This window comes from Melopsittacus undulatus, chromosome Z (assembly GCF_012275295.1).
Source record: "Melopsittacus undulatus isolate bMelUnd1 chromosome Z, bMelUnd1.mat.Z, whole genome shotgun sequence".
NCBI lineage: Eukaryota > Metazoa > Chordata > Aves > Psittaciformes > Psittaculidae > Melopsittacus > Melopsittacus undulatus.
This window is the reverse complement of record NC_047557.1, coordinates 55707531-55779619: the sequence shown is the minus strand read 5'-3', so window position 1 is coordinate 55779619 and position 72089 is coordinate 55707531. Positions and strand designations below refer to the sequence as shown.

The 72089-nt window shown below is 39.6% G+C and overlaps 1 protein-coding gene across 6 annotated transcripts; it reads right to left on the bottom strand.

The window, feature by feature from the left end:
• Positions 1–31662: 31662 nt before the first annotated feature.
• On the bottom strand, positions 31663–71769 carry SUSD1 (sushi domain containing 1). Of its 6 annotated transcripts, none has more exons than XM_005155048.3 (16): positions 71634–71769; positions 69777–69908; positions 67925–68080; positions 67098–67250; positions 65642–65818; positions 63368–63547; positions 61206–61385; positions 54798–54892; positions 52800–52989; positions 51639–51733; positions 50345–50531; positions 40935–41028; positions 39608–39863; positions 37496–37535; positions 35051–35144; positions 31663–32724 (listed from the first exon to the last, which is right to left on the bottom strand). In XM_005155048.3, exons 1-16 carry the CDS (start codon positions 71710–71712, stop codon positions 32586–32588), a joined length of 2247 nt encoding a protein of 748 aa, XP_005155105.2. In that variant the 5' UTR covers positions 71713–71769; the 3' UTR covers positions 31663–32585. The 6 variants fall into 6 exon arrangements, with proteins under 6 accessions (XP_005155105.2, XP_030910096.2, XP_030910097.2 ...); XM_031054236.2 differs by having other exon boundaries at positions 69777–69905; positions 71634–71766; XM_031054239.2 differs by lacking the exon at positions 31663–32724 and adding an exon at positions 38881–38909 and having other exon boundaries at positions 35068–35144.
• Between the last annotated feature and the right edge of the window lie 320 nt (positions 71770–72089).

Below are 72089 nucleotides of genomic sequence, written 5' to 3'. Positions count from 1 at the left end.
CTCCTTTTAACATCTTAACTTCTTAACATCTTTCCCCAGTATCACAATCTGAACAACATCTCTTTAGCTTTTTAGTTTTTCCTGTCCTTTTCCAAAGCCAAAATTAAGGGATCAGGAAGAGGTATATTAATTTTGCACTCTGTCATATCTGCATACATTACTTCATTCCATTTTCCTTGTCACCTCAAAAACAACATTAATTATAACAATGTATAATAATTCAAAGTTCCATTTTAGGTCATTTTTCCTGATCTTCTAAAGTGTATGAAGGTCAGCATTGGTTACAATATTTTGCCAACATTTTCTTGTTTACAGAGGCCCCAGAAGACCCTCTCAGTTCTTTCCAATGTGCCAAAATGTAACCCAATGGGCTTTTCTTCAGAATTTCCTTGTCTTGACCGGCTCCCATTTCAGCCAATCTTTTACAGATCTCTATAGCTTCTCTTTCCCAGTGCTCTGCAAATGCACTTATGAAAATGAGAGCACCTACACACAAGTTGTATGATATTCTTAAGGGGGTCAGTACAATAATATCTCTGGGTTCTGAAGATCAGCTCCCCTGCTGTTAGATCATAGTTTCGGTTACAGCAAAATTTCCTTTACAATCATGCCTCTTCAAATTTTCTTTGATACTTTTTTTTTTTACAAACCCTTTCCCAGTTTTCCTTTTTAACCTCCCAGAGGATCCTCCAGAACTTTTGTGGCTTTTTTCCACAAAATAATAATTTTATTTCTGTTCTCAGAGAATTACCAATTGGGTATCTATAATTTAATGGCTGTACACACACAAGAGGATACACAGGACAGAAAAAAAAAAGCAGCGAGAGGGGCAGCCGGACACTCCCCCTCCGCCCTTTTCTAAGCTGCTCACAGACAGGACACACACAGGGTTACACGGAAAGGACAGCGGGAGGGCAGCCAGGCCCCCGCTCACAGACAGGACACACAGGTCCAAAAAAATATAGACGCTTCGTCCGTCTCCGGCCGCTCTCCTCGCGGAGACACGGAACCGCGGATTGGGACTCCACACTCACTTCGTAGCTATGCTACGTCTCAGTCACACAGAAACACAAAGTTACACATGGGATCCCCCACTCACACTATGGTTCCGCTTACTCTCCTCACGGTTCTCAGAATCTGAGATACAGCAGAAACCTGGTGGGTTCGCTTACCCTTCACCTGCCCCCCCTAGCAGGTCCGTCCTGGCTCCCAAAACTTGGGATACAGCGAAAACCCGGGCTCACCCGATCCGCCTATACATATGTATTATCTATCCCCGCTTCGTATTATAATGAGCCAGAAGGTCCTTTGCACTTGCGCAGTGCCCCTTCTGATCATGGGCAAGGGTTTCAGGATGAAGTAAATGAGTCTCCCTCTTCTTAACCTTTACACCTTTTAATCTTCAGACATGGACTTAGGGTTAGTCGGCGCCCAGTCTGCTTCTCCTGCCGCTTATTAATAGGACCAAACATCTGGGTTTTTGTCATGGTCTTAAGGCTTGGTCACCCAGTCTGCCTCTCCGCGGCTTATCAGCAGAACCTTTCACCTGCTTTTGTCAGTAGAATTAGCATCTGTTTCTTCCCCTCCAGCAGTAATCAATGCCTTGGCAAGGTGGCAATGGCAGGTATTTAGGACAGACAATACTTTTGTTTAAGCAAAGGAATTCCTTTAACTCCCTTGTACAATTTCTCTGTATTACCCCCCTGTACATTGGTTACCCTTGTATCAGTCCCCCCTTTTTTTATAAAGTGAGTAAATTCTTTTACTCTATTATTTATGACAGACCTATCCATGTTACCTGGAGAAGGCCTTGGTTAAGCAGATCTCTGAACCATCCAGTAACTCCTCATCCAATCCACTTCCAACAATTTTAAGCTTTTGCATATTCTCCTGCAGTTTTCCCAGCTTAACATGGATTGATTCAGAATGGTCAGATTACTTTCATGCAGCACATACCTTTGAAATCCTCAAAACCTTTTCTACAAGACACCCACTGTATCTTGCAGGACTCAAACCACCAGATGCCTGCTGCCTAAAAAACAAAAACTTTTTCTACAAGACACTCACTGTGTCTTGCAGGACCCTAACCACAAGATGCCCACTGCCTCCTGTGATTGTAAACCACAGGACGCCCGCTGCCTCTTGTGCATAAAACCTTTTTGTGCAAGACACCCACTGTGTCTTGCGGACCCAAATATCGGGTCGAATTTTTTTTTCTTTTGTCCATACTTCCATACAGTAATGGACCATTTTTTCCTTACTTTTTTTTTTCCTTCCTGGGACAGCTGAATGCCCCAGTACTTTATCATTAACCCCAGGGGACTGTCCGGTGGTATATCTGGTAGGTTGCTCCCTGCTTTATTCTTAGGATCTCTCCTTGGATCCTTTCCTGGGTTATAATTACGACTCTTACTCTGACACATTGTCTTACTCCGGGGACCTCTGCCTGGGCCCCCGGGACTGGGACCTCTACCTGGGACCTGTCTTCCCTCCCCATATCTTAGTACAATATTCTATCATTTTTTTGCTTATCTTTCCCTAGGGTTCCAGGGAAATCTCTCCAATTTTCTAAGATATATGCCAGAGGGGTATTCATGTGAATCGAAGGCTTGCTGCCCTTCGCCCCCCATCTTCTGGAATATCCACAAATATACACTTGATGCGCGGATAGACTCCACAACTAGTTAAAGTTGTAAAGTAGGTATGCTTTTATTCAGCGCTGAGGTGCATGGGGATAGCTCCTGCAAAGCATGCACGCCTCAGGGTTGTTGTCCCTTTACATTTATTCTTTTAAGGTATACATAGACATGAGGTTGCTCAATCCGCCTATACATATGTATTATCTACCCCCGCTTCGTATTATAATGAGCCATAAGGTCCTTTGCACTTGCGCAGTGCCCCTTCTGGTCATGGGCAGGGGTCTCAGGATGAAGTAAATGAGTCTTCCTCCTGTGGGCAGGGGTCTTCAAGATGAAGTAAATGAGTCTTCCTCTTCTTAACCTTTACACCTTTTAATCTTCAGACATGGACTTAGGGTTAGTCGGCGCCCAGTCTGCTTCTCCTGCCGCTTATCAGTAGGAACAAACATCTGTGTTTTTGTCATGGTCTTAAGGCTTGGTCACCCAGTCTGCCTCTCCTGCCGCCTATCAGCAGGACCTTTCATCTGCTTTTGTCAGTAGAATTAGCATCTGTTTCTTCCCCTCCAGCAGTAATCACTGCCTTGGCAAGATGGCAATGGCAGGTACTTAAGACAGACAACACTTTTGTTTAAGCAAAGGAATTCCTTTAACTCCCTTGTACAATTTTTCTGTATTACCCCCCCTGTACATTGGTTACCCGTGTATCAGTCCCCCCTTTTTCTATAAAGTGAGTAAATTCTTTTACTCTATTATTTATGACAGACCTATCCATGTTAAAATTATACCTGGAGAAGGCCTTGGTTAAGTATATCTCTGAACCATCCAGTAACTCCTCATCCAATCCACTTCCAACAATTTTAAGCTTTTGCATATTTTCCTGCAGTTTTCCCAGCTTAGCATGGATTGATTCAGAATGGTCAGATTACGTTCATGCAGCACATACCTTTGAAATCCTCAAAACCTTTTCTACAAGACACCCACTGTATCTTGCAGGACTCAAACCACCAGATGCCTGCTGCCTAAAACCCAAAACTTTTTCTACAAGACACCCACTGTGTCTTGTAGGACCCTAACCACAAGATGCCCACTGCCTCCTGTGATTGTAAACCATAGGACGCCCACTGCCTCTTGTTTTATACCTAAAACCTTTTTGTACAAGACACCCACAGTGTCTTGCAGGACCCTAACCACAAGATGCCCACTGCCTCCTGTGTCTGTAAACCACAGGACGCCCGCTGCCTCTCATGCGTAAAACCTTTTGTACAAGACATCCACTGTGTCTTGCGGACCCAAACCACAAGATGCTCACTGTCCCCTGTGACTGTAAACCACAGGATGCCCATTGCCTCTTGTGGGTGTACACTAAACGGACACTAGCAGTCGAGTATACACCTAATTAGGCCAAGCTTCATGTAGTATGTGCAGCACTTGTACTGCCCTTATCTCATTCAGGTAGTGATACCTGGATTTATATTCTGAATACAATTGCAACATTGTGTTAACACCCATGGATCACTCTATCTTTCTGTTATTACCGCTCGATGTGATTTTCCAGGGAGCTTTTGGAGCCTTTTTGAATCCAGACGCTTATAGTAGTGAAAGTTGTGAGTAATACTTGGAACGGCCCCTTCCACCTTGGTTCGAGATCTTCTTCCTCTGTGGTTCTGAAAGATTTTATGTATACATAATCTCCAGGTTGTATATTATGTACTGGACTCTCCAGTCCTCTGCTTCGAGTTCCAGCCACATGGTTTTCTTCTCCCACTTGGAGGCACTCCCTGTTGGACCCCATATGGTCTTCCATATAAAATTTTACATGGTCTAGCCTTTTCTTTCGACCGAGGTTTAGTTCAAAGCCTTAATAGAGCCAGTGGTAAGGCTTGGTACCAATATTAATTTATTTCCTGACATATTTTACAACTATTTTGCTCTAAAGTGCGAGCCTCGGTCGGAAGAAATTGCCTCTGGTACTCCAAAACAAGGTATATCATACAACGATGTTCCAATTACTTGTCTTACATTATTTATTCTACAAGGGAATGCTTCTGGCCACCCTGAAAAAGTATCCGTTAACACCAACAAATATTGGTAACCTGTTCTCGGTAACTCAGGAAAATTTATTTGCCAGTACTGTCCTGGGTAGCTTCCTCCCCAGTTGTACCAATTTGATTTCTAATTTCGCCTTCCTACAATTTGCCTGTCTAAGTATTTATACAAAGAGTTGCGACCCCAATGAGTTTTATTAGGTTCCTCCTGAAGTATCTTCCAGAGTTGATTACAGGGAATTACTATTCGCCCATCATGTATCTGAACCCAACCCCCTTTTTTTTCCTGTCCTTTGAGATCTTCAATCAATTTTCTATCCTCTGAATATCTAGGTTTAGATTTCTCAATTGTTAGTTTGCCATCAGGGATTAAAAGAATGATTTTAGATTGTTCAGCTTCTTGTTTGGCTTCAATATTGGCCAAATTATTTCCAGTTTCCTGATCAGAGTCACCAGCTTAAATTTAAAAACCAAAAAAAAAAACCATGAAGGAGATAACCAGTGGGCTTCTTTCTGTTCCAGAACTGCTAATACAACATGAGACACTAGTACAGTAATCTTTTGTCCCAAGGTAAATTTGCAAGCCTCTTCAATGTTCATGACAACTGCAGCCACAGCCCTTGGGCATCTGGGCTATCCTTTGCTTGCTTCATCCAGCTGTTTTGAAAAATGCACCACTGTCTTCTTATAGGGTCCTAGTTTCTGAGCAAGGACCAAAGCTATTCCCTCTTCATAGGAATATAGCCAAAATGATTCAGTCACATCCAGAAGTCACAGAGCTGCAGTTCTCATTAGCTCTGTTTTAAAGCCCTCCTCTACAGAATCAGTCTATTCCAAAGAGAGAGGTTTCTTTTAACAGTTCATATAGTGGTCTTACCAGAACACCATAATCATGTATCCATGTCTGCATCATCCAGTCATTCCCAGGTACGTACTCCTTGATGGCTGATGGTCGTGGTGTTTGATAAATGGCTTCTTTTCTAGCAGTTCCAACTTCTATGTTCTCCTGTTGTTTCATATCCTAGGTAGGAAACTCAGGTTTGAATTAGTTTGGCCTTTTGTCTGGATACCTGATAATCATTCAGTCCCAGAAAATTCAACAATCCCACCATTAACGAGACATATTCTTCCTTTGTTCCTGTAGCAATTAATAGGTCATTCACATATTGTAAGAGTCCCTCTGATTGGGTGGATTCCATGTTTCTAGTTCCAGTGTTAACTGATTTCAAAACTCGTCGGACTGGTTTTAAACCCTTCAGGTAATACTGTCCAAATTAGTTGAGTTTTCCTTACAGTGCCAGGATTTTCCTTATTCAAAAGCCAATAAATTCTGGTTTTCTTTGGCCAATATTAAGCAAAGAAAGAGTCCTTTAAATCCAAGACAGCAAATCATTTGATTATTATTCAATTTAGTAACAAATGCCTATACCCCCCTTCCTTGGCAGTTCTGTAAAGTCAATCTGCCATTGTTGGCCTGGTCCATTTGTTCCCTTTTAGATTTTCCAGACTGCAGGGTCACTTATATTACTCTCCATTGCCTCCCAGGGCCACCTCTCTCCCCGGTTATTTCCCCCACAAACACAGCATTTAGTTACATTCAATGCTTTAGCTATATTTTCAGCAAGATTTACAAAGAGATTTTTTAGCAACTGTGGGAATTTCATATTGGACTCCAGTTTCCATTTCATGATAATACATGATGTTGTATTGACTCTTTATATTTTTCTTTGATCTTAATACTAATAATCACATTTGGGTCTTCTCCAGTTCCATATATTTTAAGTCCAATTTTAGTTACTTTTTTCTGTTTCCAATTTTTCAGTTAAATTTCAGTTAAATTTACTGGCTTGCAGGCACGGGTTGTACAGCTATTCCTGCTATTAAACCTCATAGAGTCTTACATTGATAGTCATATCTCCAGCCTGCAGTATTCCAGCATACACAAGACCATCCTTTTCTTCCACAGAGATGTATCCACCTGGGCAAATATATTTTGGTTGGCTACTATAGTACCACCTCCACTCTAAACTTCCACAATTAGTATCTAAATTATCATCTATAATATCACATGCATCAAAAATTATTGACAGTGAGGTACTCGAATTGGTTATAACTTCATTGTAACTTATTCCAATTAATCTTCCTTCTGAATTTGTCCTCACTGAGTTTGATTATATATGCAACTGCCTGTCTTTGTTCCTTTGCATTCAATAAACAGTGTGATAGACCAAGGTTTTAGAGGTTATCCTCCTTCTTCTAGTTGTGGTAATGCATTCAACTACAGTTGTTGTGAATGTTTTTAAAAGCCACGGCATTTTCCCATATGGTTCCTATCAGAACCGACACCAAAAGAGGTCCAGTCAGGATCATAGTGCTCAGCGGTCACAGCCCCAGGGGTTGCAGCCCTTGGCAGACCTTTTCAGCTGCAGCACCGACTTCCTCCGGTCTTGCCCTCTCTGGTAGGTTAAAGGTATACCCCACAACAACTATTCCAACGAGGTGGTAATTTCACACCGAATGCAAAAAGAACTGTAATTGATTTCTCAAAAACTATTCGTGGTCTCCCCTACCAGTAATAATATACTTCAAACAACTGGGACACTTGGCTCTTAAAATAATTTCAACTATATCTGCATTTCCCATATCAAATTTACAGGAGTCAATATGAATTCTCTCAGTTACTTATCCAAGTCCTCTAGAGGGTCAGCTTGGTGTCTCCGGGTTCAGTCACAACTTTCCATTCTTTTATGGATCCTTTTATCCATGACGCATGTGTCCACCTTTTTCAGCAGTTCTTATCGCCGTTTCTGTAGTTAAAAGAACAAGAAATGGTCCCTCCCAACGAGGGGAAAACTCTCTTCTTTTTCAGCTTTTATGCCATTTTAGTTCTAATTCATTCACTGCAGCCGCCCCATGGCACTCCCCTCCAGGCAGTCTCACTTCCAGGGTCCAGACTCCCCATAGCACACACACCAATCTGGTTCCACAGAAGAGCCTACTCCCCCACGTCTGCTCAACATTCCTTCTCCACCAGTTTCAAAGCAACCGCTTTCTTTTTATCCACTTTCCATGTTTCCTCCTTTACTCCCAGTCCGCATTTATCAACATGTCTGTTTCCACTTGTTTGTCAATCCCGGCACCCATCCCATACTCAAACACAGGAGCTGCTCGAGCTCCCTCCTTAACTTTAAACATCTTTCCCCAGTATCACAATCTGAACAACATTCCTTTAGCTTTTAGTTTTTCCTGTTCTTTTCCAAAGCAAAAATTAAGGGATCAGGAAGAGGTATATTAATTTTGCACTGTCACATCTGCATACATTCCATTTTCCTTGTCACCTCAAAACAACATTAATTATAACAATGTATCATAATTCAAAGTTCCATTTTTGGGCCATTTTCCTTGATCTTCCAAAGTATATGAAGGTCAGCATTGGTTACAATATTTTACCAACGTTTTCTTGTTTACAGAGGCCCCAGAAGACCCTCTCAGTTCTTTCCAATGTGCCAAAATGTAACCCAATGGGCTTTTCTTCAGAATTTCCTTGTTTTGACCGGCTCCCATTTCAGCCAATCTTTTACAGATCTCTATAGCTTCTTTCTCAGTGCTCTGCAAATGCACTTATGAAAATATGAGAGCACCTACACATAAGTTTTACGATATTAAGGGGATCAGTACAATATCTCTGAGTTCTGCAGATCAGCTCCCCTGTTGTTAGATCATAGTTTCAGTTACAGCAAAATTTCCTTTGCAATCATGCCTCTTAAATTTATTTTTTTTTTTGACATTTTTACAATTTTTTTTTCCAGTTTGTGTTTTTTCCTTCTTTTTTTTTTCTTTTAATCTTATACACAGGACAGAGACAGGACCACAAAACATAGACACTTCGTCCGTCTCCGGCCGCTCTCCTCGCGGAGACACGGAACCGCGGATTGGGACTCCACACTCGCTTCGTAGCTATGCTACGTCTCAGTCACACAGAAACACAAAGTTACACATGGGATCCCCCACTCACACTATGGTTCCGCTTACCATCCTCACGGTTCTCAGAATTTGAGATACAGCAGAAACCTGGTGGGTTCGCTTACCCTTCACCTGCCCCCCTAGCAGGTCCGTCCTGGCTCCCAAAACTTGGGATACAGCGAAAACCCGGGCTCACCCGATCCGCTCCCAGGATCGCTAGCAGCCGCTCTATCGGTCGGCGAGCCCCCCGCTTGCAAGCCATACCAACCAAGGGGAACTTCGCTGTGCGCCAGACGTCTCTGCGCGCCCCGGGCCACGCGTACGCCTTACAGGCCACCTAAATTACCAAAACCTAAATTACCAAAACCCAAATCACCAAAACCCCAAACATACCGTTTCTCCGCAGCCGGCACAGGTCCTGCCTGTCCCCGCAGTGAGCAGACGAGAAGTGGAGGTCCTCCAGGCAAACAGCCTGTGGCGCCGAGGATGTCCACCCCTTGGCCGATCCTGCAGCCGGACAGAGGCCTCCTGGCTGGCTCGCCAAATTGATGCGCGGATAGACTCCACAACTAGTTAAAGTTGTAAAGTAGGTATGCTTTTATTCAGCGCTGAGGTGCATGGGGATAGCTCCTGCAAAGCATGCACGCCTCAGGGTTGTTGTCCCTTTACATTTATTCTTTTAAGGTATACATAGACATGAGGTTGCTCAATCCGCCTATACATATGTATTATCTACCCCCGCTTCGTATTATAATGAGCCATAAGGTCCTTTGCACTTGCGCAGTGCCCCTTCTGGTCATGGGCAGGGGTCTCAGGATGAAGTAAATGAGTCTTCCTCCTGTGGGCAGGGGTCTTCAAGATGAAGTAAATGAGTCTTCCTCTTCTTAACCTTTACACCTTTTAATCTTCAGACATGGACTTAGGGTTAGTCGGCGCCCAGTCTGCTTCTCCTGCCGCTTATCAGTAGGAACAAACATCTGTGTTTTTGTCATGGTCTTAAGGCTTGGTCACCCAGTCTGCCTCTCCTGCCGCCTATCAGCAGGACCTTTCATCTGCTTTTGTCAGTAGAATTAGCATCTGTTTCTTCCCCTCCAGCAGTAATCACTGCCTTGGCAAGATGGCAATGGCAGGTACTTAAGACAGACAACACTTTTGTTTAAGCAAAGGAATTCCTTTAACTCCCTTGTACAATTTTTCTGTATTACCCCCCCTGTACATTGGTTACCCGTGTATCACACTCACTCTCTCCCCCTTGTTCCTGGCCCAGTCCCTCGCGGGAGATGGAAGACGCAGTACTTAAGGGTCCACACTCGCTTGGTTCAGTATATCGAACCTCTCATTCGTTATATTCCAGGAAACCCAATCCCGCCCGAACGGTAAACCCGCGAACAATTTCGCCACGAACAATTCCACTCTGCGAATTTCGCAATATACTTACGCGTCCTGCGTCTTCGTCCGGACTCCCGTGCACAGAATTTTTATGGGATTTTACCGGTTTTTCCTTTGCTCACTATTCTAGAATTTAGGTTCGTCGGTAAGGTTGAGGTAGGCTGTTGGTTGCAGGGCCACAAAATGTCGCGGGGCGCCTCCCCGGAGGACCAAAGCTCACCGTTCCTTATCTGAGTCACGGCACCAGAAATTGTTATAAATTGAGACCACAATGGATCATAATCCAATTAAAATTTTATTAATTATAGCAAGTAGAATATGAGCAAAAACAGCGCTGGACGACAGGGGAGTCTGCGCTCCACCAACTGCCATCCTGATGTAAGAAACTATAGACTAGAATATTGTTTATTAAGATTTATGTTAAGCCCAATTTAAAAAGTAGCCAACAGACACTGATAAGATCACCGCCAGGTGCCCAGGAAATCGCATATGTGAATAGCCAAGATGACCACCAGGTGCCCAGGAAATCGCTTATGCAAACAGCCAACAGACACTGATAAGATCACCGCCAGAGACCCAGGAACCGACATGAACTCAGAAGTAAAGATGTATAAAAAGGGGCTGTTTGAACTGCTCAGGACGGCAGTTGGTGGAGCGCAGACTCCCCTGTCGTCCAGCGCTGTATTTGCTCATATTCTACTTGCTATAATTAATAAAATTTTAATTGGATTATGATCCGTTGTGGTCTTAATTTATAACAATTTCTGGTGCCGTGACTCGGATAAGGAACGGTGGGCTTTGGTCCTCCGGGGAGGCGCCCCGCGACATTTCGTGGCCCCGCGACCAACAGCCTACCTCAACCTTACCGACGAACCTAAATTCTAGAATAGTGAGCAAAGGAAAAACCGGTAAAATCCCATAAAAATTCTGTGCACGGGAGTCCGGACGAAGACTCAGGACGCGTAAGTATATTGCGAAATTCGCAGAGCGAAATTGTTCGCGGCGAAATTGTTCGCGGGTTTACCGTTCGGGCGGGATTGGGTTTCCTGGAATATAATGAATGAGAGGTTCGATATACTGAACCAAGCGAGTGTGGACCCTTAAGTACTGCGTTTTCCATCTCCCGCGAGGGACTGGGCCAGGAACAAGGGGGAGCGAGTGAGTGTATATTTGTGGATATTCCAGAAGATGGGGGGCGAAGGGAAGCAAGCCTTCGACTCACATGAATACCCCTCTGGCATATATCTTAGATAATTGGAGAGATTTCCCTGGAACCCTAGGGAAAGATAAGCAAAAAAGGATAGAATATTGTACTAAGATATGGGGAGGGAAGACGGGTCCCAGGTAGAGGTCCCAGTCCCGGGGGCCCAGGCAGAGGTCCCCGGAGTAAGACAATGGGTCAGAGTAAGAGTCGTAATTATAACCCAGGAAAGGATCCAAGGAGAGATCCTAAGAATAAAGCAGGGAGCAACCTACCAGATATACCACCGGACAGTCCCCTGGGGTTAATGATAAAGTACTGGGACATTCAGCCGTCCCAGGAAGGAACACAAAAAATAAATTAAGGAAAATAAAGGTCCATTACTGTATGGAAGTATGGACAAAAGAAAAAAAAAAAATTTCGACCCGATATTTGGGTCCGCAAGACACAGTGGGTGTCTTGTAGAACAGGTTTTGAGGATTTCAAAGGTATGTGCTGCGTGAACGTAATCTGACCATTCTGAATCAATCCATGCTAAACTGGGAAAACTGCAGGAGAATATGCAAAAGCTTAAAATTGTTGGAAGTGGATTGGATGAGGAGTTACTGGGTGGTTCAGAGATATACTTAACCAAGGCCTTCTCCAGGTAACATGGATAGGTCTGTCAAATAATAGAGTAAAAGAATTTACTCACTTTATAGAAAAAGGGGGAGCTTATACACGGGTAACCAATGTACAGGGGGGTAATACAGAGAAATTGTACAAGGGAGTTAAAGGAATTCCTTTGCTTAAACAAAAGTATTGTCTGTCCTAAGTACCTGCCATTGCCACCTTGCCAAGGCATTGATTACTGCTGGAGGGGAAGAAGCAGATGCTAATTCTACTGACAAAAGCAGATGAAAGGTTCTGCTGATAAGCCGGGGAGAGGCAGACTGGGCGATCAAGCCTTAAGACCATGACAAAAACACAGGTGTTTGGTCCTATTAATAAGCGGCAGGAGAAGCAGACTGGGCGCCGACTAACCCTAAGTCCATGTCTGGAGATTAAAAGGTGTAAAGGTTAAGAAGAGGGAGACTCATTTACTTCATCCTGAAACCCTTGCCCATGATCAGAAGGGGCACTGCGCAAGTGCAAAGGACCTTCTGGCTCATTATAATACGAAGCGGGGATAGATAATACATATGTATAGGCGGATTGGGTGAGCCCGGGTTTTCGCTATATCCCAAGTTTTGGGAGCCAGGACGGACCTGCTAGGGGGGGCAGGTGAAGGGTAAGCGAACCCACCAGGTTTCTGCTGTATCTCAAATTCTGAGAACCGTGAGGAGAGTAAGCGGAACCATAGTGTGAGTGGGGGATCCCATGTGTAACTTTGTGTTTCTGTGTGACTGAGACGTAGCATAGCTACGAAGCGAGTGTGGAGTCCCAATCCGCGGTTCCGTGTCTCCGCGAGGAGAGCGGCCGGAGACGGACGAAGCGTCTATATTTTTTTTGGACCTGTGTGTCCTGTCTATGAGCGGGGGCCTGGCTGCCCTCCCACTGTCCTTTCCGTGTAACCCTGTGTGTGTCCTGTCTGGGAGCAGCTTAGAAAAGGGCGGAGGGGGAGTGTCCGGCTGCCCCTCTCGCTGCTTTTTTTCTGTCCTGTGTATCCTCTTGTGTGTGTACAGCCATTAAATTATAGATACCCAATCGGTAATTCTCTGAGAACAGAAATAAAATGATTATTTTGTGGAAAAAGCCACAAAAGTTCTGGAGGATCCTCTGGGAGGTTAAAAAAAAAACTGGGAAAGGGTTTGTAAAAAAAAAAAAGTATCAAAGAAAATTTGAAGAGGCATGATTGTAAAGGAAATTTTGCTGTAACCGAAACTATGATCTAACAACAGGGGAGCTGATCTTCAGAACCCAGAGATATTATTGTACTGACCCCCTTAAGAATATCATACAACTTGTGTGTAGGTGCTCTCATTTTCATAAGTGCATTTGCAGAGCACTGGGAAAGAGAAGCTATAGAGATCTGTAAAAGATTGGCTGAAATGGGAGCCGGTCAAGACAAGAAAATCCTGAAAAAAAAAAAAAAAAAAAAAAAAAAAAAAAAAAAGCCCATTGGGTTACATTTTGGCACATTGGAAAGAACTGAGAGGGTCTTCTGGGACCTCTGTAAACAAGAAAACGTTGGTAAAATATTGTAACCAATGCTGACCTTCATATACTTTGGAAGATCAAGGAAAAATGACCTAAAATGGAACTTTGAATTATTATACATTGTTATAATTAATGTTGTTTTTGAGGTGACAAGGAAAATGGAATGAAGTAATGTATGCAGATATGACAAAATTAATATACCTCTTCCTGATCCCTTAATTTTGGCTTTGGAAAAGGACAGGAAAAACTAAAAAGCTAAAGAGATGTTGTTCAGATTGTGATACTGGGGAAAGATGTTAAGAAGTTAAGATGTTAAAAGGAGGGAGCTCGAGCAGCTCCTGTGTTTGAGCATGGGATGGGTGCCGGGATAGGCAAACAAATGGAAACAGACATGTTGATAGATAGGACTGAAGAGTTGTTGGATAAATGTGGACTGGGAGTAAAGGAGGAAACATGGAAAGTGGATAAAAAGAAAGCGGTTGCTTTAAAACTGGTGGAGAAGGAATGTTGAGCAGAGGTGGGGGAGTAGGCTCTTCTGTGGAACCAGATTGGTGTGTGTGCTATGGGGAGTCTGGACCCTGGAAGTGAGACTGCCCTGGAGGGGAGTGCAATGGGGCGGCTGCAGTGAATGAATTAGAACTAGAATGACATAAAAGCTGGAAAGAAGAGAGTTTATCCCCTCGTTGGGAGGGACCATTTCTTGTTCTTTTAACTACAGAAACGGCGATAAGAGCTGCTGAAAAGAGGCGGACATACCCGTCTCGAGTAAAAGGACCCATAAAAGAATGGAAAGTTGTGACTGAACCCAGAGACGCCAAGCTGACCCTCTAGAGGACTTGGATAAGTAACTGAGAGAATTCATATTGACTCCTGTAAATCTGATATGGGAAATGAAGATATAGTTGAAATTATTTTAAGAAACCATAGGATAAGGGCCAGTATTAGTCCATGTCCTCCTATATGCAACCACTGCAATTTGTATATTAGAGCCAAGTGTCCCAATTGTTTGAAGCATATTATTACTCATAGGAGAGACCATGAACAATTTTTGAGAAATCAATTACAGTTCTTTTTGCATTCAGTGTGAAATTACCACTTCGTTGGAACAGTTGTTGTGGGTCAAATACTACTGCCATAGTAGCCGACGGGGAATATACCTTTAACCTACCAGAGAGGGCAAGACCGGTGGGAATCGGTGCTGCAGCTGAAAAGGTCTGCCGAGGGCTGCAACCCCTGGGGCTGTGACCGCTGAGCACTATGATCCTGACCGGACCTCTTTTGGTGTCGGTTCTGATAGGAACCATATGGGAAAGTGCCGTGGCTTTTAAAAACATTCACAACAACTGTAGTTGAATGTATTACCACAACTAGATGAGGAAGAATAATCTCTAAAATCTTGGTATATCACACTGTTTATGAATGCAAAGGAACAAAGATAGGCAGTTGCATATATAATCAAACCCAGTATGAATTGTGTCAGGAAAAACAAGCAAAACTGTGTGTTATGATCCAAAGGAACTTCCAACCTTGTATTGGGTAGAAATGAGAACAAATTCAGAAGAAGGGAAATTAACTGGAATAAGTGAAGTTATAACCAATTTGAGTACCTCACTGCCAATGATTTTTGATGCATGTGATATTATAGGTGAGGATTTAGATACTAATTGTGGAAGTTTAGAATGGAGGCAGTACTACAGTAGCCAACCAAAATATATTTATCCAGGTGGATACCAATGTCATATAAATCCTGATTATGTACCTAATCAAACAACTAGGTATCAGTCATCACACCTCTGTGAAAGAAAAGGATGGTCTTGTGTATGCTGGAATACTGCAGGCTGGGGATATGACTGTCAATGTAAGACTCTATGAGGTTTAATAGCAGGAATAGCTGTACAACCTGTGCCTGCAAGCCAGTACATTTAACTGAAATTTAACTGAAAAATTGGAAAAAAAAAAAACAAACAAAAAAAAAACAAAAAAAAAAACCTAAAATTGGACTTAAAATATATGGAACTGGAAAAAGACCCAAATGTAATTATTAGTATTAAGATCAAAGAAAATATAGAGAGTCAATACAACTTTATTTATTATTCAATTCTTTTTATAATGAAATGGAAACTGGAGTCAAATATGAAATTCTCACAGTTGCTAAAAATCTCTTTATAAATCTTGCTGAAAATATATCTAAAGCATTGTATGTAACTAACTGCTATGTTTGTAGGGGAACTAACCAGGGAAAGAGATGGGCCTAGGAGGCAATGGAGAGTGATATAAGAGACCCTACAATCTGGAAAAATCGAAAAGGAAACAAAAGGAGACAACAATGGATCTTGCAAACGGGTATAATCTGAAAAAGTTGTTGGCAAAATTTAGAAAATGGTGTAAAACCAATAGGAAATTTACTTTGTGAAGGGGGTTATATGTGGAAGAGAGCAAAGAAAGACTGGGGAAAATGGGGAAATCCCATAGAAATAAATCACCAATTCAGTAACTGGACTAATGGAACTAACATACCAAACAGTTGGCCTACTCCAAATGGATATTATTGAATCTGTGGTAAAATAACCTTTGCATTTTTACCCCAAAATTGGACAGGTTCATGTATATTAGGAATGATCAGACCTAGTTTCTTCTTATTAAGGAGAAAACAATATAAAAGAGAGCTACAAAATGGAAAGACAATGAGTGGCCACCTGAATGAATAATCTTATGATCTGACAACTTGGACTGAAGATGCATCCTGGGGATACAGAACTCCTATATGTATGTTAAATAGAATTATAAGGTCACAAACTGTGGTAGAAATAGTAATAAATAAAACAGAAAATGCACTAAAATTAATTGCAAAGCAAAATACTAAAATGAAAACCGAAATATATCAGAATCGTGTGGTTTTAGATTACCTGTTGGCTCAAAAAGGAGTGGTCTGTGGAAAATTTAATCTCAGTGATTGCTGTTTAGGATTAGATCTATTCTTTTTAAAAGAAGGAGGGTTATGTGTAGCTCAATGAAGAATGTTGTTCTTTTGCTGACCATACGGGAGTAGTCCAGAACACCATGTCTGAACTCCGGAAAAGGTTAGATCAACGTAAGAAAGATCGTGAGATGGGCAGGTCATGGCATGAAAACTGGTTTAATGTTTCACCTTGGCTAACCACTTTGTTGTCTGCTTTAGCAGGACCACTTATTATGTTGATTTTGGAACTTATATTTGGGCCTTGTATATTACGCTATGTTTTACACTTTATTAGAGAATGGTTTGACATAGCTAAACTGCTTATTTTAACTACGAGGTCTGGGGCAAAATATAAGAGTGTATCTATTAATGAGGATGAAGATTGTTGTGAATGCGTTATGCCACGTGAAAGCTATGCCTATTGTAATTGTGAAGTATTACCTTGTGAGTGTTATGACAAATGTTGGGATTGTGGAAAAAGGTTTGCTCGCAGTACCGAGAATGAAAGTAGCATCTAATAAACAATAATAGGATAAAAAGAAAAAGGGGGGATTGTAAGAAACTATAGACTAGAATATTGTTTATTAAGATTTATGTTAAGCCCAATTTAAAAAGTAGCCAACAGACACTGATAAGATCACCGCCAGGTGCCCAGGAAATCGCATATGTGAATAGCCAAGATGACCACCAGGTGCCCAGGAAATCGCTTATGCAAACAGCCAACAGACACTGATAAGATCACCGCCAGAGACCCAGGAACCGACATGAACTCAGAAGTAAAGATGTATAAAAAGGGGCTGTTTGAACTGCTCAGGACGGCAGTTGGTGGAGCGCAGACTCCCCTGTCGTCCAGCGCTGTATTTGCTCATATTCTACTTGCTATAATTAATAAAATTTTAATTGGATTATGATCCGTTGTGGTCTTAATTTATAACACTGAGCAGTTCAAACAGCCCCTTTTTATACATCTTTACTTCTGTGTTCATGTCGGTTCCTGGGTCTCTGGCGGTGATCTTATCAGTGTCTGTTGGCTGTTTGCATAAGCGATTTCATCTTTTTGTTGCCTAATCTTTACATTGGGCTTAACATAAATCTTAATAAACAATACTCTAGTCCATAGTTTCTTACAGGACACCTTCATGGATTTTATGGCAAGACACAGATTTTTCCCTTGAGAATCCTGAGGGGCAGAACAAAACAGGAAGTATCTTCCATCTCCCTGAGAAATCTGCATCAAAGAACATCAGATCAGTTCATCTGGCAATGACCTGAAGGCATACTGGAAACTGGAGCTCTCTCAGGTACAATTGCACCTCTGTAGCAGTGCAGGCATGCATCCAGGCCTCTCCATAGGCTTTCAGCAGCACAGCTATGTGCTGGTAACACCAACAGTGGAGTTAGAAAGCCAAACTGCCCCCTTATTTGCTACAATTTAGATGCCTTTAGGGGTTGAAAGAAATTTTAAGCAGTCAAAAGGTTGTTTATGTAACTGGAAAACCATTTATCAGAGGTGAGGAAATGCAGCATCAATATATATACAAATGTATATTTGAATATGCAGCTCAGAGAGAGGGGTGAACACCCATTCTGTCAGTGCCTATGGCTACAAAGGATTAATCATATGCCAGCACAAACACCCATTAAACAAATATTCCTCAAGCATATCCCTGCACCTCACAGTTCAATGCTGGTGAAACCTCACTTTTGGTTGGCTTGGTCCAGCTTTTCACCAGCAACCCTTCCTATGGAGAGCACTAGTGGACTGTTGCTGCAGTCCAAAAGTGCCTCTCCTGATACTGCCTGTTCACCTTTTCTGGTCCTTTTTCCCCCCTGGGCCAGGGGACTTGCCCAGAGCACTGTGGGGCTCTAGCAGAGGCCACTGATGTCACTGTCTGTTTCTCAGAACCACCTTTGTCCCACCCATAACTCACAGTAAGGACAGCTATTGCCCTTGCTTCTCCTGTTGATCCAGAACAGCTCCAGACATCTCCATTCTCAGCAAACCTTATCTCTAACAATGCAGGTACCCAGTTAGATGTTTACAGGCGTTTGCCTACCCCCCACAAGAACTGCTAGCACCTAAACACCATAGAGAATATCTCACAGATAAATAATCCAGCAGAGCAGCTCAGGCCTGATGGCTTGCCTTTGGATGTGAAGATTAAAGCTCAGGTGAGCACAGAGGCGGAGGGGGTACTACAAAAGTCAATGAACCTTCCTGTCTCTAGCTGTTCCTTTACAGAGGGAACACTGTGAAAAGAGGTGGTTATTTATTTCAGCAACCTTTCTGTAAAACTGTGCTCCTCCATAAGAAAAGGAGTATTTTTGCTACAAAGCTATCATTGTGCTTGACAAAAAATTCGGATGCCAGCAGAAGCCCTTGGGTATGTAACTACCAGAAACTATTTAAAAGCTGGGAAAAATCACATGAGGCTGTGAAACCTAGCTGCATCAGAATTTAATAACCTACATTTCTCACTTAAGTCAGCACTTGAATAAATCAAAGTCACAGTCTCAGGGAGATGCTATATGCTGGGAGCAAAGCTGCTACAGGTCAGTAGTGCCAAAGCAGGTGATGTTTTTTTCAGTTTACTAGCATCTCTCAAACAAAACAAAACAACATCCCCCTCCCCAACCAAACCAAACCAAAAGAACAAAAAACTCCAAACCAAACAAAACCAGGAAATCATAGAATAGCAGATTGGATCCTCAAGGATCACCTGGTCCAACCTTTCAAGGCAAAGCATGACCTATACAAGATGTTCCAACACCCTGGCCAGAAGAATCTTAGAAGTATTTCAGAGTTGGGAAACCCACCACTCTCCCAGGAAGATTTTTCCAATGGCTGAATCTTCTCATTGGCAGAAGTTTTCCTCTTGTGTCCAATTGGAATCTCCCTGCGAGTAATGTGTACCCATTACTCCTCATCTTTTCCATGTGACTTCTTGTACAAAGGGAATCTCCATTTTCTCTGTAGCCACCTGGTAAACAGTGAAACATGGTCACAAGGTCTCACCTGAGACTTCTCAAGGCTGAACAAAACCAGTTCCCTCAGCCTTTCCTCTTATGACAGGCCTCCCAGTCCTTTGATCATCCTTGTGGCCCTTCTCTGGACCCTCTCCAGCCTGTCCACATCTTTTTGTATAGCAGGAACTAAACTGGACACAGTAATCAGTGCTGACAAGCACTGAGCAAAGTGCAATAATGGTTTCTTTATCTCTGCAGGTGATGCCCTTGTTGACAGAACCCAGCATCCTGTTGGTTTTCCTTGCCACAGGTGCACACTGTTCACTCATATTGAGCTTCCTGTTCATCAGGATCCCCAGGTCTCTTTCCACAGAGCTGCTCAACAGACAAATATATCCCTCGAATCTGCACTCCTGGATTTTTTTTTTCGCAGGTGCAAGACCTTAAACTTGTCCTTGTTGAATTTCATAGTGTTATTCTTACCCCAGAGGACGTACTTTGTTTCAGTACTTTTGTTTCAGCACTTTTATTTCAAGACAGCTTATTTCAACTTACTTTAAGATGTTCTGAAACACTTTTTTACTCTGTAAGGGGACAGGGCTACAGTGCCAAATGCAAAATGGATGAAGAGTGGTGGAGTTCTACATGGGAACACAAGAAGACACTAGTCCCATGTTAGTCAGAAACTGCAGCTGGTCTTCCCAGAACAGGCTTGACCATGCAGCAGGTATGCAGTTCCTGCCCAAGTTCAGATCATGGCTGTGTTTATATCTGCAGATTGCTAAAGCACAAGTACCGGCTGTGTGGCTGAGTATAAAAATGGTTCAAACACACTGCTTGATAAAAAAAGAAAAAAAGAGAAAATGAAAAAAGCACAAAAGCAGCAGAAAGCCTTGTTTCCTTAAAGGGGTTGCGAGGTTGGTGAGGCACTGAACAGGCTGCCCAGAGAAGGTGTGGGCGACCCATTCCTGAAGTGCTCAAGTCCAGTTGGACGGGGCTTGGAGCCACCAGGTCTAGTGGAGGGTGTCCCAGTCCATGGCAGGATGGAACTAGACAATCTTTAAGGTCCCTTCTAAACCAAACCATTCATTGATTCAGTGATTGAAGGAGCTTAGCATGGAAAGCACTGAAACATGAGTTTCTGGGTGGGGTGCACTTTCTACAGTTAATACAAAAGTGGCTAAGATTACAGTAGTCAGGGCCTTCTGCAAGGCAAGAGATTCAAGATGAAGTTCCTGCTTTCAATGAGACAAGAGGAGATCTGACTTTTGATGGAGCCCTGAACAACCAAGTTAGAAAGGTATCTACTGGCACCTGCTTCCTCCCTCAGCTTTGCAAAATATAAGTCAGGAGCAAACTTTCTATATTTCTGGGAAGGAAAAAATAAATCCCAATGTGTGCAGGGGAAACTATGATCTGAGCTCTAACCCAAAGGCTACTTGAGCTGTCCCCGCTCCTCCCACTGCACCAGTTTTTCTCTGTATGTAAATATTTTGCTGGGGAAATGTAATTTCTCCTGCTTTCAGCTTCCCCCCACCAGCACACCCTGAGCAACCATGATGCTGCAATAACTACACACATGCTGCTGACTTGCAAATGACCTGTCTGGCTACCTCCTCAAACTGACAACTAAACACTGCTGGCATGATGGGCCACAACGAGGACGGATATTGCAGAAAACAGCACAAAAAGCAGAAGTGGTGCATTCGTGTCTTCCCAGATTCTGCCTGCTTTCTTTTCCTTTGCCTCCTGCGCAAGTCATTCCCCTCCTTACTCATATTCTTGTGATAGTTTTCTTTACCCTGGCCTCTCTCCAAAGTTTCCTTCAGTGGTAATTGTCCTTTCCCCTAGAAAATGTATTTTCCACCAGTGATGTTGCTGTGGACCAAAAAGATGACCATCAGCTGCAGCTTAGCACTGTTTTGCAGCTGTCAATGAGGCGTTTCTCATGAAGCAGGAGAAAGGAAAGATTTAAGTTTCATTAAATTTGGCTGCATTTATTGTCCTTACTCCACCTTGGGCCCAAAGAAGTTTCAGACATTTGTCATGCAGTAGCCACAGTATTCAGACCCCAAACATATGCTCAAAGCTTAAGGCTCTGTTAGTAGATGTTTCTGATATTTTAGTATCTGCATTTGTCACCTTGTACCACATGCTAGCAGAGTATCAGGGAGAGCAAATAATTTCAGTGAAGTTCCACAGCAAGTACTCTCCTGTTCAGCCTTCCACTGCTCTTTGGAGTTGTGGAAACCAGGGTACTATGGGTTTATCTGGTATCCAACTTAATGCAGCAGAAGCACATCATGGCTGAGCGGAACTGCACAGGTAACACTGCCTGCTGTCGACACCACGTTTACAGAATACAGACAGGTTGTTCTACTTGTAGTTTCTTTATGTGAATAAGCTAACAGATCTAGCAGATGCCTATGATCTCCTCCTCTTGCCTGGAACAAATAGCAGGCACACAGCTACGGAGTACACAGCATTTTAATATTTTTTCATAGGTACAATACCCTTCATTGTAACATTCACACAAATAATTTTCACCAAAGAGATCAAAAATAGTGCATTAATTCTTAGAGCATACAATATTGCTATTTTCCACCTACTCTCAAAATGTATTGCTTTAATCATGAGCACACAGGTGGCTAAAAATCCATGTGAAATACCCCTGTACTTAGCAAGCACTTTATGTAACCTCATTCATCAATATAATATTAACCCAATCTGTATTGTGTCACTGAAAACCAGGTCTTGGTCACAGATAAGCACATTTGGCAGAATCACCTTCTAAGTTATGGAAGATAGGAATCAAAAGAAAATGGGATAGCTTTGTCTAAATCAATGCTTGTGGTGCAAAACTGACAGTCAAACTACAACTGTTCCACTTTTGTGTTTTTACTAATTCACCCTGCAGCAGCCGTAATGTCTCTGATGACACCCTAATGACACTCTAATGACACCCCTAATGTCTCTGATCCTCATGCTTTCTTATGGAAAAGTGTTTTGAGTTCTTCAGAAAAAAGATGTAAAAAGAACAGATAATGAAGGCAGGAATAGATTGACAAGCGTGGGAGTAAGGTAACTATCTATATTCAGAACCAGAGGCAAGGTTCTTCATCCCAGTGAGATGCAGTGTAGGATAATTAATCCCAGCTAACCAGCAGAGGAGGCGTTTACAGGTTTTTTGTACAAACGGAAGAAAGAGCATTGGGTAGTGACAACATTTTTCCAGAGTACAAAGAAGCACAGTTTGTCCACACCATCTATGTTTCTTACTTTATGCAAGCAAAATTCTGTGGTTTAATTAATTGATCAAACCTCGGTATTTGTTTTAAAAGCCTCCCAAAATATATGGTTTTTATCAATATTTTTCAAACGGATGAATCCATAAATGATACAAAGTGGTGCCAGTGGCCCAGTCATGCAGAGTAGCATAACCAAATGCACACACCCTGATGGCAAACAGGTATTCAAGTCCCATATCAAAAACACTGAGGCTCTCCCCTTGCTGAAGGTACATGCCCCAGACTTATCTTCCAAGTAAAACTTACCAGCACTGCCTTGGAGCAAACCTAATTTACTTCAGCAATATCTTAAGATCTTGTCTACCTTATTCTTTTCCTTCTTAATCAAGTTTTCTCATTTTATTTTTTTTCCCCAAAGGAAAGTGAGAAGGGAACACACAGGCTACTCAAAAGAAATCTACACAAAGTTAGGAGACAAAGACTCTCCCTGAGCCAGTCACAGCAAAACTGCAGCTTCAAAAAACCAGCACATCTTCAGTCTTCTGTCAGGAAGTGACCTATTTGGACAGAAATGTTCAGTCTTAATAATGACACCGTTTTTCTTAAAAAGCTCAACAATTACACAAAAGAACTCCTCTAATGGTGTCAAGCCACTTCCTCTTTATTCAGTTATGTCCCTAAATTATAAGTGTGGTAATGCTTCTCTACTGACACATGAAAGTTGCTGTCTGTAAGGCAGCCTTTGGCAGCCTCAATTGGAGCGAATAGAGTGGTTCTGTTATTTGCTCCACACTTCATTTACTGATGATTTGGTTAAAAATCTACTGGTGAAGATCAGCTCAAAAGCAAGTATCTGATAACACTTTCTGCCAAGCACACTAGACAGATAAACAGCCATGAGTCCTGAGACAGGCAATCTGTTAAGAATGCCATGGTGAAATGCACAGGCTAGGTAAGCAGCAGATCCTTTCATTCAAAAAATGCACTCTTAAATGAGATGGTAAGCATCCTAAGAGCCTGCAGGGAATCATGATAAAGGCAGATCCAATGACTGACTGGCAGTAGAGGAAGCAATTCCTTTGCAAGATTTTTTCTGCGGAAGAGGCAATTCTTTGGGGATGATGATCTGAAGCAGTTTGGGACAGTTTGCCTCTTCACTGTACTTTTTAATTATCAACCCTCCCTAGGAATTTTTCTTAGATCAATCATTTATCATGAAGAATCACCAAAGTTTTGTTAGTGTCAGACTGGAAGATAAGAATTGAAATTATGTTAACAGGCACTTTTTTCCCTCTCTGGTCCTGCTGCTGGACATGAAGTTCCAAATTTGAAGTGCATCCAAGCCCATTTTCTGCCTTGATTTGAAATATAAAAGGAACAGTGCAAAAGAGCAAGTGTCACAGCAAGCACATTTGAAATCCTTGTCTCTGTCTCAAAGACCTTTTAAATACAGTGTATTTCCTAGAGGATAACTGATTTTTGTTTTCCCCCAACAGAAAAGAGTCATCAGTACCTCCTCTCTACAAAAAGGGAAAAAAGTGTCATAGGCTCCTACCACAGGATGTTGACTCCATTGGGAAAAAGACAAAGGGAAATAAATGTAACTTGTAAGAGAAAATGAGTACAAGATAAAAAGGTAACAAAGTGAAAGTCAAAGAATGGTATGTTTGTTTAAGGATGTCAAAGGCAGGAAGAGATACTTTTATCAGTTTTGAAAGCTGCTTGTTTACTTGGAAAAACAAGGACTGATTATAGTCATTTGCACTCAGGATGGCTGGAAAGAAACATGCTGCTTCTGCAGTTTCAAGACTTGTATCTGTAGCCTGTGATCTCCCAGCAGCTGGTAGCCAGATCTCTACAGCTGTGAGAAAGGCTAAGATTGAAGTGAAGATTTCTCCTAGATTACTCATTTCTCATTAAAAAGCAGCAAAGTTTTCCTAGAGCCAGGCAACAGAGGAATTAGCATATAAGCTACAAGCTGCAAAACCAGCGCTGAATTGCAGCTAACATACACTAGGACACGTAATCAGCAGCTTCTAATACAGAGCATTAGAGATGTAGGTACCTGCAGACTTGGCACACTTCTGCAAAGAATATAAACGTGTAAGGGGATGAATGTGGTGTGAAAAGAATGCTTAAAGAACATCTTTAAAAGCTCACTGTAAAAGTCTGAGACTCAAAGTTAATTGAATGAATCTAGTAATTTTCTTGCTTCACATTTAAAACCTTCTACACTTATCACTTCATTACAGCACATCTGCATAAACCTATCTGCTTTCTCTATTCATATGAACACCAAGATTTGGCTTGTAAGGATGCTATGCACCGCATGCTTCCCGGATGTTTGTGCTGTGTTCATCTTTTGCAGAATATCAGAGTACTGGGTAACCACGTACCTCGATGAACCCTGAGTCTACCTGTAATCTCTTTCTTCTGCTTGCAGGTCATCATTCCGGACCAGCAGCTCTCACATAAGAAATATTAAAGGAAAGCTTGCACTTTGCATTGATATTTTTTTCCTCTTCAATTCAGAGAGATGAGTTTGGAGAATGTCAGTGCTCTTTTCTAGTGAAAAACACTTATGTGATTCTCTGTGACAGCCACTTTCAGCTTCACTGGTTTTCTGATGCTCATAACATTTTTTAAGAATTAACAGACTGCAAATGAGTATTGAAAAAAAACCACTACTCTGTAATTGTTTAAATTTCTCTGCAGAGAACAGCCTGCAGGCACACTGAAAGAGTTTGATAACAAGCAGATCTATGAACACTGGGCTCAACCAAGCCTGGTTTTCCTTGGATTTGTACCTTTCAATTGACCTGAATTTCTAACAGAACTTGAGCATTGCTGTTAAATGAGCTCAGCTCTTAGCAGGCACAGGAGACTAATCACATACTAAGCAGTAAAAGATTTTCACTCCTGCTTACATACAAGAGAGAGAAAATTGACTGTGCAATGGATTCTTCTGTACTGCATGTTTCCTAAAGCATGGACAGAGCATTTGTAACATCATTTACTTGTATCTGACAAAAATACAGGCTGGACTCTAGTTCTTCTCAACTACCTGCTTTCACCAAACTTGATGACTTTATGATTCCTATCCTGCAGGCAAAGACATTATTATGGGAAAATGGAGGGAATTTGTAACAAGCTCATTTCTTTAGAAAATGGTGAAACTGTGAAATAGTTACCATAAGCAATGCAGAATTCAGCTAACACAAATTTGGACAGTGACCCAAGCACACAAATGAGGGCAGCAAGGGTCAGTGGAGGGGGGAGGTGCCAACCTCTCTCTGGTGACCACCGATAGACACAAGCAAATAGAATGAATCTGGCTCAGAGGAAGTTCTGATGGGACATTAGAAAAGGTTCTTCACTGAGAGGGTGGTTGGTCACTGGAACAGGCTCCCCAGGGGAGGGGCTTGGCACAAAGCCTGTCAGAGTTTAAGGAGCACCCTAATGACGCTTTTAATCATATGGTTTAGTTTTAGGTAATCCTGTAAGGAGCAGGGAGTTGGACTTGATGATCCTTATGAGTCTCTTCCAACTTGAGACTCTATGACTCCATGATTCTGAATCTTGGCATATAGCCAATCACAGTAAAGCATACCTTAACAACGGAGAGATAAAAGAGTGTAATTCAGGGCAAGCACTCCAGGTTCTTAGAGACTGCAGAGCTAAGATTTTCAAAAGAAAATGGAAGTTTTTAAAAAAATAATAAAAAAACAAGGCACCTGATATGCAGAGCGTGGAAGGCCAACTGTGAAATAGGGTCTCTTTTAGGTATTGCAGCTTCCACACACTGTGCCGGAGCACTTCCAATAATTTTTACCAGGCCATTACTCTGATGGAGAACCACATCCTGATTTCAGAGACTTTATCCATACAGAAAGAGCATTGCAGGGTATGACTAACACAGGAAGCAACTACTCAACATCCAAGGCAGACTTACGAAGAAAATATCTGGGAAAGGAAATGCCGGGTACCAGATAAAATACCCAGAGCCAGAAGTATTTCATCATCATACTGATTTACTATCATCTGCTGGGACACATTTATGGATAAAGGCAAAACAAAGTGAAATTTAAATGGTAATAAATTGGATCACACTACAGTAGTATTTTCGCTTGCTGATACTCTACAAAGTATTCTGGGTTCATCACTTCTGTGGTAACAAAGTCATTGTCTTTTAAGACTTACTTTGTCATTCAAAATGCAATCCTTTTCAATAAATGAACTTTGCCTTTTGTTTTGGAGGATGAACATGGTCAAAGCCAGAACGGGCACTTGAATGATTATAACCATATCATGGGATAAAGAAACACTTGTTACACCTTGTCAAAGATGGCATGGCTTTTCACTGCAAAATGCCCAAAGCTAATACATGAAAATCTATTCAAACATTCTGGTCTGTTTGAAAAACATGAATCAGTCCTGCTGTGGTAATTATCGGGATGTGGGATGAAAAAGCAAACTCCCAGGAATCCCAGCAGAAAGCAGAACCGATCAGCAGGATCCTAACTACCTGATCTCAAATGCTGTTGGACTGAACAATAGAAAAACCTGGTGAGACATAACAAAAAACAAACAAAACAAAAAAAAAATTATGAAATTTCATCTTTGAACAAGAAAAGGAAATTGCCACAAAGGCAATGTGCACCTGGAAATTCCCACCTACCTTGCTTCACACTGACCTGTGTAGACAGTGGATAAATAATAGTACTGCTGAAGAATCTTTGGATATTGCTGTGGCCAGACTAGGAATCCTTCTTACAGCTACTCCTTTCAATCTCTTTGTGAAAATGCACAATGCATTTGTTTCTCTGTTCTCATCTTTCTGGCTTGAGTTAAAATGTAAGAGAAAATTCTGAACCAATGTAAGCATACATCATTGCCCTACATTTGGAAAGAAGTGGCATGGGGTGAGAACCTGAGTAATTCTACAGTTTCAAGGGAATTTAATGGAAATCTGCAGCAGAGAGCAGAATTCCTCAGAATATTTGGATGTGTGCTCAATTTTGAGCCTGTTTATTGTAATAAAAATTAAGATCTGGCAGATTAAAAGCCATGAAGAATAAAAGGGGTAAGGTTTTTCAGAACTGGAAGGAGACAGATTTCATTTAGCTACAAATCACTCAAATCACCATTCTGAAACATGTTGCATAATCACATAATAATCACATTTTATTCGTTTCCCAGTAAGAGGCTAGAATATTGCAAAAATGAACTGCTGTTGAAGCACTGCTGAGAAATTTCTATGTACAGTTGCTATTCATTTGGCATTCCACATTCACTTAACTCTGCTTCTGTGTGCTGAATAACCCTGTTCCAGGCTCTAGGAAAGGACTGGCCATTTGTACACATGGAAATAAAATACCTAGAACAGGTCAGAATTCACTGGAATGCAAAATGACACATTTTCATTAGTCGAAAGCAAAATTGTGTAGGTTATTTTATACAGCTAAAAGAAAAAGCTGAGAACTGACTTAGACCACCGCTATGTTCTTGTTCCATTAGTCTTTATCCAGTGTATTGGCATAGCTCATTTGTGCCCATTAGCCTGAAACATCTTCATCAGACTACTGCAATCCACTCTACTCTCTTTTTGCTTCTCCCAGGATATCTGCAGGAGAGACTTTTATATTAATTGTCTTCAAAGTCAAACTAAAACATTATAGGCTAAAAGCTGCTCAGGAAAATGCAGGCCTTTTAAAAGAAATTACCTGCTATTAAGAACTGACTTTGCTTCTGACTTTCTCTGTTGCTCTCATTTTAATAATCTTTTTATACTCTTGGAGGCAGAAATCTAACTTCCCCACCCTTGCTGTCAAATTCTGACTGTATTTTCAGTCACTTCTTAAGAGAAACAGAAGAAACAGAACAAACTACATAGACACACACACACATACATTATTAATTTTGTAGTTTTTCACAACGTGGTAATCCAACAAGGGCACTAAGAGACATAAAATACGAACTGCAACTAAAGTACATCAGTTGTGCTGCCTCTAGGTGGGAAAACACATACAAAAGTTCACACTACTTTATTCAGCAAGACTACAGGAACAAAAGCAGTATTTCTGGAAAAAAAACCCCACACAAACGAAGGTGGTAAGTTTAGAGCAGGTCCACGGGGTTTTTTTTGTGACTGTAAAGGTGCAATTTTTGTTTAGCCTCAAAATGGAAAACTCCATAACAGCCATACCACGGATACTATCATCTCATCTCTGACACAGAAAAAAGGAATGGGTGTCTCTGCTCTCCATAGAGCCATTTCTCCTGCTGCCAGGAACTACAGTTGTGGAGGTGTGCTTTTGCAACGCTGACACTTGTCCCTTTCCATTACAGCTCAGTGCTGAGATCATGAACTAATTTCACAGTCCTCTCAGAAAGTCATCCTTAGGCACCAGCCCTAGATTTTTCAGAGACTTTTGTAACTTCCTAGCAATGCTGTTACTAGGAACAGAAATACTTCCTTCTGAACTAGAGATCATGGATCTGCCCACTCACACTGTTCTCTGACTGAATGCTGCTGAACATGAAATGTCTCTGTAAAATAGTGTAAGACCTGGGAAAAAGAATGGTGACTAAGAACAGTTGAATCTGAGACTGTGTGTAGAAAAAAGGAACATACTGGCCCTCAGATCTGTCCCTGTACATATAACTGATTGTGAATATATATACTGAAACAAACAAACAAGCCTGGATAGCTTCTGGCTGTCTCTATCATGCCCAGAACAAAGAAATCTCACCAGAAGATTTAAAGGACCTGTTAGTGACATGTAGAAAATGTATTTTACAATAAAAAGTTTTTCATTTGACACACCATTACAATTACATGCATAAATGCTAGATTTTCACAGTAACCTGCATGTTATCTCACTATTACAAAATAAAAGATAAAAAATGGTTTCACTTAAGCTGAAACAGAACTGTTTATCCAGGGCTAACAATTTCCTGTTTCCTCTATAGACAAAAACACTTCAGAGATAATGCAGACACTGGTGTGTAGCTAAACCAGTTTCTCAATATAGCACCATGAATGAGTACAGATCATGAGAGGCAGACCAGCTTCAGCTAGCTTTACCTTACTAGGCCTGGATGTGAAACATGTATCTGAAGAAGAAGAGCAAAAAATATTGGAAGAAAAAGGAGAATTTCAGTGTTAATTCAAGGAACAGCAGTAAAGGATCATGAGCAATGACTCTGTAATTTCTCAAACTGTGAGGATGTGATTATGTCAATGTTGCACTTAGTTTGGCAGGATGCTATGTGTAAAATATAGAGGCACTAGATTATTCCATAAAGTGTAAAAAGATTAGAAGTCTTAGCAAAAGTGCCCCTAAAGACACACTTCTAATTCCAAAGCCCCATTCATAGTGGCACCTATTAGGAGTATCTTTTCCTAAGAAGTATTTTTGTAAATCAGAAATCTAAAAGTTTGTATTTGCAGTGACACCCTATCAAAATGGATGAAATGTCAGAAAACTGGCCTTCATTAGCTGTACAATTTCACTGTACCAGCCTGTTTCTACAACTGTACTTTTAACTACAGCCACTATAATTTCGTATTCTGCTTTTTGTCTGGTCCTACAATAGTTCATTTAAGTAGGACTTTTAACAACCTTTTTCTAATCCAGCTACTTCTTAATTTCCTACTGTTTGAATCTTTTTACTTTCTCTTAGAAAGAATTTAAAAAATATAATTGGAAAGCTTTGGAGCAATAGAGCAATGTTTCTGGAAGAGGAGGACTGCAACAAATGAACTAACATCCGAACAATTATCTGAGTAGCACAAGGCTAAATTATTTTTCTACACTTCCCACATTAAACTGAAACAGATGCAGATGGAAGAAAGGTAAGTATATGACAGATGAAGACAGGCTCACAGCCAGAATCTAGTAAGAGTGACAAAGGAGGGGGAAACTTACAAAGCGAAAGAGGGAAACTTAAAGGACATTAGCTATTTTGGAGAACTTTAGATGGCAGGGAGTCCTACCTCATCGCTTCTCCCTTATCAGTCTACTCCTGGGTATTATGGAATAATACCATATGCTGCACTGCTCTACTGTGAAGAGATGATCAAACAAGTCATTACATACATTATGTAAGCCCAAGAAGAAGTGTGGGTATTTGTTAAGAAGAAACCTTGCTCTGAAAACTTTACATTATGAAAAGACAAGCTAGGTAAAGAAGAGTCACACACAGAAAAGAAATAACTTGGTGAAGGTTACATGAAGACTGCTAACTTTCCAACTAAACCCACTCACAAGATGGACTTTCTGCTCCTGGTCCTGCATAATGTACTGGAACACTGCTGGTCTCAGTAAAAAGTGAAAGAAGTTTTCTTTAACAGAGGATGTCATGTCTGTCTCTTCAAATCATTTTTTCCCTCTCCAGCTCTCTCTTACACAGTAACAGCTGTTCATGAACTTTATTCCAGGACCAGCAGGAGAATAAACCAGAATGAAGTGGTGCAGTTTGTGCCGCTATGCCAAACCTTGGCAACCTATTCCATTGAGAAAGGAAATTATGAGCAGAATATGTGAGAATGAATTCCACAGGAGTAACAAACAACAACAACAAAAAAAGTAACCGTAGCCCAGTATGAACAGTTAAGCTGTTCTTTCTCAATCAGCAAAGGAAAATATTACCAACCCTTAATCACTAACATAGACAAAGGCGTTCTTACTCAGTTACTAACTACAGAAAACTTCTGAACTTGAAGGAAGATTTAGTAAGCAGTAGAAATGCTGGATAACAGAAATTATATCTGCCAAGATCTGAAAAAGAACCCCCAGATAGCCACAGCAGTTAAAAATTTTCTCATGTAACTTTGATTGTAATTCCTCTCTGCTATGAAGTCTGCTGTTATGCTTTAAAATACCCTTTTAACACACCAAAAAGGGAATTACACAACCAGTCTAAAATTGTAAAGCCAGCAGGAATCAGGAACACTCAGAATTCCAAAAATGGGTATGATTATTAATATTCAAACAGAAAACCCACAAAACATAACTTGGAAAAAAAAATGAAAAAAACTAAGTAAAAACCAAAACTCTTGCTTCTTTATTTCACAGTTAACAGAATAATTTTGCTAATATATGTCAAAGCAACTTCTGATCAGGAATAGAAATAATCAAAGGGATTTTATTCTTTCTTACAGAAGGAAAAAATATTAACTGGGAATATGTCATAGGAAATTGGTTAATTGTACTTTATGAAGTGACTCTAACCAGATGTTACACACCAGCTCATTAACCAGATAATGATTTAATCACTCTACTCAGAAGTAATTATAGAACAGAGATTAACAAAATTACATTTAACACAGGTAGCTCCTTACTTAGATTAGTTTCACATGCCATTAAGGCTACTAACTTTTTGGGAAACTGAATTTTTATAGATTGGTATATTATTTGCAATTATTGCTAATTGCTATAAGCAATTATTGCAATGCCTCTGTAACACATCTGTTGCTGACACTGTGTAAATGTGACAATTTTATGGCTAACAACTCTGTACTTATTATCAAAGTACCATTACTCATAAGTGACTGATGAACATCTTCTACCTTTATACTTGGAAATACAATAGGCACTTTAGCTGACATAAGCGTTGATCTGTGCTTTTTCTCGTAATGGACCGGTTTATGTGTCCTAAGGTATGTGAAGTAGCAGCTGATCCTCACAATACAGCCTCAAATGGATCAGGGGATTATTCATGTAATAAGGTACAACACAGACACTCCTTATCAGGCATTCATGTGGCTGGAATAGCTAAAAGCCTTTGGCCAACATATGGGATGCATGATAATGTCCCTGACATGAACCTGTTTGTGAGGGAAGATTCTCCTTCACGTACCACACCACCTGGAAACAAGGGGAGACAATAAATATCTCACTTCCAGTAACACACATTTCAACTGCCCATGCTATAGTATCCATATGCTATGCAGATACAGCTATATTCAACAGATGCTGGCTTTAGCAAGAAGAGTGCATTTTCTCTATGTTGACTTCAGGGGTTAACATATCAGAGAAGAGAGACATTTTCAGTCTCTAGGAATGACGATGTAATCCCCATTTGTGTCGTGTCCATTGTGGCAGATAAATACACAGCCTCACAGGCTAAAGCAGCAGGTGGGGAGCTCACTGTGTTGTGGAGATAAGAGCTGGAGAAAGAGAAAAAAATCCAGTTAAAATAGTAAAAAAACATGTAAGACTCAAGTCTTGACCTGACAGATAATTTGCATCATTCATAATGATGAGATAAACTACAGATTTTCTGAAATTTTCTGAAGACCTAAGGTTGCTGGTATCAATTCTGAATATTACAGCTAGCACAAGATGGGTAGGAAGCATTCCCACAGGATTTGATCACCACCTGGCCAATGTTATCCTTGGCATTGACAACACTCATGTCCAGTGCAGATCTTCAGAAAACTGAAGTTTTGGCATTGTCCTTATGGGCATAAAATATAAAAGGAATTAAAAGAGGAATAAAGCAAGTGAGTACGTGACAAAGCACCTTAATAAGAACAACTACACTCTAATGCATTTTTTTTTTAATGAAAATATTCATAATATCTAAGGACATCAGTAGTCAGGCTGTGCATTTTTGTGAACCCAGTGTCAGACTTCTACTCACTGAGGAACAGTTAAAACTGCTGTCAGCAACCATTGTAGTAAGAATTCACAATCTGTCCCACTGTGGTAATATAACCCCTGAGGTGGCAGACATGTGGCAAGCTGGTGAATACAGCAGTTTTTTGTGACAGAAGCTGCAGAACAGGAAATCTTACAGGGATGCCAAGAAATAATCCAAGACCATTCAGCTGACGCCACAGCAAAGACATTCCTGACTATGTTTAACCTGCTCTTGCAGACTACCCAGAAAACAAAGTCTCATAGCATTCACAGCAATCTGTTCCCATGCCCCTCCTCCTACCATTCAGAAGCACACAGGTATAATGCCCATGGATGGTACATGTATCACAGGAAATACAGACAGGAGGAAGTTAGTCTTTCTATAATGGCTTTTTGTATACTTGTTTATCATGTGTTTTGGCAGTCTCTTCTCTGTCAGGCTTGGCAACCTACTAGCACATTATTCTAGTTGCAGCTAGATCAGAAAGATCAGAAATCAAAAAGATCTCATCTCTCTCTTGTTGAGTTCCTCTGTCTCTTTCTCCTGATGAGCCTCATCCTTCGTGGAGTACACTATCTAAAACAGGGCCATGGTTTTACAGCTGGGCAGGGCAAAAGGCTGACTTTGCATTTTTTTTTTTAAATGACGTTCTTAATCAGATATGCATGAAACTGATGCTTATTTAAAACTATTTTTTATTTATCAACATTACATCTACTTGTGAGCACTGTGAATCCTATGATTAACATCTGGGATTTCCCTTCTCTGCCTCCTACTGAGATGGGGCAGCTTTAATGTCTGCAAAGGGTTCTGCCTGATGGTCCCTAAAATGGGAGAATGGATTCAAGAATTTTTCTGTACAGGGGAACATGGGCCTAAAAGATACTTGTTGAATTATCAGGTCACATCCCCCAACATCACACTACATTACAGGATGACTTTTGTCAAATGAACTCAACGTACTCAGCTCCCTGAGTATGGGTCTTTTTTTGTTCTCACCCCCTTTAAAAAGAAGACTGCAATGGAAGTTCAGCACCTAATTTTCTCTACACTCACTCACAACTAGTTTAGACCCACACATGAACCTTCCAGTACTGTCTATTATCTCAAATAGCTCTCCAATCACTGTGACACTAACTGATTTAACACCAATTAATATCAAGTATTTCTATACTTCTGACACATTTTCACAAGAAAAACTGTAATAACTGAGGAGCCTTTCAGACCATGACAGCCCAGGGATGCCCTTCCTCCTGCAATAAACCCTCTGCCAGACATTCAGGTTTAGATACAAAGGCAGTTAGTTAATGGTCCTTCTGTCTCACATGTCAAAACTGAATCTGACAATGTTTTTCTAAAAAATTCAAAGCAATCAAGACTGCAAGCTCAAGTTACCACTGGATCCTATTGCCAAGGCAACCCTGAGATTCCTCTCTTTAATTACAAAAGGGCAAACACCATGGAATCTTTAGTCTGGAATACAGATTGTAAGAACTGATTTGAAATTTAGACAACTACAGACAATCCAAATAATTCTACTTTCTCCAGCCCTGTAGAAGACTAACTCCTTCTATTTCAGAATGCCAAATAAAAATCTTAACTGATCATTGTTCTATACTTCCCAGCTCCCAAGCTGGGGGATCCTGATCCTTTAAGGCACAGAAGACCACTCTTACATCAGAGGGCACCAGTTTAAGCAATGGCAGTGTTTGTGCCATTGAAGGAACTTTTGATAATAGCTTCTAATATGATAATAGTTTCTAATAAGCCTAAACCAAGAAGATTTGCAATAAAAACACATCAGCCTTGTGCAGGAGGACTATAAAATTGGACTTAACAACAATACATACCGAGCCGCTGAGAATGTCAGAAACAGTATAAGGCAGACAGCAACAACTGACCCTAATCCAATGGCAGTCATGTATTGTGGAGTGGGTGCTAAATCTGAAAGAAAACATCAAACAATTCAAACAAATACCAAATAATGTAGCTTCTGTCTGGTAACTGAGTCTGCTCAAAGCTACAGTAGTCTTAACAAAACCCAGGTGCTGGACTGACTGCTCAGTCAAGTAGTAATGGAGCTGACTATCTAGTAGTTACTATCCAGTTGAGGAAGTAGGATTAAATGCTGTATTTCTCAAAAGTAATTACACTTCTAACTATTCTACCCTAACTATTCTGTTCTAACTATTCTCCATTCCTCCGTTTCCTGTCCTTTCCTTTCTTTCCTTTTTCTTTTTTTAAAATTCAGATACCCAATGTCAACATTTTTCCCTCTCATCACTGGCAATTTCAGTCTAAATCATATTCCAAAGTGGTCTCTGGTGCCAGAAAATCCTAGTGCTTTATTAAATGGCTCGATGCATTTCCTTCTAAATTTGTACAATCTAGGCATGCCTTCTCCTCCGCATTCTTTTATTTATTTATACTTTTTTTTCCAAGTGACAGAATAGAAATAAACCTGGCATCAATAGCTTTACTCAAGCTCATAATATCAGAAGTCACGCAGGGATAGAACAGAAGTGATTCACTGTCAAAACCAAAAACCAGAACTACTCAGAAGTACTGTTAAAGGTAACTTGAGAAGACAGGCACTCAATCAATCCCTTCCAGCGACCTCTATTCCATTTTCAGCATTAGTCAAAGGTTACCTATTCCTTACTGGGCTTCCCACAGACATCTAGGATGCTGGATCTAATTTCTGCAAGATTCCATAACTCCACTTGCTGTTAAATCTTGCAAGCACGGGTATTTAATATTTTATCAAAAATTCAAATTCTCAAAAGGAGGGCGTTTTTTTTTGTGAAATTACTGTATATGTCCAAATAAGAATCTAAGCGCCTGAGTAGCAGGAAAGTAACTTCTGTTACTTGAATTATTTTTTGGCTCATCTGAATGTACAGGCACAAAACTGACTGGGCATGCACCCAAAACACCCTCAACAATTGATCTGAAGCACAAAATGTCATACAAAGCCTTAAGGAGAACCAGACCAGTTTACCGTCCTTCCCTAACACTGTTCAGTGAAGCAAGGCTTGCATCTGTGCAGCACAATACCTGTAAACTTACTGTAAGTACAGTAAAATAAAGAATTTCAGACAAGGACCCTATAAGGAGACTATGTTCATCCTAAAGGCATGTTCAATTTTGGTAGAAGTTATACTTGTGCTTATATCACTGTAACACCAGTTTCTATACAGAAGTTATGCATCTCTAGAGAAGATGTCAGATGTCTATAAAAATGACACAACTGTCTTCCCTAAACATTATTATGTATGTGGTGAAAAATCCTCAAAATGCATTTTACTTATTTGCGACAGAAGAAAAGTGTGCTTCTAACAGTTTCCTACCACTGTCTATGACAACGATTTATCATACAATGCAGCTTTGTCTAGACACCATCTGAAACACACCCATTTGGTTTAGATTTATGTACAAATTTTCCTTCCATACAATGTGAAGTAAGAAATACTCCTCAAAGGATTCAGTGAGCCGAAAACCCTCTCATCCTCTCCAGCTCCGGAATTACATTAGGCCAAGTACACTGTCTAGAAGTATATTCAATATAAAGGCAAACAGATTTACAATAGAAAGCCAAAGGCCTGGTCTGGCATCCTCCCATCTTCTAACGGCCATTCTTTTAATCCCAAACCCAAAATCCACCTACACATAAGGCAGCCTCTGATGATGCTCTGTAAGCAGAAAAATGACAAATTCAGAAGAGGACAGTTTTCTGTCTTTCCAGACCTCTTGCTTATACAGCTCTAGCAACAGAGCCCTGAAACCTAGGGAATCATTTATTATAGCCAAGCCTCCACAACCACACAGTGCCTAAATTATATTCTAAGTGTGGTGGTAAATGAGCTAAGCAACAAGAATAAACAAAAGGCAACCTAAAAATAAAAACACAACTGTCACCAGATCAGTAAGAGCAATAGTCAGACATGGGTTTTGTGAACAGTGGAGGAGATGCACCTCAAGCACTCCATGCACCACATGATTCAGTCTCATTCCAAAGTACTGTCTCACTCTGCAATGTCACTGCATTTCCAAACTCCAATTTGCAAGTCTTCGAACTCAAAAGCACAATTTAGGTTTTAGGGACTCTAGTGGTGCCACTTCCTTTGTTAGGAGAGGCGAATGTTTGCATATTTTCTGCCACTAACCTTTCCAGTTCTCACAGTCAACCAACAATTAATGGCAAATTTAGAAACAGACACAGCAATTATTAGATCACGCTGCCAAGCACAGCCATGACAACTTCTGTTTTCTCATTGAAGGAAAAATCGACTTACTTTTAATTTGTGCCCAAATAGCACAGGACTGTGTTCTCACCTGAAAATGAAAACATAAAAATCACTGTTTCTCATTAAAATAATTTACTATCATTAACACCCTCTGCAAGAGCAGCCATCCACAACATACTGTATTTTACTGCTATTTGGAATAGAATTTATTATTCCCCTGATAGCAGCCTCTAGCTTGTCTGTAAAGATTATAAACTACAAAGACAGAATTAGAAATACACCTTTGGCTCTAGTCTATGGATATTCCCAGTTATCTAAATTGGAGATAGAACCTCTCCTTCCACACCTGTACACTTGAAAGAGTTCTGCAGAAACAGGAAAACATTTTGCAAGGCATATACACTTTTTTCACAACTTTTTATTAGGCTAATTTTAGCAGGCTTTTCTCACAGTAGGAGTCACTTTGATTCCAATTTTCAAAAGAGCTCACAGCTTTTTTCCTGAAAAGACTGCATGTCATCTCCACCTTTCACAGTCCTGCTTTTACTTCTGTTAAAGGCATAAATTGTTTGATCAAAAAAACCTGATGCTGAGACTGAACAAAAGCTATGCTAAAGAAATTACTCTCAAGTAAGTTTAAATTCCAAAGATGTTTTTTAGTTCTTGCCCTTCACTAAGAGCCTTGACTCTCCGCACAGCATGGAATCTGTAAAGTAATCACTGGAGATTGAAATAGGTAACCAATGGATCTGAGTTATTTAAGTAGTCCCTCATGGAGAAGGATATTTCCACACAGAGGACAAGTTGTTTCACTGAAGTAAGGTTTTCATGATAATAACAGTAAAGTCTCATTTAAGAATTCAGTGCCAGGTTGGACAAAACCTTGGGTGACATGGTTTAGAGTGAGGTGTCCCTGCCCATGGCAGGAGGGTTGGAAGTAGATGTCTTAAGGTCCTTTCCAACCCTAATCATTCTATGATTCTAAAATTTGTTCTCAAATCCTCCCCTGGTCTCCATTCTCCCTGTATTCCAATTACCAAATTAATCAATATGAAAAATAGTAATTTCTATCATCTTCAAATTTTCATTATCCTCCAAACTGCTTCCTTGTATATTCCCAATGATCTCCTCAGATAGTCTGACCAGTCCTTTAACACATCTTATTGTCCTGCACAACTGAAATACGCATTTTAAATGTTTAAAAATAAATACTGCACAGCAGACACCCTTCTGAAGGCCTCTAAATCTCAGCAAGGGATAAATAAATGTGGACTCAATGGAAGGGAACAGCTTAACTGTGTCCACAAAATTTTATCTGAACTGATTTTCCCATCTTTACTACAAAGAAAATATGTAAGCTATATTAAGAAATAATGATAATAAAAAATCACAACCAAGACATGATTTTGCAGCATGTATGATATGAATGGTACCATTATCGGCATGAAGGAGTCTGGAACCTCTGGAGGATGCCAGAAAACAGAATTACAAAAATGACAACATTAGTTAGAGTCTATGATACAAACACATCAGAAATATGCCTGTATGTGAAATGTGTCAAATAGGAATATATTCACAAGTAAAATACATTACAGAAATGATGATTTCACATGTCTTAAGAACTGAGGACCAATCAAAGAGCAGATTTTTTTAAAAAGTAGACCTTTAAATATTAACTTTTTAATCAAAATTCAGTTACTTACATAATCAGATTTTCAGAAATTCTCAAAACCCAATAACCCTCAATTTATAATTCTGAATTTCTTAACTCCTTAATACTAACAATCATACAAAATACAAGAGCATAAGAATTGAAGATAAATCAGTACTTTGAGCCACAGGTTTAAGTTCCATTTCAAAGAAGCAGAGCTTAGAACCAAAGCTTTTTGGTATTTACAAACCTAATATTTATGATGGCCCTTTATTTTTAGGTTTTTCCATTGTCTGCCTTTTGGCATTCAGAGCTGCTCCAACGTTAAAATGACATAAATATTTGTAAGTAGTTACAAGTGTTATTTAAAGACCTTCAGATTTAATCTGTCAACTAAGATCCCTGCAATATCATGAAAAAATTTAACACAAAGCTAACATTTTCCTCTTCTTCTCCCAGCAACATTTCATTCATCAGGTATAAAGGAAAGGTTTTAAAACATGCATTACCTTATTCCATTCACTTATTACCCTCAAAAACACACAGTACTCTTCTCCCAGCTTTAAAGGAGCATTATAGAACTTTCCGTAGTAATGTCTGTCTCCAAGAGAAATTGGCATGTTATCAGCAACATCCTTTGCCCGAAATTCAGCCGCCACATATCCTTTAACATCAGTGGTGTTACTGAAGAAATTTGCAGCAGCAAAGGAGTCACAAATAAAGGTGCTCTGCAAATCCAGAGGAAGCACAATGACTTGATAAAAACTAAAGTGAAACAAAAAAAGTAAACGTTAGCTCTCACTCCAATGTACTAATAATCATTCATTAATTCACCATGCCTTTTCACACATATTTGTAGTGTCTTAACTGCTTTCTATTGTCAATGTCCAATACAAATGATTTTTATACTAAAATATTTCTCTCTCCATGTATTCCATCACATTTTGAACAAAAGCAATGCATGCTTGTTCTCCCAACATACATGTTAACTTTATATATTCATTCATGTTCAGAAGAGCATTTAAATGAGTTATTGCAGGCTATCTCTTGCTCCTCTCATCTAATGCATAAGTTCACCTATAAAACAATACATCACTGGCCTTTAAAACTGAGCCCCCAAAACAAGATTTTTACTGTTTAAAGCAGGAGAGGACAGATATCATTTGTAAAAAAAAATAATCAAATTTGTCTTCAGACATCTCAAAATAATGTTTCATCTATAGTATCCAACCACAGAAAGATTTAAGTACCAGGTTGTTACGACAATCCTATCCTGAAGTGTTACTAGCTTTCAAGTATTTTCTGCTCTAGTGCAATAGTGAGTTACAATTACTTTTTCCTTCTATCACTGACAGCACATAGAAAGGTGTAAATCATATTTGGCAGTAATACACTAACAATAAAACACTACTTCAGAATATATATAAATACAGATGTTGCTCATTTTCTCTGTCTCCTAGAAAAAACAAAAGTACTACCGCATGAGTTTGCTGGAAATAAAAAAAATCATATGGGTAGAGCTGTGCTTGGATCCATCAATAAAAACCTACTGTGGTTTCACTGTGGATAAAGGTGAAAAAAACACCCCGCAAAAAAAATTCCACAAAACAACAGTGAAAACACGTAATTATGAAACACAGAGTTTTGCTCCAGAAAGCAGGGAAGAGTCTGAATTCAAATACTACTCTGGTAAGGGAAAAGAAACTGGGAGTTACAGCTTATGTTTTCTCCCATTGCTAACAAAAATAATCCAACTCCCACAGAAAGTTTCAATATGTAAGTAATATAAATCTGCAGAATATTTTTTGAAAGGGTGAAGAGTGCACAGAGACAAACCTGATCGGTCCATTTTGATCTTCTGCTTTCCGAAGTCTGAGCAAGGGTGCAGAGCCTGTTACTGCAACAAATTCTACATCTGGGAAAGGGGGATCTAGAAAATAAAAAAATACCAGTACTTCAGAGAGATTTTAGAAATACTTCAGCATGAGGGTTCCTAGCTATTTTTTCCCCCAAAACTTCCTATGTTAACTGAGCCTCAAACCCCTGACAGCTGAGTCTGCAGGCAACATGAATAGCCTGGTCAAGAAAAACACAAACTGAATACGAACACAATGGCATGGCGGCCGTAACTCAACCCTCTGTACCGACATATGTATCTCCTAACTGGGAATAACAGAGATGCCCCAAAATGATGGTAGACTATGGAGAACTGAGACAGGAAATAGTTGGACGAAGTAGTATCATTTATTAGACTAACTGAAATGGTCAAGAAGAAAAAGTTGAAACTCTAGGCACACAGCCCATAATAAGAAATAAAGGAGTATCTGTTAGTGCCAAATGCGCTTTCAAGAAAGCAACTTCTTCAGTTACTACTCACAGTCAGCAAGCAATACCCAGTGCCTTAAACTGGATTTCAGTATGGATACATACACAGCTCCAATGTGGTCTAGTGGAATTTGCATCAAGGCCAAAACGGAACAAACACTTCTGCCTCTAATTTCAATGGCAATGATGACAGCTGCACTCTCATATGGAAATTACCACTATCAGTCTGGCAGCAAAAATGAAAAGAGATTCAGTATGTACAATCAAGGGGACAAGAGTGTGAAGCATGGATACTATCTACCCCAGAAGTCTGAAAGAGCTAGCACAGGTATTTACAGGTATGGTTAGGCTGTTTGAAAACTGCTCTACCAAGCTACTGATGTGGTATCTGACTAAAGAGTAACAAATGCAGTGCTTATGTACAAAAAACAAAGCTGCAGAGCACCATTAGAAAGAATAATCAATGTCATGGAGGCAAACAAAAGTAAATCCATGAGGATCTGCCAAGCTAAGACACGAGACAAAATGATGTCTTGCTGAGACACATGGAGTTTTCAAACAGGTGGAATACAGATTGCTGCACATATATATTGAAATATAGGAAATCATTAGTTCAGCAGGAGAAAAAATGTTAAGTGGGTAAATAACTGGTAAATAGAGAGCTGTCAAAATACAGCACGTTGGAAGCAGAAGTACCGGGATGCAGGAAGGTTGCTAGAAGTATTCCTCCAAGACTAAAGTAAGTACCAAGTCTGGCATTCTGCTAACAACATGGTGCAAAATCCCTGTGCATACAGATGAATTTTGGTGCTTAAACAATGTTAGTGCAAAACAAAAGAAGAGCTGAATCACCTTTACAGCTGTTTTGCAGAAATGGGATGAAATTCACCAGTATGAAGTACATAATGGTGAAGTGGTTGGGACTATAAATATATTCTATATATTCTCTCTATATATTCATATATATTTTAAGCTCCTTTGAGTAGCAGGAAGAGCATATCAGTACATCTCAGAATGAATGTTAATAAGCAAAATGATCACAGGGGGAAAAAAAAAAGACTGCTCTAAAAAGTACAAGAAACAGATTTCTCTAACACTAGAATAGCACATCAGAGATACAGAGGGCTCAAGTGTGCTGTTTCACTGTGTCTGAAGTTCCAATCATCAGTTCAACAGAGCTAAGTGAAACCAGTGCAGAGGATGGCAAGAAAGATTCAAACAAAAGAGAAATTGTCATATATGAGGGAACCAAAACCTGGTCTTTGTATCCTATGAGAAATAAATTTTAAAGCCTACATGATCTTGGCTTTAAACAGGTAAAACATGGGAAAAGGAACAACTTAAGCACAGTACACCCAAAATAAATACAATAGTGCATACGAAGCATCCCTACCAAGAAAAACCCAGCTTTGCCCTTGGCAAAAACCATCCTTAAAAGAAACTCCTGAAAGCCTACCTAGCTGACTGAATTGCTCTGGTAGTTGCCTTTAACAGGTCCTCTTCAAAAACATGCTATAGGTGAACTACCAGTACTTCAATTCCTATAAACAGCTAGGAATGTTTAAGATTGAAATTGGAGTAAGATTTGTATCTAGCAAAGCCTTAATGTTCTACAGTGGCCTTCCCCTAGCAGAGACAGGACAGAAAACTCTTTCAGATAGTTGTCTCAGTTAATGAAGTGTATTGCATGGCTGCCCGCAAGAACAGAAAAGGGTATTTATTTCAGAGGGTATTTTTAACACTTCTGCAAATGCAGATACTGAAAAATGTACAGTCATTATTTCTACCAGATAAAAATGAACAAACAAATAGTATTTGTCAGGCAACCTTTTTGTCCTTTGCACCTTGTGAACATAAGTAAATAGAGCTTAAGAACTGAAAACCCTCCCTATAATTTTGGTCATTCCTTGGCACATACATTGCCAGTGGACAGTGTGAAAGGAAAATACATCTGTCCAGGTAGATTCACCTGGTACATTTCTCCTATCTTCCTCTCCTTTGGCATCCAATACTAGCAGGAGACATTGTTATTAACTTGTCTTGAGAATGTTCCAATTTGTAAGAAAAACTTAGGAATTTCCTCTTTAATGCTAGGCATTACGTGCACTGTATGCAAGAATTTTTAATCCTTTTTTCCAGATAAGCAGCGCAAGGGTGAACATAGGGCAAAAAGACTGCTGACTAAATTCATAACAATTTCATTTTTTTATTTTCTGTAATTTGATATGGGAAATGCAGAACATGAAAATAAGCCGCCATCCAGCACTGCCAGTGCTAGTAAGTGGGCAAAAGAGAGCAAAATCTTACACTACACAAACACACACACACACACACACAGAGTGCTCGTAATGCTTGAGTCTTTTGCTCTTTTTAGTTGCTGGTAAGAAACACAAATTACTACAAATATCAAGCATACCAAAGGCAATCTGCCTCTTTTAGTAAGAAAAGTGAACAGATGAAATAAGAGAAAGAATGAATGAAAGGAATTAATTTAATTTTTGCTTCAGTAACCAGACAAGAAACTGAAGGAGATATTCCCTATGGAGTATTTGTCCACTACAGACTTTTAATAAAGCACCTTTCCAGCAATTTAATATTTTTTAAAAATGTCTGCTCTGAGGTCATCATAAGTTCCAGATTTAAAAATCCACATGGAAAAAATACTGACTTAACATAATCTAGAACAGTGGGAGGAAAGGGGGGAATGCTACAAAGAAGGGGTATTTGCACTAGGTGAGCTGTAAGAAGAAAGCAAGATCCTCCAGTCTGTTCTAGTGCTGTCTTTGTTAAAGGTTTGGGGATTTTTTAACTCCTCACCAGCAGAACAGACTAACAGAACTGTAGCAGCATCAGGTAAATAGAACATAGAAAGAAATGCAAGTATGTTCAAAGATAGTCCTACTCTAAGCACCTCCTTGTCATAGCAATGCTATGTTACTAACACCTGGACATTTCATATACTGGCTCATCCTCCACAGTCAGAGTGCATTTGCTGAATTTGCCTCCAAACATGAAGGCAGACAACAGGAAAGAAGGAACATGCCAGGAAGTTCATTGCAACAGCCTCGGGACACAGCACGTGCCTCAAAGCTGGAGGAAAAGCCAGCTTCACTGTAATCATGCCCTTCAGAAAAACCTAGCAGTTCCCTATTCATTACTGTAAAAGCAATGGAACAGATAAATTTCTTTCTTTAATCCGGGAAAAGAACTGTTTACTTCTCATTTTAAATTCCTGTTTAGTCGCCGATATGATTTACTGAGGCAGTCTGAAGACTTCACAGGCAAACTTCTGTGATAGAAGGAACATGGGCAGTTCTGTGACATTCTCCAGTAGTGATAACAGTAATATTTAATGCTTTTCCTGTCATCTGACCACTTGTACAGATCTGAACCTGTAACTCCGGGACAACACTACTTAGCTTTGAATACACAATGCATGCAAGAAAGGTTGTAGGGTTTCCTATACACAGTAAGGAGAAAAATGAATGCACAGATCTCTTTCTATCCTACCCTATATATTGATATGTACAAAACCTGTTAAACTGAATGATTTGTAGCTTATTAAAATAAGGTGCCAGCATGGTGCCAGCACAGCCCTCCTCACAAGCTGCCTGCATTATTTTGTGTTGATGATAAAGTTTTAAAAATGCTAATAGAAATGAACCAGAGTCCAAAACCAAATGACAACTCTTCCCAAGATCAGGGAAATCAAATCAAAAATCCCTCTTAAGGCCAAGTACTAGCTGAAGTAACATAGTTTCGGTGATAGCCATTTCCTTCAAACAAGTGATTTTTTTTAATGGTTATTTTGGGAGTTAATGACCAAAATACTGAATTTTAACCAACTAAGTAAAAACCAGTGCTGTAAAATAAAAATAAATTTAAAGAAAAGAGATACAAATAAAATAGAAAAGGTTCATATGTATTACTGTCTGAAGAGCCAATAAAGTTTACTGTACATATTAAGCACGCTTTTCAACAAGAGTGAGAAGAGATTTTTAACTTGGAGAAAGACATTACTTAAAGAAGGAACAAAGGGAGAAGTCTGGAAAAAACAAGACCACATCTAACACAAAACGACCACATAAACCTTCTTCAAAGACTGGTCATCTCTGGAAATCCCACTCCTGTGATTCCTCCTTTGGGGTGCTTGTGGATGAGAGATTGGACATGAGTCTGCAATGTGATCTTGCAGCCCATTAAGCCAACTGTATGCTGTGCTTCATCCAAAGGAGCATGACCAGCTGGCCAAGGGAAGTAATTATCCCCCTCTGTTCTGCTCTTGTGAGAACCCACATAGATACTGAATTCAGCTCTGGAGTCCTTAGTACAGGAAAGCCATGGATCTGTTGGAGATGGTCCAGAGTTGGCCACAAAAGTGATCAGAGGGCTGGGACACTTCACCTATCATGAAAGACTGAGAGAGCTGAGCTTTTTCAGCCTGGAGAAGATTTCAGGGGCTTATAAGAAAGATGGGGAGATACTTCTTAGCAGGGCCTGTTACAAAAGGACAAGGGGTAATGGTTTTAAACTGAAAAAGGGGAGATTCAGACTAGGTATTAGAATAATTTTTTTATTATAAGGGTAATGAAACACTGGCACAGATTGCCCGGAGAGGTGGTAGATGCCCCGTCCCTGGAAGTGTTTAAGATCATGTTCACAGGGCGCTGAGCAACCTCGTCTAGTTGGAGATGTCCCAGCTCACTGTATGGGGGACTAGACTAGATAAGGTCCTTTCCAAGCCAAACCATTCTATCACTGTATCTTAAGAATGGAAATAGTAGCAGTGTGTATATATGACATTTTTTAATATAAATAAATTCATTGCAGAAGAGAGTATACAATCCATCTTCTTCCCCATTAGTAGCCTATTTTTGCATTGTTTTTTTTCAATTTTGTGTTTCATTCATTCTGCTTAATGCTACTTACACTAACTAGTTGAGGACAACATCCAGGCTAAGGAAAATACATTACTACAGATTTATAAAGGTCTGAGGCAATATTGAAGAACCCTCTCTTCACGCGGACGGAAAAGACTAAAAAAGCAAAGAAGTATGTTCAGCATGTAAAGCATAGATTGTGCCACCTCTATCAATTGCTTTTTAAATATAATCATAGTGGTGATTGGAACAATCATGACAAGTATTTACGAGAAATTCTTGCCATGAAACAGGTCAGAAAAATAATGGAGGCAGGGATATGAACTTAAGTATCATGCATTTGAATAGTCTGCATAGGAATACAAAATGCACGCATGAACATACATATGAAAGTGTTTACAGGATTGGCAGCTAATTTCCTCCCTACATTAAAAATAATATGTACCAGGCTCAGGTTTTAATCACCTCACATTCCCTACTACATAAATCAGAAACTCCCTTCTCTGCACTACTGGTGCTTTGAAGCTGCACACTGTCATGGACTGCCACTCTGAAGGAACATGATGTGCTGTCAGAGTAACTCTCAGGCTAAGAGCTCACCAACAGCCTTTCACTTCCTCACTGCAGAGTAATTTGTTTTGTCCCTCTTTTCCCAGACTTTAAAGAAGTCCTTCTGTGAAAGGATGAGTGTACATCTTTTTCATCACACAAACAGAGCAGAACAATAACGTCTTTTATGTTTGTGTGTACATCTATGGGCAAGCAAACAGATTAGTCATCCCAACCTGATTTGTAATGTAGTACGTTTTTCACATACTGAGATTAAAGTGCAGGGATCCATAAGATTATACTCTGTACATGATAGAATTAATTCTTCTAATACAAGTAACTTTCTAGACTCTCTGCTTGCAAGCCTACTCTCTGAGTTATGTGGTCATAACGAGAGAGGATACACACACAAGAGTATGTGGCCTGCAGATATATCCTGCAGATATAAACAGATACAAATATCGACAGTATTTTAAAATAACTCAACTGAAGAAATTTCTCTTATTTAGGATACTAGAAGCAAAGCATTGCATCTTTCTCTATTATTTGGTTTTTCAAACACTTGAAAGTGGTTTCAAAATTAAGTCTTTTTAAATTCACATGTGAAAACCTCTAACAGTCTTCATAAATGAAAAGGAACAGAACCACATGTAAGTAGGGTAATCCCAACCAAAATAATGGATGAAAAATTACACCCACAAGACAATCTTTTCCATATTTGGAAACAGACACAAACTCTCTTGGTTAAAAGACAATCTTGATACCAGCCTTTTACAACTACGATATAATCACTGCCTAATCGTTTTTCATAGTTGACTCAATGTCTTATCTCAAGTAGACAGGTGCTAAGAGCTTGTCTAAAATAAGCTAAGACAACATAAAAGACTGTTCAAGATGCCTGTTACTGGAAGTATGAAAGGAGTAGAATTTCAGTGATCCATGAAGCATTTGCTAGACTATACTTACCATCCACAAGATGATGGGCAACATCAATTTTGTACTCAGCACAGAACTATTATTAAAGGCTGCTACTTGCCAGGGATAAGAGCAGGCTTGTAAGTCCCACGTGCTTGCTTTTTTTTCTTTAGAAATACTATGGATATAACATATCTTCATTCAAAGGAGATATAAATGTAGATACAGACATTCAGCATACAGAAGTAGCTTTCTTAACCTGCCTTTTCAAATCTTCCTTTTTGAAAAAAGGCCCAGATTTGTGGCTAACATTTACATGCTTACTGTATTCTGCAGCAGTCTTTAATAAATTGCAGATGACTATCCTTGTCAGGAAATTAAGTCTCTTAGGCAGTGTTCATCCAACTGCCTGGGACATGCCTCTTCACAGCAGTTGAAACTCTACAGTCAAGATTTCCCAAAGTCTCAAAATGTGGGAAGTGTGTGGAAGACAAGGAGCCACAACATCTGGATTTGCCCCCAGATGGGGAAACAGACCAACTGATGGTGCATTTGTTAAAGGATGCTGTATGAAACCTTGGGCAACAAATGAGGCCACCTCCAGTACATTAACAGTAAAACACTTCTGTAAGTCTCAGGTTCCTTAGAGCCTCTTTGCTTAAGGAATATCTTACACTTATACAGTACCATTTAGCCAGAAACCCAACAGAGCCAAAAAATACATTTCAGACTTCAGGTGGCAGATGAGATCATTCCACCCACCATGGAAACACAACCATCTGGTATAACAAGATACATGATCCCAAAATAATTGGACAAATGAAAAAGCAAATTATACACCTACTCTAAAATTATAACTAGTTTTATATAAATAAAGTTGCTTGTATAGATAATGCAATTGCCAAAACATAAGTCACAGAAGTCAAAGGGACACTGCCAGAAGAATTGTATTAACTGTACCATTTTCATCTCAGATAAACTGAAATAGCAACAAATTCAACACTTTTGAAAATTCTCATTATTTGGTGAGCTATGCAGCATGGTCACTGCTGGCTTTTTAATTTTCACCCAATTTCAACCACAAAAAAAAAAAGACCTACTTTAATTTTTTGGCTTCTCTTAAAAAAAAAAAACACAATATGAATTGTCTGCATGACAAGTTTTGGGTGAAAATTCCTAATGACAGAACAACACCTACCTTTTATTGCTTATTAAAAAAACTACCTACCAGATACAAAATGGCTTGCATAGCAGGATCTTCTAAGTGAACTAACTTTTACATGAAGACCTTTTCTGGGGCTATGCATGTGCATTTGTTAAGCACTAAGTCAGAAGAGAGGGAAACATAACAGCTGCACGAATACCACTTCACACAGCACCTGCTGCAAAGTGTTCTCTAGAGCTCTGCTGAGTAAGTGACATGATGCAATCTTGCAGAGTTTAGGAAATATCACAGGATGAAAGAGTAAAGAGATGTCTTTACTCTGAATATGTATTCAAAAATTACCTCAGTCAACCAAATTCGAAGACAACTTATTAGCTTATACAAAGCTACATGTACTCATGAACTCATGGATGATACTCCTGAGTGACAGCAAGTCAACTTCCAAAAACTAATTACGTAATTTCATTGCCAAATCTCCACAAAACCCCAAGTCATTGTATATCCTAAACAGTAGCTTTAAGAAACTTAAAGATGTTTAAAGGGATGTTCTGCATTTCATGAAACTAAAAAACCTTACATTTACTGTTAAAAATATGGTCATTTATCCATTTCAAAACCATCACAATCCCGTGGTGGGTGGACTTCGTAAGCAATCGAAGATAATTGGTGCCATCTAGTGGCTGATCAGAGTTACAGACATTCAGAGAACCACGTTTCTTGCCCATTCCAAAGCGAAGAATGATACTAGCACCAAACACTGCCCTTCACAACCTAATACAAAAAAAATCTGACAGCACTGGGATTGTGCAAAACTGTTCTAAACAAAAAAAAAAATGAGCTACAAAATGACACACAGTTTTTATGGTAGCATTTCAGTGCCATAAGAATATCTTGCTAAATAGTGAAGCTGGTACTCTCCCTACAGAATGTTATTTGCTCAAATTCTTTTCGTGTTTTGTACTCTTCAAATTAGAAATTAAGGTACCTGTCTGAGGTACTTGCAGGACTCTATGCACTTTGGATCCTTGCAGGCTTCAGTGATAACTTGTTGTTAAATTACCCATAGGAAGTGTAGTTGTGCTACTGTCTCCACAATGGAGAGAACTTCTACTGAAAAAGTGACTTAGCCTCTAATATGACAGCTCCTCTAGATACCAATCTTCTGTCTAACCCACCAAACTGTCTTTATCCCTGCTGTGCCAAACACTCCACCCTCATTTCTCTCCCTCTTCTGCTGCTGAACTATCAACAATATGAGATCTGTGAAAATAAACAGCAACGAAAATTTTGAGCACAGAAAGAGCACTTTAACAACACAACATACAACACGAAGTCAACCATGCTGTTTCACTTGAGCCTCTCAGACCCACTAGGTGCTTTTATAAATACATAAAATAAATGGCAGGACTTACCTGTGATTTGTGTTGTCATGGAAACAAGCAATGAAAAATTCAAAGCTGCCATGGAAATATTAACAGAGTAATTGGTGCCTGGCTGCAAATCAAAACAAACTTCTGGAGCCTGCTTGTGTGTAGTAAGGTCGAAGATCATTTCATGAAAGAACTCTTTCTGATACCAACGCTGGCCTTGCACATGAAACTGTAACCAAACAATCACAGCATGGAAATTGCAATGTTTGAATAAATCACTTGCATTCAGTCATGTCATGCTCTAAATTAGAAGAAAGAACAGAAAAAAATACCACTGCATACAGACCACAAAAAATGTTGGCACTGAGAGTTACTAAAATTCAAATGCTTCCTAAATTTGACAGGGATTGCAGTTCTCTTGATCATCTCTGACATTGTCCTAGTTCTTTCACTTCTTCTCCTCCTAGTCTTGCCTTTTTTATTATAATGGGGTTTCCTCTAAGTATTGATTTCCTGCTAACATGCAGGCTTCCAGTAATAGTGTATTTTCACTATCGTACACCCAAACGGTGCAAAGTTACAGAAGTAACCTCACATGAACACTTTGACTAACAATAAGTCAAAATCAAGTCATTCTGACCTATGTCAAAATGTTAAATACCCTCTCCAGGATCTGCTTACAGACAGCTCTGTTTCCAGGCAAATTTACAGACATGGGGCTGGGGGTTTTTTGTTCCAGTAGGATTTTGTGTGAATTTGTTTTGTTGTTGATGTTCCAAATGATCATGGAATTATTAACTTAAGACCTCTTATGACTATTACTGTTAATGAATATTAAAATACCTGCAGCAGGCATTTCAGTTATGTGTTAATTTTCCTCTAAATAGATTCTGTGCTTCTAGATTATCTCTGAGCACCTCAGCACAGACATTTGAGACAACAGCAGATAGTCAAGAGTTCTGGCAGAGACAGCTCATGTAGAAATGCCCTCCTAGGATGAGAGAAGATTGAAGATTTGTCACCAGGCAGTGGACTGTCTCTGTGGAACTGGAATAAAGCTGTCTGAGGCCTGAACATGACAAAGCTGAAAGTACACATAGGAAGGGCAAAATAGAGTAGAACAGTGGGAAAAAAATAAAGAAATAGGAGAGTACAAAAGAGGATAGTGGTTTCTTACTTTGCTGAAGGTTGCTGTGCAAGCTTACTTCCTGACATTTTATGAGACGTTATTAGAATGAGGAACACTGCTAGCAGCGTCTGAAATTTTTTTTCATATAGGTGATCATTACGAATTGTTTTCTAGATTCAAAATTGTCCTTTCTAGATTGTCACTTACCGAATATCTGTCTTCCACATCAGTTCCCCTGACATTTCTCTGCCATTTCAAGCAGGTATCATTAAAAATTAGTACATTATTGAAAGCTTCCTTTACTGTAAAGACAATAAAAAATGGGAAAAATTTATTACAAAAATTTCACCTCTTCAACTTAAATGAAGATGAGAAGCCGAAAATAAAAGAAAAAGGGGGGGGGGGGGGAGGGAGGCTATTTTAATTCTGTTCTGAGAAGGAGGAGGTAGAATCTGATTTCTTTTTGAATGAACCAACACAGCAAATAAAGCACAAGCATTTTCCACGGAAAATGGCTTTTGGAAAACCCAAGCATGCTCGTCAGGAAATCAAGGTATGACTTATTTGTCCAGACTTAGGGAGGTTATAATGACAGAATGTTCCAGGGGCTCAGACCTTCTGATGCAAATACAGTTATCATAGAACAATATGTCACAGCTGATGCCCTTTAGGAAAAATCATGTGGGGGAAAAAAAAAAGAAAAAAAAAAGAAAAAAAAAGAAAAAAAAAAAAAGAGACATTTTTGTGGATTCCAAAGGCAATTATTTCTCAAGGTCTGTTCATCAGAATTAATATGTCAGACAGCAAGATTAAAGTTTCCATGACCAAAATGCTACAGAAACCTGCTATTAGAACATTTTTTTCTTTAGAATTACTGAAAAATTACCAGAACACTGCTCATCACTGCTAAACATAGGAACGCTATCTATAATGCACACATTTAGACTAGTATCACACAGCTCAGCAACAGGAAATCCTCCCATAGGCAGGGAATCAGTTTTCAAGACAAGGAACAGAAACCAGTAAGCATTGTACCATGGAAGGAAATTCTAGCATGTAGCCAGGAATGCCACTGCACCAATCCTGCCTCAGCTGGAAGATAAATCCAGAAGAAGTGAATTTGCCAAACCTTTCTGAAGGGCACTTACTGCCACTGCTCTGTTTGCTCACAGGTTCAATGGCCACAGTGTGCAGAAAAACCTCTTGCAGAAAAATTAAATGCTGATGATGGCTACATGAGTGTAGTCTGCATAAAGAATGAGATCATCTAGGAGACAGCCTGCTATCCTGTCTGCTGGAGTCAAAAAAGTCAATTCTGCAGCACAGTAAATTCTTCTATAAGCACAGAGAATACAAAACACAACCTACCCTTTGTTTGAACTGCTACTGTAACTGAGACAGGGATGTTGGCAGAAGAAATTGTAGTAATATTCACCACGTAGTTACTGCCAGAGTCGAGATCTAAACACACCTTTGGATTATCTTTATTTGTAGTGATGTTAAATATCACATCTTCTGAGAACGTCTTCTCATCCCATCTCTGGCCCAGTATGCGAAACTGTTGAAAGATTAACAAAAATGATGGTACAAGTGGTTGTGGCTCTCCAAAATTCAGAGAATCTAGAATTACATCTGATTTAGAATATCAGCTCAATTAAAAAAAAAAAAAAAAAGCAAAAAAAAAGCTTGTGATTAACTGTTTTGGTGCAACAAGATGGCTTAATAAATTAATCCTTAATTCTTCTGACTGCTAAAATTATGAATTCTTTTTTCATATATATCTACAGCATATGGAAGGAAATCTGTAACACAGACCCTAAAAACACCTCCAACACAAATAGTAAGGTGTAAGCAAATATTCTTTCTTGTTTACAGCACAGAAACTATATCTGCTTGCTACCTTAGAATCATAAAATCATAGAATAGTTAGGGTTGGAAAGGACCTTAAGATCATCCAGTTCCAACCCCCCTGCCATGGACAGGGACACCTCACTCTAAACCATATCACCCAAGGCTTCATCCAGCCTGGCCTTGAATACTACCAGGAACAAGAGCATTCACAACCTCCCTGGGCAACCCATTCCAGTGCCTCACCTTCTTCATCTTCTTCTCATTCTTCCCCCTTGCCCTACAGAATTAGTAGTAAGACTGAATGCCAAACAACAGTAAAAAAGAAGCATCCCTAAGATCATCCCAGTACAGTGAAAGAGAAACTGGTTGGTTGTATGAGATGAAGGGACAGGCAAAACTTTTTTAGTTGAGCTCAAGGCAGTCCAGATCCAGACTGTGTTCTGAACTTTACTGCATGCATCCTATGCCTACCTACATGATACGCAGTTTTCACTATTGTGAAGCATCTTGCAGAGAGCTGAATTCAGGCAAAAGCAAGTACACAGAGCACATTACAGAGATATACAGCTTGCCAGTTGCCACTGTGTACAGGAAAAGTTCTACTTTTGAACCATTAGGGCAATTGGGAATTTGGCTTTTCCATCTCAGCAGTCCCTCATGAAGGCACACAAACTAAAAATAAATTTTAACACAGGAAGAGAAAGACAGATTGTTTTCCAAAATTATCACTCAACCTTAGTATTTTCCCCATCCTGTAAATCCTTCTTCTTTTTCCCTGTACATATTAAAAAAAAACAGAACAAAACAAAAAACCCACACCAAACCCACAAACAGACAAAAACAAAACACCACACAAAAAAAACATCAGAAAAACCAAAAACCACCCAACCTTTATTGGCATCTTGACATTTTCAAAACATACTAGTTCTTATCATGTTGTTCCAGCTTTCAGTAACAATGATTGAACTATTTGTTTCTGAGAAGTTATACCTTAACTTTTATTCTTATATTTATAAATGGGGTAAAAAGTAGTTACCAATGTCACTTCCTATTTCCACAGAAAACAGTTCTAAAATGTCCAAATCAAAGATCGTTGAATCTCTTGAGCAAAGTATGGTATTTCAGTATACCCTGCATTTCTAAAACAACTTACATCCAGTATCTGCAAGTGGTACACTGTTTACTTGAAAAGTTTGCATCAGGGAGGTGGACAGAGCCCAGGTTTTGCAATGTTTTCTATGTCATTGTGACCTTGAGCACTACAATGGAATTTCACTAAAACAAACTTGTGCTGAAACACTCCTTATATACTCTCAAGCAGATATTTAGGTGATTTACTTTTGAGTTTTTCACCTAAATTTAGAATAGCTACTTGTTTCTTTCCTAACACCTTTAGGTTTCTACGGAAGAGCGAGAGAAACAACAATCGAAAGCCAAAAAACTAATCTCCACTGCTGCCTCACCAGAATTAACCAGGACATAGATACTCCCAAACTCAAATACTGTCCCACTTACTGTGTATGTTTTCTGCGCTCCTAGTCTTCCAGTTTTCCTTTCCCACTTCACACACGTTTCATTGAATATGGACAAATTACTGAATAATTCCTCCTCTGTGAGCAAAAACATGAACACAGAATGAAAAGTTATTTCTCCTGCAAATCTTAACATGTTTGGAGCAATTGTTTATTTCTTTTTCTCTGTTTGGGGAAAGGGGGAAATTGTTGGTTTGTTTTAGTGGGTTATTTTTTCACACTTAAAAAAAAAATGACACAGGCAGAAGCTAGGTAACAAATTTTACCTTAACTGTGTCAGCTGCTAAAATTAAAATACAAGGCTAACTGAAGAAGCATGTTCCAAACAAATGACTGCAAAGTCCTTAAACACACAGTCAGCATTAAGTAAACTACCATGACCAGTGAAGACAAAATATTTTGCTAGGCTTGCATTTTAATGTAGAACATTTCAATTCTAATGACTTTGAAGAGGACATTAAAACTACATTACAATTTCCTCTTGCAAAGGAATAAGCTCATTAACTCCACCAGGCCACTAATACGTTCTCTTATATAAAAGCATACATATACAACAGCGCTGTTTCTTGCACAAGGATTTTCAGCATAAGCTGAAGACTAGAATCTTTCATACCAGGTGACCAATGCAGACAAAACAGTCAATGAGAAAAGACATTCTGCTCTGCTTCATACTTCCCTCCTAGGCATAATACACTGAACTTGTACCACATATAGGTATTCCAGCAGTTCTGGCTGAAGTGTGCTTATGACAGCATTACACCACTTGAAATGAAGAACAATAAACAATTGCCCCACTTCCACTAATTCTGCCACCCATTCTGTATTCTCCTTGACCTTGAGTGCCAGAGACTGGATCTCTTGATATGCAATGGTCTGTCTTCTAAAGAATGAACCACTCACAAATCAACTTGAAGACTTTGTAGACCATTGGACCTCATGGATTAGAAAGCTCATTAAACAGAAAATAAAAAAGTAATGCAGATTTAAAAGAGTTGTCTAAGAAAAAGAGCCTGCCTATAAGCCAACAAACTTACAAAAATGCTCTTCTAAATACAACAACCTGTATTAAACCTGTTCAAGAAATCTTCTATGTAAGACTGGAAAAGAGCTTTTTGTAATTGAACAAATGTCTTTGGTTCCTTATCTGTTTGGGTTGCTTTTTAAAAGGTGTCAACATTTTTCACTGTTTTATTATAAATAAAATTATATAACACAGTCACAGTGAAACATTTTTCAGAACAAATGCTAGATTAAATGAAGTCCACAGAATTAAGAATGTGTGGAGTGTAGTTGTAGCAACCACAGCTACACCCCTGAACAAACCTGTGTTAATGTACAACCTCTGAAGAGTTGGCTTATGCCTTACAGAAAAAGCACAGCCAGGCAGACCAACTCATACGTTTTTTCAGGCAATTCTCTCACTGCTGTCATCAGACAGAGCAGTTGCCTTCACACAACAAGGTAATGAAGAATCTCCCCAGAGCTAAGAACAAAGCTTCTTCTGGTCACAATTCAGATTGACAATGAAAGTATTCACTCCTCTTCTTTCCTTCACCAGCCTTCAAACAGTCATTCCTTTGCAGGACCAGGGTCACACAAATCCAACCTCATATAGACTCCAACCTAAAAAGCCCTTATTAGCTGCTGAAAAAATTTAAGGGATTTTACATGACAGCCTTGGTAGATACTTGCGAAACATTCATTCAATACTTGGGAGTAATGTCGTGCTGTAAAAGCAAGCACAGCTCAGGGCACTCATTCCTCTGTATGCAAACTTCAACCGCCATTTCAGGTGGAGTACATGGACAAGAAGTTGTCACTGGAATAAATCAATAAATACATCAATAGTCTCTAAAATTCCTATATGCAGGCAGTTAATTCAAAACTAAAACTTCAGAACTAAAGTAACTGCTTAAGTATTTTGCAACACTTTTTTTCTATAAAAAACATCACAAAACTGTTTTCTGGTCATATCTTCTCCCCATATTCAAAAAATAGATGCCCCATTCATTAGACTTGTTGTTACCCCCAACTCCAAACTGTGGTTAAATATGAAAATGTTATTGAAATCTTCCTCTTCTAGAAACAGAAGAAAAAAAAAGAGATTAATCTCCATGTCCTTCAGAACAAATTTCCACACACATGGCTGTGTGATTAGATGTCTCTAAATGATGCTTATTACTAGGTTTCACAGTTATGTCTGGAAACTCCACAGTATTAAGACTTCTGTACCAACACAGAGCAAAAAGGCATGTTCAGTTGTTGTGTTCTTAAATCAGATACATTTTTATTGAGAGACTGGAGGGCAAAAATAACTCATTGGAGCACAGCCAGAGGGAGAAGTCTGCATAGCCATGAGATCTGAATCAAAACTCATAACCACCAAAGAAAAAGTAATCTCAGACTTCCCAGCAAGAAAACCAGGCATTTGATTCATGAGTCTATAAAATAACTTTTCAGAACAAATGCTAGATTAAAAGAATGAAGTCCACAGAATTAAGCCTGTGTGGAGTACAGTTGTAGCAACCACAGCTACATCCCTGAACAAACCTGTGTTAATTTACAACCTCTGAAGAGTTGGCTTATGCCTTACAGAAAAAGCACAGCCAGATAGACCAACTCATCTGTTCTTTTTTTAGACTGTTTCCTCACTGCTGTCATCAGATGTATCCTTTAAATCAGATACATTTTTATTGAAAGACTGGATGGCAAAAATAACTCATTAGAGCCTAGCCAGAGGGAAAAGTCTGCGTATCCATAAGATCTGAATTATAATGCACAACCAGAAAAGAAAAAGTAATCTCCGAGACTGCTCAAGAAAATCACGCACTTGATTCATGAGTTTATAAACTACTCAGGGGAGGAAAGAAAAAAAAAAATAAAAAGGCAAAATAAAGCAGCAAACAACAAAAAAGTGATTATGCCATGTATTAAGGCAAGGAAAAAAATCTTACAAAGTGGTCTCCTTGGAGGGAAGAAGGCAGAACTAATGAATTTTTTTCCGTATCTACATCAATTTTTCTGTTATGCTTTCTGAACTTTCAGAAGGGTAAGGCCACCATACAATTACTATACATCCAAAGAACACCTGGCAGACTCTTCCTCGGAAGTTTCCACTCTAAAAGGGTATTAGTGAAAGAGGATGAAAAGCATGCAGAGAGCAAACACTATAACATTATGGACTTTCTAAGGAGACTGCTTTCTCTCCCTTACTCTTACTGATTATACACTATGGATAATCAAATGTACAGTAAGTGTCTGGTTTAAAACTAATCTCAATAAATTAAACACAGTATCCAGTAACAGCACAAAAGTATCTCTGAAAGAACTATTTTTGCACGTAAAGGTACACAGGTTTTCTGACAGTTTAGTTCTACTGTGAAATCTAACACTACCAGGGACTTACAGAGCCTGGGAGCTCTCTGTACCTGCCTGGCTTCAGCAGATGGGTCTTCAACATACCTGATCTTCATTAAGAGCTTTCACTCAGACTCAGAAATGAGATGGGAGAACTGAAGACCCTCAATTTACCCATACTTCAGCACTAGAAATTTCAGCTTTTGATTAAGCGAGAAGGCCACTGGATGTCACTGCTGCTCCACAGACCTCCATGTTAACCTCAGGCTCTTTCACATGCCAAGGGATAAAGTCCTAGAAACAACATGAAAATGCCAGGAGGCCACAACAGAAGGCTGTAAAAAGATCCTGGAGGAGTCAAATACTGAAAGGCAAATTTGGGAGAGGGTACAGAGATGCAAATGGCGAGGAAAGACAGGTACTGGGAAAGAGAACACCAATGGGAGAATGCAGAAAGTGAGCGTCAAAGGGTCTCAGTGACTATTAGAGGACAACAGTGTTAAGAAAGTCGACGTTAAGAATACCAAAGAGATTATTTCTAAGAAGGAAAACACAGAGTGAACGTCTCAGTCTTCTTTACTTCACATTTAAAAGTTCTGCTAGGAAGGAGGGCCTCTCTCTGTGCATGAGCAAGTGGGAAAATTATAGTAATTACAGCCAGTGCATTAATGCCTGTAGTGTTACGCTCTTCTGCCTTAACCCTGTTCTAGGAAAACCAACCTTAATCCTTCACTTAGCCTCTGCAAGTTTAGGTCATAGTACCAGTGTTATTTTTTGCTGATTCAGAAATAAACCTGAACTCAGAGAGAACTTTATGTTCAAACTTTATGTTTAAAACCACATGACTTCTTCCACATATACAATCCACTAGTCCTCAATTGAAAGAGCCCTTAACTACGACTGACCTCAGCCTGAGATACATTTTATCAGTGATATTTCTGGACTTGCATGGGAAGATGGTATTTATCAGAAATCAGATGAATCAGCTCCAATCTAACATTTCATCTTCTGCAAGTAGCTAAAGGAGCATCCACATGTACAAGTTCATTTACTAAGCTCTTCCCACCAATCCCCACACATACATGCAATTTAGGAAAAAATAAAATCCAAATATTAGCTTTTTTTTGTATGTTTTGCCAGTTCAATTCTGTGAAAACTGGGAATGATGCTGCAAATGCCATCTGCTATTAACATGTACCACACTTATGTTCAGATAGAGAAATTAAATGAGCACAAGCAACATTTTAAATACAATTTCTGCCCAGACTGTTTTAAGGCACCTCTTCCCTAGCACACAGGCAAACTCCTCTTGCACAGGAGCTTTTGCAAACACATACAGATTTTATTTTACAAACACATATCTTCAATATTCATGCCCTCTAAGGCAGCATGGTAAGTTTTTATGATTTTTTTCACATTTTGAGTAACATACTTGCTTCCATTTTAACTAGGATCGTAAAATTTCAGCAGGCTTTCACCTTCAGCCCCAAACTTTACACAGAGGAAATCCACAAAGAAACAGCAAAGCAGCAAGCAGACAGTCATTCAGGAAGGAGCAAACAGATAGCTAATGATTTACTACTTCCTTTGGTCTAAAAATGTTACCAGCAGACAACCAGGAGCAGAGTAATTCATGCAATGAACCAGATATTTCGGTTTTAGTTGGGTTTTTTTTGGGTGTTTTTTTTTTGTTTGTTTGTTTTTTTTTTTTAAATAAGAGCCTGGCCTAGTTAGGCTATTCTTTTAAAAGTTTTTTTCCCATTCTATTTGCCCATAACCCTTTTTCGGGCCTTTAATCCAACAGCTAGAGCTGTCGTATACATTTTTGCCTCTGGCAAAGGTCCTGCTGAAATCCTGTGAATGCAGTCTATAGAAGCCCTCTGCTTGGAAGCCCTTCTAAGCTTCAGAGTGCTCAAGACCAAACTCTCAGTATTGCAAAGACTGACACACCTGACCAACTTAGCCACTCTACACAATGCTGGCTTCAAAGCCAATTCAGAAAGTACAACTATGCAAATTGTCTAAATGAAATATAAATTCTGCCCTCTAACAACAGCAGTTACGTTTTTATTAGGGCTCTGTCAGAAGTGAGAGAACTTCTTTTCTGCATGCCCGTTTTATTTGATGTCACATGTGTTATATACACAGTGAATGCTCAAGACACCAAGTGAGGCAAGAGAGGCATCAAGCAGCAACTCCTTGTGTAAAGGCTTTGTCTGTGAAGTGGTAGCAGTCAAAGACACACTTCCAGTCATTTTGAAAAGCATGTGGCTATAACAAAGCTACATAAACACTGCCATCTACAAAAGACAGCACTGTTACTTAAAAACAAGAGATGGAGAGTCATCTATGACCTGTGACATCTCTTTCTAAGGACACAGAAGAACATTAACAGACATAGTCCAAAACATCTGCTATTTTTTTGCTGTTATTAAAATGTTAGTATATCCTGTTTCCAAGCCCACAGTATGACACCACCTTCATTACAGGTCTCCCTTCTCAGAACTGATTCTTTTCTAAGAAAATCCTTCTGGGCTGAAATTCAGACAACTGGATACTGGAAAGGCATACTTTAGCACATTTTACTTAGGGCATTATGAGAGAAGGGGGAAAAAAAAACCAAACAAAAAAGGAGTTTTGAATTCCACTGCCCCTACTTTCATCACAGTGCACTACACAGTATTAAGGCTCACAACAAAATATTATGAAATGTCTTCTGCTCATATAGTTCCCCTGGCTTTTAAAGTTCAAGGTTCTCAGTGAAGCAGTGTAACTCCGGTTCCATTAGTCCCTTTCAATTTGAAATAAAAAAGAAGACAACTAGAGAAAGATCTCTGGCACCCACTAGAAAATGTTGCACGCTTAACATTCTCTTCTGTGACCTTTCCACACAAAAGTACCACCACATGCCCTACATGGTAAATTAGGCAGGAATTTCTTGCCTTCATCCTTCCTCCTGTTCCTACCTTCAGAACAGGAATGTGAAAATATATAAATAGCATACCCCACACCAGCCTCCTACAGTAATATGTACCTTTGCATATGAATGTAATATTCTCCCATGACTGATCTATTGTGCATTCTGAAAAATTCCTGCCTCCATTAAAATAATATCCTTCTTTACACTGATAGTACACTCTGCTCCTTAGGGTGGTAGAGTTGTCCCAGGTCATTTCTGTATGTGGAATCAGCAAAGGTTTGCCACAGTCTATTTCTGGAACAGAAAAAAAGAGGGTAACAAAACCAGAAAATTAAAACAAGTATGGCATATCAAAGTGTTGAAGGAAGAGAGATTAATTGTTCCAACAAGTAACACTTCACTTGTTTTCACTTCTAGTGACTTTTAGAAGCCAGGCCAGCCCTTTAGAACCCTGGATTTTGTAAGAGGAGAATTTCCAGCAGGGTGGGGCATTCATCCTTCAAGATGAGCCATAAAATAGAACCGTGTCCTGTTTAGAAATAGAGAACAAAGACCTCAAAGCAAATTTTTACAAATACATCTATTGTCCCATAACATTCTTTTAACTCCCACATGCTATTTATTCTTTTATTTTACCTATCATGAGTAATCACAGATCTGAAAGATTACACAAGTGGTAACATGGAAAAACAGCATCAAGAACAGAATCCACTGATTCTTTGCCAGTGGATTTAATTCAAGCGTTGGAAAACAGGAGAAGTTGCACAGACATGAGAAAGAACACCTATGAGGGCATATTTGGGGGGTTAGTAAGACCACTTTAGAGGTAATTAGAAAGCTGGAGTAATGTACTTATAAATCAAAAATTTGCTCAGCTGTTTCCAAGGCCTTCATCATAAAATAAGGAAACAGAATAAAGAGTAAAAAACAAACAAATGGATGAATATTATTTAGGGTTGAAATTCCCAAATCCACCCAAATGAAAGATTCTGCATCACTCACCTTATAAGAAGTAAACAATGTAAGAATTAAAACCTTACCTTCACTACAGCTTATATGCTGTGCTTTTAAAAATGTTTAATAAATAATCCTAAGCAATTCTGAAATTTAACTCAAAAAAGAGAAGAAAAAGACATAAAACCTGAATTTTATAACTGTGACATGTACAACCTTTAAAAGTAAACATATGTTTTGCAACAGGCAATGCATCCACCATCATGACTACCTCCCTTTTCATACACCAATGTATGAAAGTATGTATCTATTCTAAATCATCAGAAGAAGCTTTAGGATAATAAATGCACATGCAAAGAATGTGCTTAAATTCTAGAAGGACAGTACATGATGAGATACAAAGATTACTGCTGCTTAACTCCAGCTACCTGCCCAAAGCCACCCTCTAATTAGACTGGAAAGCAGAAACATGTTTCTGTGTAACATAGTGAACCTTCTATTTGGACTGGTGACCCAGAAATAAGAATATTAGAGAAGATTCTAAAAATAGAGAGTGGTTGTAACATACACATTGCACATTCAAAAGAAGTCACTACATGTGATTGCAATAAATTGAAGACTCGACCCTGCTGGATCAAGTTGAAAAGCTATTAAGCACCCAGTGAACAGAAAAGTGAAGTTGTGTCAATATAAAAACTGACTAAAGATGAACGATCCTGAGGTTGCATTAGTTCAAAGTATCAGTTCAGAGTAAAAATACAGTGGAAATCTTGTTGGGCAAAATAACCCACTTTTAAGTGTACCTTTGAGCTTCTTCTCATCAAGAAATTTGTTGGGCTACATTCTTCTAGATCATAGTAACACAAAGGATTTAGGACTCATGTCAAGTAACAATAGCTTGCTTGAGCAATCAGAGTTTGCAACTGGAAACTATCTGAATATGGAATTTTTTGGGATAGTAACTGCTAATGGTGGTTCAATTTCCAAGTAGTGTCTTCAACCACAGAGTTGGTTGATACTGAGCTAAAAAAATAGCAGCAATTTAGGATGAATTTTCATCTCATGTTAATCCTGATGTCTGACATGCACTGGGATTTTGTCGCTAGAATGGTAACTCTTAACGATTTATTGCAAACTCATTAGCAACACAGGTTAAAAAAAAGCCCAGACTGTTTAATATGTGGCTTCTGTTTTGTGATTAAACATTCCTGAAGCGGTCTTCTGAATGTAAAAAGAGGATGTGTCTAACTGGCAACTGCTATTTATTTTGGTGTCTGAAACAGTGTCTATTCTAAGTAAATCTGAAGGCAGATTTGATTTACCTTTGCACACCAGATCGGTACCATCCCATTGTCCTCTGGCATTGCAGACTGCAGTCTGATTGCCACTTGCCATAAAGTAACCATGAACACAATTGTAAGTAACTTCACTTCCATATGTAGTCCCACTTACAGATGCTGGATGTGCGTTTAAAACAGATGGTGGAACCCCACAATCAACACCTAGGAAGAAGAAGAAAGAGGAAGATAAACTTATTATTCAAGCAGCAGAAGTAGTGACGGTTGCATTCCCATATTTCTTTCATTGTAACCAACTAACCCTGTTCTGTGTCAATCTAACACTCCCCAGATGCTCTCTGTGACATCCCCAGTGTGACCAAGAGTGCTGTAGCTACTCCTAGCTCCTCCAGAGCTGCTTCCATATAAAATAACTTCTCTATGCTTTTGTCTCAGAATGGCATGCTAAATCTGTGACTCTTTCCTCAGCTTAGCTGCTAGTATACCGAAAACGTCCTTTTTTTCAGAACAAAAAGTCAGGATTCTCCTGCTTTTACAAACCTGATTACAGGTGGAAAGCTGGTTCTATACCATTTGCAGTGATCAACAGTCAGAGGGAGGCAGGTGATCAGAAACTGCCTTTAGGATGACGAAATTTTAAAAAGGGCACAAGGACTGGAGAAATGCAAAACCACACAAGTTTACAACATACAACACAAAAGCTTCCTGTTAAACCAAAAGTCTACATTTGTTCAAAATGTGTTGTAATAGTTTCTCTACCCACAAACATGCAGAGCTGTCATTTACGAGTGCCTAAAACAAAAAAGTCGAGTAGCACAAAAAAGCAGCTTGTTTGATATGCTGTCCATTTTCTAAGGTAAGCCACCATCTAAAAGGCTTTCATGTTAACATGACACAGCCCTCACATTCAACAGTTTAACTACACTTCTTCACATACATTACACCTTCCCATTAAGCTATCTGACTTTCCAGCTCAAAACAATTCCTTTATTAATAGTCAAAGGAAGCTATAACCTTAAAAGACAGAGTATAGCCATACACTTGTATTTAAACAAAAAAAGAGGATCTGCTCCATTTACAGTACCCTGATATAAGGTCACACATCTAACCAAGTCTGACCTACCTTCAGTGGCCAGTTTCATCATGACTACATAAAATAAAGTCCTAAATTACTATGCAAAGAAAGACAAAAGAGAAACTTACTGATTTTCCTAAAAAGGATGACATTACACTTGACCAGGGTAAAAATAAGCGATAAAGACTTATCAGAAACATTCTCAGAGTCTAAAGAATTATTTAAAGGTGCCTTTACTAATATTTTAGAATAAATAAATAAATAAAAATTTAGACTTGCTAGTTTTATGAAAAGAGAAGTCTTAACTGAAATCCAGGAAAAGAACTTGCAACACAAAGGAGAAATAAGCCTGTAACTTCCCAGAGACACACATAAAAACATTACATTTCTATCCTCTCTCAAACAAAACACACAAACAAACAAAAGAAACAAAAAAGACACCACGAAAGAATGAGAAACCAAGAGTGCTTTTGTATCTTGAGGAAAGGAAGAAGGAGCTCTCCTCACTAAGTGATGATTTTCAGGATGTCATTCTGCCCTATAGAATTGTTATATACTGTGTACCTTCCATTAGCTAGCACTTCCAAGTGTCATTTAACTAATATACAGAGTTTGTAACTCCTCACAGGAACACAAACTCCTGCACTTGTAAGGAACAAATATTTCAACTGAATGGGCAGTTAGAACACCAAAGCAAGTGGAAGTTTTAAAGATCCTCTCAGAAATCTTAACAATTCAGAGATGTAAAAGCAATTGCTCATGCACAAATGCTCTTAAAATCATGAAGGCTATCCAGGGATGAAGGGTGGTATGATGCCTCTCTTTTGCATCTGCAGACAACCTTCAGGAAAAACTTCATAAGCTGTCATAAAAATTGTTCTTTTCATGACAGGTCACTAATGCTTTCCAACTCAGTGGCTTGTTCCCTGAAAGAAAAGGCTACAGAAATCTACTTGTTTTCTACGCCTTGGTTCACAGGTAGAAGGACACATGGCAGTGTCTATAAAAATGGAAAGACCCGCATCAAAAATGTCACTCACTAATAAGAGAAGGTAACACCATTTTATAACCTTTTTCTTTTCTTCTTTTTTTTTTCTTTTCAAATAGCCAGATTTTGAGAAATTATCGTTTGAATTGAGGAAACAGACTGTCTTTCACTAACACACTTCCCCATGCATAAACCAGCTTAATGAAGAATTTAAGAAAGACTTAAGGTTCTTCACCTTTACAGCTTAAAGTGGCAGGTTCCCAAGTTTCATTTGCAGTACAATATGAGAACTTTCCCTCATTGCTGTAAAACCCTTCTTTACATTCATAATGAACCGCACTTCCTGGTAGCAAGCTGTAGTTCCCCACAACGTAGCCATGCTTCATTTCAGGAGGGGAACCACATCCAATTTCTGCAAAGAGACTATGTTAGAAGATCTCACACTACAAAAATCACAACACAAGACCATTTTAAAATGAGCTGAATTTGATGGTCACATCGCAAAATATGCCTCATCGGATGAATCTGAGAGGTTGCCAAAGGGGTACAAGGTTAGAGCAGAAAAATTTTACTGGCCACAGCTGGAGAAACACAGTGACCCATTTATTGAGCTACACCTTTACTAACATACAGCTGGAGCCATTCACAACACTAAAGAGGAGACACTACAGTGTGATGATGCTCTGTGTGTGCTAGTCTTGCTACAGCAATGGATAAATAGTCCTTCAACACCAGATGAAAATTTAAGGTCCCAATGCAGAGTTTCATTTCCCTGTGCATGGGAAAAGTGAAGGCTGAAATTAAATGGTCCTCCTCTCAATTGCTCCGCCTCACTAAGCCAGCCTGCATAAAAAAGTTACATTCCTGCCTGTGACAGGGCTTCCTTGTCCAAGCAACACAGTCACTACAGACACACTTCTTTACCACAGCATGTGGAGGGGGATGTTGGTGAGATAAGCCAGGCTGTCAGCACCTTTGCCAAAATGAAGTGGAAAAGTCCACTTGGAAAAACTGGACAAGCTACAGGCAGTGAGCTTTACTGATGGTTCTTACAATAATTCAGGAATGAGAGCTGGATATAATAGAAGCATGTGAGCTTCATTAAATAATGTGACACCTACAGCTTTCACTGCTAGCACTTTGCATCTGTGAAAACCTACACTAGAGAGGAAAAGAAGAAGTTTCAAAATGAATTTTTTGTTGTTGTTATGGCAAGATAAACAGAACAGCTTATTTAAGCAGCTGGCAGAATATGTAATGAATAGTGAAACTACTATGTTATTATTACTATCCCCTAGGTTTGTTCCATTCATCTGAACTCTCCCACCAGCTATGAATCCTCTCTTCCCTTTCCCTTCATGCAGTGTGATTTTATAAGCCAGTGGATTATACCATGCTTCCTTCCTATTCAGAAACTACCTACATCACCTTCACGGCATTATTAAGCCTCCTTGACCCTGCAGACCTGTTCAACTTCTGAGAGCCTGTAGAAATCATATCTGCTGTCAACTCTACCATTCAGACATCATTAGAACAAACTGAAACCAAGAAGAAAGAAAATCATACAGCAAGCAAAACCCACAGAGGGCTTCTGCTCTGCAGACTTAAAAGCCCAGGTCAGAGCAGGTATTACTATATCATGGAAGATCTGATTGTATCTGCTAGTAAAAAGAGCATCCAGAGACTCTCACCTCTGCATGAAACTGTATTCCCATCTGGATGAAAAGAACGCTCTCCATTTTCTAATTTATAACCATCATTGCAGTAACACTCGTAGCTTCCTTCAGTATTCACACATTTTGCATTGTGACCACACAGCCCAGACTCCTCACATTCATCTATATCTAAAAATTCAGAGAAAAATATATGCACTGCATAACAGGTTGTTTGGTTTTGGGTTTTTTAATTAATTAATTAATTAATGTAACACCCAAACTTAAAACAAATACAGTACTCCATGAAGGGTTCTATGTAGCTTCTGATGGCTCTTCTGAGAAACAAAGGAATATGTATCATTACCTAGCGTTCCAGCATCTGGAAGGAGGAGACTCACAATTTTGTATCTAGCTATCTTCCAATTTTTTTCTCTCTGTTTGACAAGACAAACATTTTCCAATGTCATCTCCTACTACAACAACCCCACAAAAATCCCATACCTGCAAATATCTTAATCAGTTACAACAGTTCATTACTGTAACACAGAACTAGCTAATATTCTACTCTAAACACAAATATGACATTCTGGGGGAAAGATAAGTATCACCTTATTTTCTTTTAATCTAGTTTCTTTCGGGAACATTCTTGCTTGAATGTGACTGGAAAGCTATGATTTGTAACATAGAAAATAATTCAAAATAGAACTGTTTCACAGCTGCTAGAACCTAATTGTCAAGTAAGTGTTGGCAGAACAGGAAGTGCTGTGATACAGTTTTAAAAAGTAAATTCCAAAGTGACAGGAAAAAGGATCTGTGTTGTAATAGTTTTGGATTCCTGGTGCTCAAGACTCTGTGATGTCTACCTGTACAGTTTGTGCCATCATTGGGGATAAATGTCTTGTTGTTGTTGGAGGCTCGATATCCATCAAGGCAAACACAGTAAAAGCTTCCGTGTGTATTATGACACAGTGTATGATTTCCACAGATCTTGCTGGCTCCAATCTGGCATTCATCTTTATCTGTCAGCACATTTAAAACACATCAGACAGAGATTAAGAAAAGTAAAATACCCTCCCCTCCTCACTCATTCTTGGGTAAATAGACTTCCCCTTATTATTTTTCCAAGTTATCTGGGATGTAAACACCGCTAGTAAGCTGGACTATTTGGACCAACAGAGGCTGCTGTCCCTAAGTGGAACAGATGTGAATAAAGTTTCATGACACAGCTTAAGCTCACCAGAGAGCTGTTGAAACCAGAAAGCCGTGTTCATAGAATCATAGAATCAACCAGGCTGGAAAAGACCTTTAAGATCATCAAGTCCAACCATTACCCCAGCACTGCCAAGACCACTACTAAATCATGTCACTGAGGGCCTCATCTACAGTCTAAAGTAAATTAATTTGAGCTGGAAAAAAAGTAGGAAAGCACTAGTATGACAATTGCAACAACGAGAAAAGTTTTGACCATTAAATAATGGTAGAGATCTAATTAGGCTTGTACAGGCTTTTATTAGCCATGATTATTTCCATGATGTGCACGAAGAATACTGGAGGAACTGAATATGGAGCATCTTCATATGGAGTATGTACTTTTTACTTTAACATCTTTCAAAGCAAAACATATGTATAAAATCAAACAAAAATGAACACGACAGTCTACCTCTTTTCTGGTTTGCAGGGGAGAGAGTATTTTATACCATAGTATAAAATTAATAACTAAAATTAAAATAATTACATTTTACTAATAAGAACGTTTGTTCCAGATCTGGTATTTTTGCAGTAAAGAGTGAAACCAGTGTTCTTTAATTCTGCTTTTCCTTACATAATGCACTGTCTGCAGCACTTGATGGAGCTCGTGCTGTTCTTACCAACTCACTCAACTGGCAGAGAATTAACATGGCAAAGTATGCAGCTTGTCTTCTTCCACAATAATGACGTAAATGAACTCTGTGCAAGGCCCAAGAGGGTGCCACTGCTTGTGAAAGAAGGGGGGAGATGGAGTGGAAGAGATCAGAGGTGGAGGACCTTCCCCTTTAAGAAGGGGTAAGCTATTACATACACTCAGACACAATGTTTGACATCACCCATTGATTTCTCACGTATGAGATAGCATTAAAAGGACACCATCAGCTACAGTAATAAAAAAACCACTGAACTTTCCATGTAACAAGACATCTGCACTTAAGAAATCTGTGTATATACACACACTGTTATTAAGCACACAACTGATGAATTTTCAGTTAGCCAGTAATTTGACATAACTGGAAAAATTAGCAAAAGATGTGCTGACAATTTTAATTGTCAGTTTTATTGTCTAGCTTTCAGTTCAATGATGCATAGGCTGAAGCCCACCATACTGATTTATTTTTTTTTTTTCCTGACATTAGGATAAAAAATACTACACCATTCCAATATGTATTTTAAAAGTAATTGTTTGATTCAACCCTACATTTATCAAGACAAAATTAACTAAAATCCTTCACTATATAGCAGAAACTGAAAAAAACAGTTAAGCAACTAAGCAAAAACCAGTACAGCTCACGGTTAGCTGATGGAAAAAAAGGAAAAAATGTCAAAAGCATCCACACACATTTTACTTTTTGTAAATGCTGATATAGCTTTTACTACACTTTGAACAATTCAGTAGTATTACTTGAGAAAAAGCATTTTAGGAATGTACATGGTTTCTTGCCATTTTACAAAATGGCAGCCTACCTTGACAATGGGTTCTTCCATTGCCTACAAATCCATAGTTACAGATGCAGACACTTTTTCCTTCAATTTGATGACACGTAGCATGAACGTGGCAAGTTGCACAGACATCTGGAACTGATCTTTTCACAACTGCTTTAAGAACAAAAAGACAAAATTGCTTTTTAAATTATTTTTAACAGACTAACTAGTAACTGGCACAGAATTTAAACTGGAGATACAACCCAGGTTAAAACACATAGAATAAAATCCTATCTCCTCCCATCTCTTTTTCAAACTTGCAGGAAAACCATAGCCACAATATTCAAAGATAAAAAATAAAAGAAAGGATTAAACAAAATAACTTCACTGAACATTTTTTTTCATCTATCTATTCTTTTACAATAAACAAACCAGCTTGTCACTAAAGCCTGTGAAACATATAATAAATAGTTCTATCCAATATTATAAAATCTTTTCTCCATATTAATTTTATTTCCCATTTTTTATTTCTGTTTCTTCATTTATTCTATTATTTTGTTTCTATTATTTACACATAGACTTTTGGGCTATTTACCAATCTATTTGTTACCTGTATCATCAATATGTATGTGGTAAAAATGCTATTCATAAAACCAATGTTGAGAATGCTGCCAGGAATAAAATTACTTATAGAAACATCATTTTAGAAACTAATTTATATTAGAAGTAGTTTACCATCATATGATACACAACCTAATTTACCACAATTTGATACAGCTATAAATATACAAGAAACTAGAACAAAATGTGAACTTACTGCCTAATTTGTATTCATACTTTCAGTGTACTGTTTGCGTTTCCCTCCATTTTCTGAAAGCTCTTTTTGTTATCTTCACACATGCACTGGCTTTCCAATGATAAACCTCACAACAGACAGCTTGAATGCAGACATAACATGCATATGCTTACACCCTTCGTATATTTTTTAAGAAATAACTAGTAGCACGCAACCTGCTGTTGTCTCATGACCCAATACATAATTCTTTTACTCTTCTAAGCTCAGATTAATATGGATGGTAAGGTTTGGATAGAATACAAACCTCCCTGTGCATATAGCAGTTATGACCAATTTTTGCCCGTCTTCATATGATGTCTAAACACAGTGATGATTATCACTGGAAGGAGAAGGCCAACGAACACTCTAGCCAGCTTCTTTTACACACAAAATTTATCAGTGTGGTAACACCGCCCCTCTGCACGCATGGTCCCAGCTCTCCTCACAGCACGTTTCTGAGTACATTAAGACTCGTGGGAAGCATTATAGATTCCCAAGCCTAACTCTCCATGGTTTTATATACTTCTGTGTGTGTGTGTGCACCTCATAAGCACAGACAATGCAACCCGTCAGCATGCCACTGCATCCAACGTAATCATAAAATTAAATTTAAAAACAGCCAACGGAACAACCTTCTCCCGATGCCTCAATCTTCTGATAAGCCATGGGAGTGTCCTCCTCAGATTTCTGCTCCAGAAGATAAAACACGGGGGTTCCCCTCTCCACTCCCTCTGTCGTCCCTACCCCACCCCCCCCCGGCCCCCCCGCCCCCCGCTACGTATCAAACTTGGCGGCTCACTTTTCCTCAGAAACACGCCATTTTCTACCCCTGCACCAAAGCCACCTCACGGGTCCAGCCCAGCCCTCTCGCCTGAGAGCGCATGAGCCCCCCCGCCGTCGCCCCGGTGCCGCTTGCTGCCCGGTCTGCCCACCTCCCTTCCGCCGCAACTCCCCTCGCCCACGGCCTCCGGCCCCTTCGCGCCTCGACCGCAGGACACCGCCCTCACGGCCCGAGGTCCCTTCGCAGACCGAGAGCGAGCGAGTCGGGTCGGGGCCGCACTTACCCCGCCGCCGCGCTGCGCACTGCAGCAGCGCCAGCAGCAGCAGGAGCGGCGCCAGGGCCCGGCCGGACCCCGGGCTCATGTCCCCGCCGCCGGCTTCGCGCCCCCAGGTGCTGCAGGGATGCGGTGCCTCCGCATCCTCCTCGCGTGTGGAAGGATGGAGCCTGAGAGGGGACGTCCAGCTGCACCCCGGTGGGGCGGGGGCACCCTTTATCGCCACTGCCGCCGCGCCCTCGCCCCTCCCCCCCCCCTCCCCCCCGTCTTTACCCGCGGCGAGGCCCCTTTCCTACCGCGGCCGAAGAGCCCTTGCCCGCAAAGCCCTGGCACAACCCCTTTCCTTCCCCAGGACACCGCCTCTGCCCGGCCAGGCGAGTGGCAGAGCTGATAAGGGTTGTTGGTGTGTGCAGCAGCGGGCCGTCACCCCGGGAGGGGGGAGAAGCAGAAGGAAGGGCTATTTAT

Excerpts from the sequence above, each read along its gene's own strand:
- SUSD1 (XM_005155048.3), bottom strand. The coding sequence starts at position 71,712 with ATGAGCCCGGGGTCCGGCCGGGCCCTGGCGCCGCTCCTGCTGCTGCTG. Across the intron at positions 41,029-50,344 it reads CATGACAACACAAATCACAG|ATCCCCCTTTCCCAGATGTA; the intron begins GTAAGTCCTGCC and ends TTTATTTTCTAG. Across the intron at positions 37,536-39,607 it reads TAATAAGTGAATGGAATAAG|GTGAGAACACAGTCCTGTGC; the intron begins GTAATGCATGTT and ends TTTCATTTTCAG.